The 54,638-nt window shown below is 36.7% G+C and overlaps 1 protein-coding gene across 5 annotated transcripts; it reads left to right on the forward strand.

Annotated features, from left to right (window-relative positions):
• The first annotated feature begins 17,720 nt into the window (after nucleotides 1–17,720).
• LOC136037214 (uncharacterized) lies at nucleotides 17,721–47,733 on the forward strand. 5 transcript variants are annotated; one of them, XM_065719807.1, is made up of 5 exons: nucleotides 17,721–17,798; nucleotides 28,799–28,886; nucleotides 32,907–33,135; nucleotides 36,788–36,881; nucleotides 47,070–47,733. In XM_065719807.1, the coding sequence occupies exons 2-5, from the start codon at nucleotides 28,834–28,836 to the stop codon at nucleotides 47,714–47,716; spliced, it is 1,023 nt and encodes a 340-aa protein (XP_065575879.1). In that variant the 5' UTR covers nucleotides 17,721–17,798; nucleotides 28,799–28,833; the 3' UTR covers nucleotides 47,717–47,733. The 5 variants fall into 5 exon arrangements, with proteins under 5 accessions (XP_065575879.1, XP_065575881.1, XP_065575878.1 ...); XM_065719809.1 differs by lacking the exon at nucleotides 17,721–17,798 and adding an exon at nucleotides 17,872–18,020; XM_065719806.1 differs by lacking the exon at nucleotides 17,721–17,798 and adding an exon at nucleotides 17,884–18,051.
• The last annotated feature ends 6,905 nt before the right edge of the window (nucleotides 47,734–54,638 follow it).

Here is a 54,638-nt window from a genome sequence, read left to right on the forward strand (position 1 = left end):
ATACCCTAAGCCGTTCGTAAGATATATACTTTTGATAACCTCTATGCATATAATGCGTTTTGATTTAGTTCAACAATCTCCTAAATATTCTTTGAAGGCTTTAATATTCTTAGTCTTTCTTGGACACCATGGGTCAAACATATTCCCAATAACTGATGCTATATGTAAATAATGGCTAATTTGCATATCTTACAACCTTTGCCCCAAGGGCAGTTTGAGGTTTTTCGTCCCCATAACATATTAATTGGACCTTTGACCTATGCCGAATCAAATAACTCATTCATAATTGCTATCAGATATCTTTTTGGGGGCTGCTTGCCCTCCAACCATTTTTGACTATGAAAAAGGGCACTAGAAACTTTAATTTTCGATCGAATAAGCCAATTCCGAAGCTTCTATGATAACTCCTTCCATAATAATCGCCTCAGTACAAAAAAAAATAATTCATGGAGCTCACTTTACTCTTTATTTAGGCAGCACTATTGCGGTATTTCTGATTCTCTAGAAGTTTCGGCTTAATATAATTCCATGTTTCTGAAATATTTTACAAATCCCCCTTTTTCTTCAAAAATTTATTCTTAAACAATCACCAATTTTCATTATTTACCGCCCTTGCCAGAGGTCTGTGGGAGTAATGTCATCCCCGAAGAATTATAGTTTCACTACAAATAAGAGTTTGGATACTACCCCTTCCTTACCTGTAAAAGTCCAAAGCCTGCTCTGTCATTTGCGCTTCACTGAAAACGAATTATATTACAAATGTTTTCTTTTCCAGTTAATACAACATTGAAAATAAAAATTAAAATTATAGCGAAGTAAAATCTTGAACTGATTATCTTTCAAAATTTGATATCATTATATATATATATATATATATATATATATATATATATATATATATATATATATATATATATATATATATATATATATATATATATATATATATATATATATATATATATATATATATATATATATATATATATATATATATATATATATATATATATATATATATATATATATATATATATATATATATATATATATATATATATATATATATATATATATATAAGTTGTTTGTTTGTGTGTGTCTGTTGACTGACGTCATGTTTGTGTGTCAACTGTTGTTATGTTTGTCGACTGACGTCATTATAGGGATTGAGCTGTATGTCGTCATGAAGTTGTTTGTCGACTGAAGTCATGTTTGTCAACTGACGGAATTACAGACCGGGACACCGGGACACAAATCACGACCGGGACACCGGGACACAGGAAATATAAATGACGACCGGGACACTCAAAGAGAAATTACAGACTGGGACACGGGACACAAATAACGACCGGGACACAGGGACACAACTAAAACGGGGACGCCGGGGGCATAGGGGGGATACACAAATGACAACCGGAACACCGTTAATGTTCGAAGAGAAATTACAGACCGGGACACAAATGATGACCGGGACACCCGGACACAGGGAATATAAATGACGACCGGGACACCCAGACACAGGGAATATAAATGACGACCGGGACACTCAAAGAGAACTTACAGACTGGGACACCAGGACACAAATGACGACCGGGACACAGGGAATATAAATGACGACCGGGACACTGGGACACAACTACAACGGGGACGCCGGAGGGCACAGGGGGATATATAAATGACGACGGGGACATAGGGAATGTTCGATTGGCAATCACCATCAACAAAGCTCAAGGGCAATCATTAGAATAATGAGGTATAGATCTGAATACGGATTGTTTTTCCTATGGACAATTATATGTTGCATGTTCAAGAGTCGGTAAACCTGACAATCTATTTATGTGCACAGACAATGGGACAACGAAGAATGTCGTATATTCGCAAGTTTTACGTAATTAAAAACATATATATATCTATCTATATTCACAGGTGGGACATAGGGACACAACCACAATGGCGCGTAACTAACATGGCGCGTAACGACATAAGTGCACGGGGGGCTTGGGGGGCACGTAGCGCCCCCACCAACTGGGGTGCTTCGTGCCCCCCAAGCCCCCCGCGCGCGTAAATCGTTACGCGCCATATTAGTTACGCGTCATTGTAGTTGTGTCCCTGTTTCCCACCTGTAAATATATATATATATATATATATATATATATATATATATATATATATATATATATATATATATATATATATATATACTAGCTGTTGGGGTGGCGCTTCGCGCCACCCCAACACCTAGTTGGTGGGGCGCTTCGCGCCCCCCCAAGCCCCCCGTGCGCATAAGTCGTTACGCGCATTATTAGTTACGTGCCATTGTAGTTGTGTCCCTGTGTCCCATCTGTGAATATAGATAGATTTATATATGTGTTTCAAACTACGTAAAACATGCGAATATACAACATTCTTGGCTTTCCCATTGTCTGTGCATATACAAAGCCTTATGTACTAATAATGACGTCATATGCAAACGCTCTTTTTACAAACAAACAAACATGCATACACACAACTCGTTTTTATATAGATAGATAGATAGATAGATACAATACAAATTAACTGCGTAAAACTTGCGAATATACAACATTCTTCGCTGTCAAATTGTCGCTACATATAAATAGATTGTCAGGTTTACCGACCCTCGAACATGCAACGTACAATTGGCCATGGGAAAAAGAATCAGTATTAAGATCTATACCACATTTTTCTAATGATTGACCTTGAGCTTTGTTAATGGTGATTGCAAGTGCTAATCGAATTTGGAATTGCAATCTTTTAAATTGAAAAGGCAGATCCGTTGGAATCATGGGAATGCGAGGAATAAGAACAGCCTCACCCTCAAAAGGCCCTCTTAAGATTGTGGCCTCTATTAGGTTTTCCATTGTTTTTTTTACGGCAAGTCGCGTGCCATTGCAAAGCTTTGGTGGGTTGATATTTCTTAAAAGTATTATTGGTACGCCTATTTTTAGTTGCTGCACGTGTGGTGGAAACCCTGAAAGATCTATGGAATTTAAAAATTCAGATGGATAATTAACCGCTTCATTTGGTTCCAAAACTGTGTCGACTGACTTGTAAAGGACTGCCAGGTCTCAAATCTTGGTCAAAACAATATTGTTGATTTCGTGGACGTCCATATTTTTGGGTGCGAGAATCGCTCTTTCACTTAGCCATTTATTATTTTTATAATTTTTTAGAATATTTGGAAATAGTTTTTCAATCAATTCATTTTTGGACGTCACTAAATTACAGAAATCAGCAGGTAGTTGTATACGTCCTGAAATTGAGTCTACTGGGAGCTTTCCGTTTCCAATTGCCAGCAATTGATCTGAAAATGTTTGACCAGAGTCATCGTTTTCCAATCGGACACGCATATTTGTAGTTAATTTTAATATTTTTACGTGTGCCCATAAATTAGAATTTTTCAGGCAAGCATTCATTTCGTCTGCAGGAGTTGATCTAGGTATTATAGGTAATGTTTGCCTGAAATCTCCCGCAAGCAATATTAATGTGCTGCCAAAGGGTTTCGACTTGCCTCTCAAATCTTTCAAGCATTGATCCAGAGCCTCGAGCGATTTTTTGTGTGCCATTGTGCACTCATCCCAAATAATAAGTTTGCATTGCTGCAATACTTTACCCATCCAAGATGATTTGGAAATATGGCACGTGGGAGTTTCTGTAGAATGCAAATTCAGAGGCAATTTCAAAGCGGAATGAGCAGTTCTTCCACCAGGCAGCAATGTTGCGGCTATTCCGGACGACGCAATTGCCAACGCTATATCATTTTTTGATCGAATTCATGCCAGAATCAGTTTTATCACAAACGTTTTACCAGTACCTCCTGGCGCATCCAAAAAGAAAATTTCTCCAACGTTGTTATCGACACAATGCATTATCGTATCATAAATGTCTTTTTGTTCCGACGTTAACTTGGAAATGTTATTTTGTACATACGACAATAGATCACTCGTACTGTAACTTTGTTCAGGATCCAATTCTACACATGTCGAAACAGCAGCGATACGGTTAGGTGAAGGCATTCCCAAACCCTGAAGAGGTTTGTTTGCCATACGTACGCACAAATCTTTTATAATAACTAATGTGCAGTTATAAATTTCTGATGTAAAATCAAAATTCATATCTGACGTCTCTAACTGTTTTCGATGGAGTATATCTTCGGACATTTTTGACTTGTATTTTTCCCATAACTCTGTAGGAGCTGATGGAGAGCAAGTTGTTAAAATGATGCCAAACAATGCACGAATTTGACTTGGGGTTGACGTTTCGCACGCGTCATTGATGCAGTTATCCCAGTGTTGGTCATTCTCCAATAAATTCAGAGCTTGGCATGCACTACGGTAAGTGTCATGTATAGTACCATTTACAGTTCTCAAATACTCAAAGGATGTCGGACCGGGTACATTCACCAAAAGCAAGCATAGAAAGAAGCATTCATGTTGATTGGGGTGAACGGTGTAGAGTCTTCCTATCGTGGTATCTTTGAAGATGGTAGCTTGGCCGTCGACTGACTTACCCTGTTTTCGACGTTCAAATACTTCATTTTTAGTATTCCACGTGTAATACGAAGGCACTTCAGGATACAGCAGTTTTTTTGCAAAAGAGTCATTTTTGCAAAGCGAAAAAAAAGCTGTTAATGTTGTATCCGGTGGATTCAGGGCTCTTTGTTGCACGTTGGTTTCCGTGAAATAAACACGTTGACCATTCTGTAAATGTACCGCTAAGTGAACAACAGCTGGACTACGTTCATATATCGGAAATGAAAGAATTCGCCAAACAGCTTCATTACTGCTTATGTATCTTCCAGCCTGATATTGTACGATTTTGTCGAAATCTTTGATTTCGGGCTGCAAGCCAAAAACTGCCATGTCACTGCCTTTGTTGACGTATTTACATATGTATTTGATTGCCTTTACGGAGCTACAGTATTCAACGTTTATGTGTGCATTAAATGTTTTTGATAATAATGGGGAATATGGAACAACCCACTGGTTATCTACTTCGATGGTGGTACCGTTACGCTTCTTTATTATTGCTGTTTTACCGCCATCTTCAGTAGATCTTCTTCTATATTGTGGGTAACCATCATTGCCAGTAATTGTCTTTGATACTAAAAGTCGAGGATATTGCTTTGTGCACCTTCCTTTGGCCATGCATGGTGAATTTTCGTTCAGTGCACCGCAAGGTCTATGTATCATATTTTTTACAATAATATCATGTAACCCCTTATCGACGTTTTTATCAGGTATTTCAGCGGAAATCACATCATCAATTTCGTTCGAAGTAATTTTTTTATGTAGCCAGATTAGTATATGTGCGTGTGGCAAACCTCGTTTTTGCCATTCCACTGAGTACATCCAGCATCGCACTGACCCAAACACTTCAAGTTTTACTATGTAGTTTATCAGTGATTTCAACTTTTGCCGGAAGACACGGGCCGTAATGTCATGCCTATGAACCGCCGATTGGCCTTGAAGTAATAGCTACAGTATCTCGTCCCAAGATTGATTACATGTAAATGTAATAAATAAATCTGGACGACCATAGAGACGAACATACGCAATAGCATCTTAAGCATATTCATGCATATGACGGGGACTGCCAGCATATGACGAAGGTAAAATTGTTAATCTTCCAACGCTTCTTGTATTACCGTCATTTATAACTGCATCTCGCAAATGAATGTATTGTTCAGAGCGGAGCTTGGTCTGATTCAGGCGGATATATGGCAAACATTCTGATTCAATTTTAGCATACATATCAACGACAAATTGGTGAAACAATTCAGGGCATTTTAAAATATAATTTTCTTCATCCTGCCGAATCATTAGTCTATAGGAATAATAATGCATTGCACTGTATTTCTTATTCATTTCTTTGTTAGTGGCTGGATTCATCAATTTAATATTAAAGTGATAGCCGTCGGCTCCATCCCAAAAAATGATAGGATATTGTAGGGCATCGTAGCATCGATGAGTTTCAGCAATTCTTAACAACTGAGCGTTTCGCTTATGAAGAATAATATCTCGAGGTAAAAACTGATCACCGACCATAACGATTGCCACTTCGTCGATAGTTGGAGCATTGTATCTACGAACATGTTGGCCAGGAGGCGTTTTTTCATCGGAAATAACAATTTTATGCGTATCAGTATGCATCAAATCGATGGCTGTTTTGAACAGACGCACTAAATTATTATTTTCGTGGAAAAGATGTTGCAATTGGGAAACGATTTTCCTTTCAACCTTGGGAGAAATTTTGCAACGTGCATTCAATTCAGAATTTCCTTCACTGATGAAGTACAATTGTAAAAATTTATGATTCTCGCCTGAGAATGGTAGAAGGGACCCTGCTCTATGATAAATTTGCCCTTTTACTTTGAAAGTAGACATAAATTGATCTGGATTTTCGATTTGGGCTCCAAACGACGTAATATGGAAACATCAGTTGTATTTTCTGATTTTTGATAAAAAAACGCTTAGATTCTGACGTAGTTCCAGTAAGGAAAGTCTTCAATGGCTCTGGTGGTGCAGCCAATAGAGGAAGTTTAACTTTTCCTGAGGCCCAACACATTCCCATTGTTTCACCATTGAATTTCAAGGCCATGCAAAAGGGACAAATTTTAGACATTATCCCGATTTGAACACATCTACTCAAGCTATAATCATCGACTGGGCTGTACCTGAATGCCAGGCGATAACTTTCAGGTTGCTCTGATTCCTCAGCACGCTTTCTTTTCTTACTTTCTCTATCAGCAGCAAGCCTGATTTCTTGCTGTTCTTGTGATTCCTCGGCACGCTTTCTTTTCTTACTTTCTCTATCAGCAGCAAGCCTGATTTTTTGCTGTTCTTGTGATTCCTCGGCACGCTTTCTTTTTTCACTTTCTCTTTTAGCAGCAAGTCTGCTTTCGCGTTGCTCTGGTAGTTCCTCGGCACGCTTTCTTTTCTGACTTTCTCTATCAGCAGCAAGTTTTTTGGCATAGACTCTTTGAGCATCTTCATCGGCTTTTGCCATTTTAAGTTCATCAGTCATTGTAAACTTAAACATTAATAGATTTCTACTTGAACATATATGTCTTAAATATCTTTAATGACGTCACCGTCATAGCAAAAATGACGACAACTAACTTCATGACGTCAGTTGACACAGAAACATGACGTCACCTGATCCACAGACAGACAACTTATTTTTATATATATAGATAGATATACTAGCTGTTGGGGTGGCTGTTCGCCCCACCCCAACACCTAGTTGGTGGGGGCGCTTCACGCCCCCTGTGCCCCCCGGCGTCCCCGTTGTAGTTGTATCCCTGTGTCCCGGTCGTAATTTGTTTCCCGGTGTCCCAGTCTCTAAGAGTGTTCCGGTCGTCATTTGTCGTCATTTATATTCCCTGTGTCCCGGTCTGTAATTTCATCAGTTGACAAACATGACGTCATTCGACAAACAACTTCATGACGACATACAGCTCAATCCTTATAATGACGTCAGTCGACAAACATGACGTCAATCGACACACAAACATGACGTCAGTCGACAGACACACAAACAAACAACTTATTTATATATACACTAGCTGTTGGGGTGGCACTTCGCGCCACCCCAACACCTAGTTGGTAGGGGCTTTCGCTCCCTCCAAACCCCCCCGTGCGCTAAAGTCGTTACGCGCAATATTAGTTACGCGCCATTGTAGTTGTGTCCCCATGTCCCACCTGTGAATATAGTTATATATATATATATATATATATATATATATATATATATATATATATATATATATATATATATATATATATATATATATATATATATATATATATATATATATATATATATATATATATATATATATGTATATATATATATATATATATATATATATATATATATATATATATATATATATATATATGTTTTTACTACGTAAAACTTGCGAATATACAACATTCTTTGCTGTCCCATTGTCTGTGCATACAAATAGATTGTCAGGCTTACCGACTCTTGAACATGCAACATATAATGGTCCATGGAAAAACAATGCGTATTCAGATCTATACCTCATGATTCTAATGATTACCGTAGAGCTTTGTTGATGGTGATTGCTAATCGACCATTCCCTGTGTCGCCGTCGTCATTTATATATCCCCCTGTGCCCCCCGATGTCCCCTTTGTAGTTGTGTCCTTGTGTACCGGTCGTCATTTTTATTCCCTGTGTCCCGGTCGTCATTTGTGTCCCGGTGTCCCAGTCTGTAATTTCTCTTTGAGCGTCCCGGTCGTCATTTATATTCCCTGTGTCCGGGTGTCCCGGTCATCATTTTTGTCCCGGTCTGTAATTTCTCTTCGAACATTCACTGTGTCCCGGTTGTCATTTGTATATCCCCCTATGCCCCGGCGTCCCCGTTGTAGTTGTATCCCTGTCTCCCGGTCGTCATTTGTATTCCCTGTGTCCCGGTCGTTATTTGTGTCCTGGCATCCCAGTCCCAACCGTCATTTGTGTCCCGATGTCCCGGTCTGTAATTTCGTCAGTCGAAAACATGACGTCAGTCGACACACTAACATGACGTCAGTCGACAGACACACACACACACAGACAACTTATTTTTATATATATAGATAGATATACTAGCTGCTGGGATGGCGCTTGGCACACCCCCCCCTCCCAAGCCCCCCGCGCGCGTAAGTCGTTACGCGCCATATTAGTTAAGCGCCAATGTAGTTGTGTCCCTGTGTACCACCTATGAATATATATAGATTTACATATGGGTTTTGAAATACGCAAAACTTGCGAATATACAACATTCTTGGCTTTCCCATTGTCTGTGCATATACAAAGCCTTATGTACTTATAATGACGTCATATGCAAATGCTCTTTTTGAAAACTAACAAACATGCATACACACAACTCGTTTTTATATAGATAGATAGATAGATAGATACAATACAAATTAACTGCGTAAAACTTGCGAATATACAACATTCTTCGCTCTCCAATTGTCGCTGCATATAAATAGATTGTCAGGTTTACCGACCCTCGAACATGCAACGTACAATTGTCCATGGGAAAAACAATCAGAATTAAGATCTATACCACATTTTTCTAATGATTTACCTTGAGCTTTGTTGATGGTGATTGCAAATGCTAATCGAATTGGGAATTGCGATTTTTTAAATTGAAAAGGCAGTCCTGAAATTGAGTCTACTGGGAGCTTTCCGTTTCCAATTGCCAGCAATTGATCTGAAAATGTTTGACCAGAGTCATCGTTTTACAATCGGACACGCATATTTGTATGCCCATAAATTAGAATTTTTCAGGCAAGCATTCATTTCGTCTGCAGGGGTTGATTATAGTAGGTATTATAGGTAATGTTTGCCTGAAACCTCCCGCAATGCCAGAATCAATTTTATCACAAACGTTTTACCAGTACCTCCTGGCGCATCCAAAAAGAAAATTTCTTCAACGTTGTTATCGACACAATGCATTATCGTATCATAAATGTCTTTTTGTTCCAACGTTAACTTGGAAATGTTATTTTGTACATACGACAATAGATCACTCGTACTGTAACTTTGTTCACGATCCAATTCTACACATGTCGAAACAGCAGCGGTACGATTAGGTTAAGGCATTCCCAAATCCTAAAGAGGTTTGTTTGCCATACATACGCACAAATCTTCTATAATAACTAAAGTGTAGTTATAAATTTCTGATGTAAAATCAAGAGTCATATCTGACGTCTCTAACCGTTTTCGATGGAGTATATCTTCGGACATTTTCGATTTATGTTTTCCCCATAACTCTGTAGGATCTGAAGGAGAGCAAGTTGTTAGAATGATTCCAAACAAAGCACGAATTTGACTTGGAGTTGACGTTTCGCACGCGTCATTGATACAGTTATCCCAGTGTTGGCCATTCTCCAATAAATTCAGAGCTTGGCATGCACTACGGTAAGTGTCATGTATAGTACTGTTTACAGTTCTCAAATACTCAAAGGACGTCGGACCAGGTATATTCACCAAAAGCAGGCGTAGAAAGAAGCATTCATGTTGATTGGGGTGAACGGTGTAGAGTCTTCCTAACGTGGTATCTTTGAAGATGGTAGGTTGGCCGTCGACTGACTTACCCTGTTTTCAACGTTCAAATACTTTATTTTTAGTATCCCACGTGCAATAGGAAGGCACTTCAGTATACAGCAGTTTTTTGCAAAAGAATCATTTTTGTATAGCGAAAAGAAAGCAGTTAACTTTGTATCCGGTGGATTCAGGGATCTTTGTTGCACGTTGGATTCCGAAAAATAAACACGTTTACCATTCTGTAAATGTACCGCTAAGTGAACAACAGCTGGACTACGTTAATGTATCTGAAATGAAAGAATTCGCCAAACAGCTTCATTACTGCTTATGTATCTTCCAGCCTGATATTGTACGATTTCGTCGATATCTTTGATTTCTGACCACAAGAGAAAAACTGCCATGTCAACGCCTTTGTTGACGTATTTACATATGTATTTGATTGCCTTTACGGAGTTACAGTATTCAACGTTTATGTGTGCATTAAATGTTTTTGATAATAATGGGGAATATGGAACAATCCACTGGTTATCTACTTCGATGGTGGTACCATTACGCTTCTTTATTATTGCTGTTTTACCGCCATCTTTAGTAGATCTTCTTCTATATTGTGGGTAACCATCATTGCCAGTAATATTGTATAATACCAACAATATCGTATAACCCCTTATCGACAATTTTATCAGGTATTTCAGCAGAAATCAAATCATCAATTTCGTTAGAAGTAATTTTATAATGTAGCCAGATTAGTATATATGCGTGTGGCAATCCTCGTTTTTGCCATTCCACTGAGTACATACATCATCGCACTGACCCAGGTTGCTCTTGTGATTCCTCGGCAAGCTTTCTTTTGGTGATTTCTCTTTGAGACGCAAGCCTGATTTCACGCTGTTGTTGTGATTCCTCGGCACACTTTCTTTTCTTACTTTCTCTATCAGCCGCAAGCCTGTTTTCTTGCTGTTCTTGTGATTCCTCGGCAAGCCTTCTTTTTTCACTTTCTCTTTTGTCAGCAAGTCTGGTTTCGAGTTGCTATGGTAGTTCCTCGGCACGCTTTCTGTTCTTACTTTCTCTATCAGCCGCAAGCCTGTTTTCTTGCTGTTCTTGTGATTCCTCGGCACGCTTTCTTTTCTTACTTTCTCTATCAGCAGCAAGTTTTTTGGCATAGACTCTTTGAGCAGTTTCCTCGGCTGTTGCCATTGTAGGTTCTTCAGTCATTTTATAATTAAACATTTTTCCGTGAACGAATGTCTTAAATACCTTTAATGACGTCATCGTCATAACAAACATGACGACAACTAACTTCATGACGACATAAAATGATGACATGACGTCATTCGACAGACACACAGACAACTTATTTTTATATATATAGATAGAACTAGCTGTTGGGTTGGCCCTTCGCGCCACCCCAACACCTAGTTGGTGGGGGCCCTGTGCACAACCCCCAAGCCCCCGCGCGCACGTAAGTCGTTACGCGCCATATTAGTTACGCGCTATTGTAGTTGTGTCCCTATGTCCCACCTGTGAATATAGATAAAAGAGAAAAGATTTCTCTTTTCGTTATAGATATATATATATGTTGTTAACTACGTAAAACTTGCGAATATACAACATTCTTCGATGTCCCATTGTCTGTGCATATAAATAGATTGTCAGGTTTACCGACTCTTGAACATGCAACATAAAATTGTCCATGGGAAAAACAATCCGTATTCAGATCTATACCTTATTATTCTAATGATTGCCCTTGAGCTTTGTGATGGTGATTGCTAATTGAACATTCCCTGTGTCCCCGTCGTTATTTATATATCCCCCTGTGCCCCTGGCGTCCCCGTTGTAGTTGTGTCCCTGTGTCCTGGTCGTCATTTATATTCCCTGTGTCCCGGTCGTCATTTGTGTCCCGGTATCCCAGTCTGTAATCTCTCTTTGAGTGTCCCAGTCGTCATTTATATCTCCCGGTCGTTATTTGTGTCCCAGTGTCCCAGTCTGTAATTTGCCTTTGAGTGTCCCGGTCGTCATTTATAATCCCTGTGTTCCGGCTTATAGTTTTCTTTTTCTCCTTTATTTTTCAGTTTTTTTTCTTTTTTTAGTTCTTTTTCTTTTTCAGTTTTTAGTTTTTTTTAAGTTTTTTTATTAGTTTTAAATTTTTTTTTCTTTTTAGTTTTTTTTGTAGTTTTTACCTTTTTTAGTTTTTTCTACTTTTGTATTAATGCTAAAGCCAAGGTTCAAACCTGGAGCCTCTCGGACCTAGAACCGGAAACATAACGCTTTACCAACTCAGCTACTTCGGCTTGAATACATTCGTTTTGAGCAGCTTCCTCGGGTGTTGCCATTGTAGGTTCTTCAGTCATTTTACAATTGGAAATTTGTCTTTCAACGATCTTCTTACAATTAAAAATTCGTCTTTGAACGATATTCTTAAATACCTGTGTCCTGGTCGTCATTTATAATCCCTGTGTCCCGGTATCCCAGTCTGTAATTTCTCTTTGAGTGTCCCGGTCGTCATTTTTATTCCCTCTGTCCCGGTCGTCATTTGTGTCCCGGTCTGTAATTTCTCTTTGAGTGTTTTTTTCTTTTTAGTTTTTTTTTTAGTTTTTTACCTTTTTTCTTTTTCTTCTTTATTTTTCAGCGTCACTATGAAATACATATCACCGAACCTTTGTTTTTTTTAACTAAAATCTGATAGGCATTGATGACCTTATCCAAGTCAAAATCCCAAACACAATCATCATCGCTATCATTTTCAGTTTTGATATGTTTTGACTCTCGCTGTCCAGGTGGATTTTCATCTAACTGCGCGGTTTTGCGTTCTTTAGCCGCAAGCCTGTTTTCTTGCTGTTCTTGTGATTCCTCGGCACGCTTTCTTTTCTTACTTTCTCTATCAGCCGCAAGTTTTTTGCCATAGACTCTTTGAGCAGCTTCCTCGGCTGTTGCCATTGTAGGTTTTTCAGTCATTTTACAATTAAACATTTTTCTGTCCACGATCTTCTTACAATTAAAAATTTGTCTTTGAACGATTTTCTTAAATACTTTTAATGACGTCATCGTCATAACAAATATGACGACAACTAACTTCATGACGACATGATAACATGACGTCACTCGGCAGACCCACAAACAACTTATTTATATATATATATATATATATATATATATATATATATATATATATATATATATATATATATATATATATATATATATATATATATATATATATATATATATATATATATATATATAATATGTTCGGTTTGATTTTATTTGTATTTTCCATGACTGTTCAAGACACAAATAGTTTTCAGTAAAACGCCAATGACGCAGTAGGTTTTAGATTTTATAATGAAAGAAGAAGGCAAAACCCATAATCTTGTTTGCAATGATTTTTATTCGTTTTGAAGCTTGATTTACATTTTCAATTTAGGTATCACTCGTTTTAAGATTAATTTTTTCATTTATAATAGTACCTATTGTATGTCTGTTTTCTCTGATTTCTATTTATTTTCTGTTCGTTTTGGGTATCATTTATTATTTAATAGCAATTTCTTGTCGTTTCTAGTTCGAATTTTAATAGGCATTTGTATCTGCTGATCACATCGCCCTTACTTTTCTTCGAAAAATTACTTTTTCGGAAAGTTCTTTAAATTCATTTTTTTCAATTTTGATTGCAAAAAGTTTAAAGTTTTTAGAAAATGCCTTATTTGAAAATCAATTTTTCTTTTCCACATCAAGATTCCATCAAAGTATCAAAACTAGCATCAAAGTACCAAAGTATCAAAGCAAGAAAGCGTCTAAATAAACAAGGTATTAAGGTAAAAAAAAAGTATCAAAGTAACAATAAGCCATTTACCTTGGGGGAGGGAGGGCTAGAACCCGAAAACACATTTATTTGACTTTGGAACTATTTTCAAACAAAATGGCTATCACAAAATTTTGAGTGGGTGCCCTTTGGGAAAGTGGGGCACGAGCTAATTACCCTTTGATCACTTTTGACACTTAAAAAAAACTAAAAGATTCAATTTTCCGATCAAATGAGCCCCCTCCAAAGTTAATATGACCACCCCTTCCAGACAAAATTTACATTCTAGTAATGGGCAACTTACATAAGTTACAATCCTTTCCCTGGGAGCTAAGAAGGATTTCCTAACCCCTAAGTTATAGCAATTTGAATTTAGGATTATTTTGAACACAAAAAAATTACAAAATTTTTATCAGATGCATTTGGGGGGGGAGGCACAAGGGGAAGGGCTTCTTACTCTTTGATCATTTTCAATTCTTAGGCACAATAGATTTTGATTTCCGACCGAATGACCCTCCCCCAAAGTTTGTACGGCCACACCTTCCATAGAAGCTTTATATGCTAACAATGTGATATTAGTATAGCTTACGGCACTTTCCCAAGGGCTGGGGAGAGGGAGGGTTCAAACCGAAAACCATGGCTATTTGGTATTTGGACGATTGTGAACAAAACGGCTAACTCAAAATTTTGATCGAAAGCACTTGGAAAAAAGAGATAATGGGGGGGGGTATACCTACCGTCTGATTACTCTTGACTTTTAAAAATTAAGCTATAACTTTCAATTTAAATCGAGATAGGGTTTTCCGAAGTCTATACGATTACCCCTTCGACAAAAAGCTTATATATGAACAATGGACAGCTTGCATAACTTACAGCACTTGACCTAAGGGTAGTGGGAGGTTTTGCCACACAAACAAATCCTCAGAGGAATAATTATTTTAATTACTTCACCGCTTGACTATTTCGGACATAATGGTCACCCCAGAATATTGATTGGATGTGTGTGGGGAAAAGAGGGCGTAGAAGGAAGAACGGCTTGATGCACCCCAATCACGTTTGACTGTTAAAAAGGGCACTAGAAATTATTTTTTCAACTGAATGAGCCCCCTCCGAAATTTGTAACTCCACCCCTTGCATATGAAGTGCCTCTGGAGAAGAAAAAATGGAGCCTTACGGCCTTGGGGTTGGCAGGGGAGGCTACTTGTCATACGATCACTTTTGACTTTTAAAAAACGAACTAGAACTTTCAATTTCTAATTATTTGAGTCCCATCCGAAGCTTGTAAGACCATCATTTCCGTAAAAACCTTATATGTCCGTAGGGCATATGTTACAACCCTCCCCTGGATTTTCTTGGGAAGGGGGGGGGGGTATGTCGACCCCCAAAGTTTTGTCATCTAATCGTAAAAATATTAAAAAAAAGGCCATCTCTAAATTTTGATCGGATGAATTTGGGGAAAAGAGGGTGGGAGGGGTATCACTTTTGATGACTTTTAAAAAGGTAAATAGAAATTTCAGTTTCCAATCAAACGAGCCAACTCTGATGTTTATACAAGAACCCCTTTCAAAAAACTTTATATGCCCCAGGGGCATGACTTTCATAGGGCTCGAGGGGTTGACCCCTGAGTTTTGTTAATTGATCTTTAAACTATTTTGAATAAAATGACTATCTCAAAATTTCAATGAGATGCATTTGGGGAAAAAGGAGCCTTGGGGAGAGGGGCTATTTGCCCTCCTCACTTTTGATTCTCAAAAAGGGCACTAGAAGTTCTGATTTACAGTTGAATGAGCCCCCTCTGAAGCTTATACTACCATCCCTTCCATAAGAATCTTATATGCCCCTGGGCATAGTTTACAACACTTGGCCCCAGGTTTTGGTGGGTTGTGTTATCCCTTTAGTCTTTGTTATATGATCTTTGGTCTATTTTGAACAAAATGGCGATATAAAAAATTCAATCGTACGCATTTTTGGAAATGAGGGGTGGCAGGGGGAGGAGGGGGGCTAGTTACAATCGTTTCACTTTTGACTCTTAAAAAGGGAATTAGAAGTTTCAATTTCAAAATATTTGAGATCCCTCCGAGGTTTAGACGGCCACTTCTTCCATAAGAACTTTATATGCCTCAAGGGCATATGTTACAATCCTTCCCCTTGGCTATGGGGGGGGGGTGAAGTATGTTAACCCCAAACTTTTGTTGTCTGATTGTTGGAATATTTCAAACAAACGCGCAATCTCAAAATTTTGGTCGGACACATTTGTGGAAAAGAAGGTGTGTGTTGGGGGGGGGGAGTTATATACCCTCCTCTTCCTTTTAATCATAGAAAGGCAATCAGAAATTTCAATTTCTAATCAAATGAGCCGCCTCTGAAGATTCTACAACCTCCTCTTACATGAAAAACTTATACGCACTCGGGGCATAATTTAAAACACTTGTTCACGGGCTCTGGGAGTTTGTGTCGACTCTGAATTTTTCATTGTCTGATCTTTGATCTATTTTGAGAAAAATTGCTATCTAAATTCGTATCGGGTGGGTTTGGGGTAAAAAGGCTTGAGGCAAGGCTAGTTGCCCTTTGGTCTTTTTTGAATTTTAAAAGTGAAGTAGACCTTTCAATTTCCGATCAAATGAACCCTCTCTAATGTTTATACTAGCATCTCTTCTATAAGAACCATATATGTCCCCAGGGCATTAATTATAAGGCCTGCCCTCGGGCCCTGGGGGGCTGTGTCTACCCATAGTTTTCATTATATGATGTTTCTACTATTTTTCCCAAAATAGCTATCTGAAAATATTTATCTGATGGGTTTGGGAAAAATTTTATCTGATGGGTTTGGGAAATTTCGGATTTGCTTAGACATTTGTTGTGCACCATTCTGCTTTTGGTGAAAAGAATTGCGATTAAATAAGCCTTTCCATTGTCTTTTACAGACGCCGTTGACCTCTTCTCAGAAGATAGAGAGTGGGCAGAGAGAAATAGATTTTCCTCGAAAAACCATAGCTATTCTTGACACCAAAAAGCCTTTTTTAACTTTTATTTCAACTTTTGATTGAGCAGAGGTGATATTTGTCTTGTCACTATTTGCAAAGAATTTGACATTTCTTTGTTTTTTGAAGAATAGATTAGCTTTATACAGAACGCGTGATATTTGTCTTGTCATTATTTCTCTTCTTATCAAGTTTGATCTCTTAGTTAATTGACCTCATGAATACATTAATGTTTGAATGAAATAACGCCGTGGTTGTGTATTTTTGCGAGAGCAGTGTTACCAAACGCGTTGGTGAAAGCCAAGTGAAAAAAATATGAAGCTCGTTCAAAGCCAAGCGCGTTTCACTCGCTTTGTGATATCAGTCTGCGGGAAATGGTCGTTAAACTTTTGCAAAAGATCTGATATGTTACTAAAGGAAAAGAGGGAGCGAGGGCAATTAAGCCGTGTCGGCAGCGACAAACATCCTATCTGTGGTCCGCTGGCGCAAATCTTTTAAGCCATGTCATCATTATGGTGTTTTACAGCCGAGATGGCTGGGGTGGCTCATAGTGAAGACATGTTTTATCGTCGTTTTCGTTTTTTCGCCGTACAAAGTAGACATTTTGGCTGAAAACGTAAAAACTAAACAACATATTTTGTCATTCATCTTAGTTGTACCCCAACTTCTCTTTAAGTTTCTGAAACACCGCAAACACAGCAGAAATGATTCAGAGTCTTCTACAGATCCTGAAATAAGACTGCGCTTTCGAATTTTTTGCCAAAAATGACGAAAATGAAAACTGTCGTCCAAAAAGCGGCAAAGCCAGCTCTGGTGCCGGAAAACACCGTAATAAAACGGGGCTTTACTGAGCTTTCGGAAGAAGAATTACTAGTACAACCGAAGGTTCGAGAGAACCCCAGAAATTATACTGAATTCTTTTTCTTCTTCGCGCATTAGGTGATTTGAGGTTTTACATGGATTTTACTTATTTGAAGAACCACTTTGCTTTTACTTGAAAAAGAAGATCGTAAATCTGGCCAAGGAGTTACGATATTAAAAGCCTTTTTTGTTATTTTTTAAAGTATATTGGCTAATTTTCTAGGAGGACATTAAAAGTGTCCCCTTTTTGCTGAATTTGACAATTTAGTCTCAAAAAGTTTCTGCAACCCTGATAATCCGGCAAAAAATATGAATTTGTTAGTCGTTCATGGTACTTTTCTTCTGTTCTTGTGTCCTTTCTTAGATTTTATTCATATAGACAAGCAATTTTGAATTCTTACTTGATATTTCGATTAGTTTGTTGGAAGGTTTGCGTTCTAAACTAATCTAGGTTAGTTATAGTAGGCTAGTGGCAAAAGACTAGGCCTAATCTATATGATTAATGCAAAACATAGGGTGGCATTCAAAAAAATATTTAGATATAGGCATAATATTTACCACCAAGATAACTTTACCTTAACCCTCTCCTCCTAGGCTACTGCCAGGATGTAACCATAGCCTAGGCTGCATAAGAAATTAAGAAAAATTTTAAGGCTGTAGTCCTATATTTGCACATTAGAAACCTTCAAAAAAAATATTCAAGAACAAAACAAGATAAATTTGTATACTGCTAGTTTGATGCTCATTTTTATAGTTTAGTTTGCATTTTTGATAATTCATCCTCAACACTGCAATAATATTGTCACACAACCCTAGGCTGTATAAATAAAATAACAAAAAAATGACAAAATTCTCACTTTAAGATTCACACGAAGTGCTTCATATTTTTCGATTTTTTCCTATTTTTATCTGTTTCTGAATGAATTTCCATTAATTACTAGGCTATATTAGTTTTTGTACATTTTTTTTTTGGTAAAATTCTAATTAATTGACTTCTTGCTATCTCATAAAGGGTTTAGGTTAAGAAAATGAAACTTTCAGGGATGGGTCTACAGGCTAAAGTAGGCTATGTCCCGGGAAGGTATTTTCAAGTACCCACCTCCACTCCTTCTCCCTCTAGAGGGCCCTGAAATTTGCCTACATGACAGGTCTATTCCTATTGAAATTTTGACATAACAATATTTTACCTTAATTTTCAGTAACTAGTTGCTTTTTCTCTGACTTTAGTTCTGAAAATGCAATTCCTGTTATTTGAGTAGAATTTTGAGCCATATCAATGTTTTTTGCCAAATTTAGGAAATATATTTGCATATCTTTAAAACCTTATAAAATGAAATTAAGCAAAGTTATGAAGCTGAAAACAATTTTGTTGTACTTCAATTATGCAGAAGATCTATTTTCTAAAGGTTCACTTTTATAACACACATATTTTTAAAGGTCATCAAAGGTTAGGGCCCTCTAGAGTGAGAAGGAGTGGAGGTAGTTGCTTTAAAATACCTTCCTGGGACATGCTTTAGTCTGTAGATTCATCCCTGAAAGTTTCATTTTCCTAACCTAAACCCTTCCTGAGATAGAAAGAAGTCAATTAACTAGAATTTTACCTTTTTTTCTGTCAAGTCTCCTTCTAAAGATAGTCAATTCTTAGCCTTTACTTAATTTAATTATCATTAACTTCCTGTTCATAATGTCAGTCTGTAAAACAAAACCAGAAAATTTTTCATGTTTCCTGTTGCTAATTTTTTGGGGGACAGGGGGAGGGATACAAATTTTTGGGCACATTTGTAATGTAATTCTGGAGAGTGCCTAATCTTAGACAATATTTTGATTAAAGTTTATTTTTCTTTTGTATGGACTTTGATATGATGTATATGACTCTTAATCTTAGTTATGATATGAGTAGTTATAGATAATTGAGATTAGTTGATGGTTAGGACTGGGCTAGCTAGGATTGGCTGACTACAATTTGGAAAAACTTGTTTTGTAATGTTTAAACTTAACAAAAGTTACTTGTGTTCATTTAAATAAAATTATTCTGCTTCACAACACTTGACTTAGATTTAATATATCCCTGATAGTATGTACAATTTGGGTACTTTGGTCTGACTTTAAGATCTCATATTCAAGATTTGGTAGCATTTTCAAACTTAAGGGTTTGATTGGGTTCCACTATTCAAACAATTTTTTTTAAGATTGTCAACTTTGTGTGTGGTTGAAAAATATTCCAGCAGATCAGACACTTATTAAGAAATTCCAGACAAATCCAAAAGTAAGACAATTCACTTTCTAAGTGATGTAGATAATTTTTGTAATTGTTTTATTTGGTATTGTGAATCAACTAATAATGAAAAATTAAGGAAACTTTTTAAGTAGACAAGGGCAGTATTGGGATTTATTAGAGAAACTAAGAACACTAAACTAAGAAACTAAGTCAGTATTTATTATGCTTGGTGATAGCAGTAAATAAGGAATTGAATAGGAAGCTTTTTTTATGGGACTTGGTATTAACCAAGTGACATATAGCAATCACAAATTCTGTTGGTCTGTCTGTTGGTCCTGGTTTTGCTACTTTAGGTACTTCCAGGTAAGCTAGGATGATGAAGTTTGGCAGGTGTATCAGAGACTGGACCAGCTTAAATTAGAAATAGTCGTTTTCCCAATTTGACCATCTGAGGGGGGGAGTGGGGGGCCTGCTAATTCAGAAAAAATAGAAGTATTTTTAACTTATGAATGGTTGATCAGATCTTAATGAAATTTGATGTTTGGAAGGATTTCGTGTCTCAGAGCAGTTATTTTAAATCCTGACCGGATCTGGTGATATTGGGGCTGGGGGTTGGGAGGGGGAAACCTAAAATCTTGGAAAACACTTAGAGTGGAGGGATCAGGATGAAACTTGGTGGGGAAAATAAGCAAAAGTCCTAGATACATGATTGACATAACCGGAACGGATCCGCTCTCTTTGGGGTAGTTGGGGGGGGGGGAGAGTAATTCTGAAAAATTAAAAAAATGAGGTATTTTTAACTTATGAATGGGTGATTGGATCTCAATGAAATTTGATATTTAGAAGGACCTCATAACTCAGATCTCTTATTTTAAATCTCAACCGGATCCAGCATAATTGGGGTGGGGGGCAGTTGGGGGGAACCAGAAATCTTTGAAAATACTTAAAGCAGTGAGATCAGGATGAAACTGGATGGGAAGAATAAAAACCTGTCTAAGATACATGACTGACTGACATAACGGACCAGATCTGCTCTGTTTTGGGGGGGTGGGTTAATTCTGAAAAACTAAAAAAAAATGAGGTATCTTTAACTTATGAACAGGTGATTGGATCTAAATGAAATTTGATATTTAGAAGGATATTGTGTCTCAGAGCTCTTATTTTAAATCCCGACCAGATCTGGTGACTTTGGGGGGGGGGGAGTTGGGAGGGGGAAACTTAAAACTTGGAAAACACTTAGAATGGAGGGATCGGGATGAAACTTGGTGGGAAAAATAAGCACAAGTCCTAGATACATGATTGACATAACCGGAACGGATCTGCTCTCTTTGGGGTAGTTGGAGGGGGGAAGGGTATATTATGAAAAATTAGAAAAAATGAGGTATTTTCAACTTACAAAGAGGTGATCAGATCTCAATGAAATTTGATATTTAGAAGGATATCGTGTCTCAAAGCTCTTATTTTAAGTCGCGACCGGATCTTGTGACATTGGGGGGAGTTTGGGGTGGGGGAACCTAAAATGATGGAAAACGCTTAGATTGGAGGGATCACGATGAAATTTGGTGGGAAAAATAAGCAGAAGTCTTAGATACATAATTTACATAATTGGAACGGATCCGCTCTATTGGGGGGGGGGTTAATTCTGAAAAATCAGAAAAAATGACATATTTTAAACTTACAAAGGAGTTATTGCATCTTAATGAAATTTCATATTTAGAAGGACCTCATAACTCAGATCTCTTATTTTAAATCTCAACCGGATCCAGTGTAATTGGGGGGGCAGTTGGGGGTACCGGAAATCTTTGAAAATACTTAAAGTGATGAGATCAGGATGAAACTGGATGGGAAGAATAAAAACCTGTCTAAGATTCGTGACTGACATAACCGGACCGGATCTGCTCTCTTTGGTGGAGTGGGGGGGGGGGTAATTTTGAAAATTGAGGTATTTGTAACTTACAAAAGGGTGACCAGATCTTAGTGAAATTTGATATTTAGAAGGATCTTGTGCTTTAAAGCTCTAATTTTAAATTCCGACCAGATCTTGTGAAATTGGGGGGATTGGAGGGGGAAACTAGAATTCTTGGAAAATATGAAAATTGAGGTATTTTTATCTTACGAATAGGTGATTGGATCTTAATGAAATTTGATATTTAGAAGGAATTCATGTCTCAGAGCTCTTATTTCGAATCCCGACCAGATCTTTTGACATTGGGGGGAGTTGGAGGGGGAAATCTTGGAAAACACTTTGAGTGGAGGAATTGGGACAAAGCTTGGTGGATAGAATAAGCAAATGTCCTTGATACGTGATCGACGGAACCATACTGGATTCGCTCTCTTTGGGGGAGTTGGGGGGAGGGGTTCAGTGATTTGGCGAGTTTGGTGCTTCTGGACATGCTAGGATGATGAAAATTTGTAGGTGTGTCAGGGAGCTGTACAAATTGACTTGATGAAGTCGTTTTCCCAGATTCGACCATCTGGGGGGCTAAAGGGAGAGGAAAAATAAGGTATTTATAACATACAAGTGGGTGATCAGATCTTAATGAATTTTGATATTTAGAAGGACATCATGACTCAGAGCTCTTATTTTAAATCCTGACTGGCATTAGGCCTCTTATTTTCCTTTTAAATCAATCTATTGATTCATAGAATTTTGTTAGAGCTCATACCATATGATCTCTTGGCTCTTAGCTCTTCATGCCTTGTCACAAGTGCCATATGAGCTCTTAGCTCTTGTTTATATATTTCAATCCTATGAGCAACATTGACCAAACACAATTACCATATTTTATTATAGTAAAAAATCATATACCAGAGAGTCAATATACTCTTTCATTACCTATACAGTGCTTTTTCTCAATATCACTGAAGCCAAAAGTAACACACCTAGTTGAATTTTAAATACTCTTCTTTTTTTAGCAATTATATGCATGAAATTGTAGTATTATAAATAAAGGTGGTAAATTTTTTTTTTTTTGACAATTATTCATGACAACAATATGATGAGCCTTAATAAGCTTAACTTTGTTGTTAAATGTGAAAAATAGCATCCTGCACATGCCTTTCATTTTTTGCTTCACAAATTTGACCTGTTTTGATTTGCTCTGCCAAAACCTTTTCCAATGTTTTTGGCCTTATCTTTCTAGTGCTATTTATTCAGTTCTATTAAAGAACAAGGCTTAGTGACAAAAACCTTTTGCTTTAGATATCCCCACAAGAAAAATTAGGGCCAGTGAGATCAGGAGAATGAGATGGCCAATCAATATCACCAGATCAAGAAATTAATCTTTTATCAAATGTTCCCAGAGTAATAGCATGCTTTCTCTTGTAATATGAGTTGTTGCTCTATCTTGCTGAAACTACATTCCAATTCAGTTTCCAATAGCTGGCTGTAAGAAATTTTGAAGCATTACTCTTTACCTCTCACAGTCACAACATTTCCATTATGATCTTAAAAAAGCATAACCTGATAATTTCATTTGCAGTTATTGCACCAGGGTGAAGTTCTCTCAAATTTTTCTTCTGTCTAAAAGTAACTCTTTTGTTTATTGAAAAACCAATTTAAGTGGAAGTTGGCTTCATCAGACATGATGAAAAGTCATGATGACAGACATGATGAGCATGCTAACAAGTCTTTTACCAGGATTTTTTTGGGCAAAACATGCAAAAAATATACCTTTTTCTACTACTAAAATTAGTAGGCTATGTTTTACAGAAATTACTGAGCATGGAATCAGTATAGATAAATAAAACCAAGAAAATTATCAAGTCTTTTAAACTTTTCATAACTAGGCAACTAACCAAATCAAGGAGTTGAAGTGAAAATTTGAGGAGAAATTGGCTGACAATGTTGAAAATAAATCAAAATCTTTTTGGTATTATGCCTCTAAAAATGTTGCAGCAGACACAGGTCCTGATAATCTGCATAACAGTAAACCTGCTGCTGATCCTGAGCTGGGAGTTGAGATTTTGAGGAACTTTTATTCCTCAAAACTACACAAATCTGCTTGTCCTGACTGCACTCATCCTTGTATCCTGCATGAATGTCAAACAGTTTTGTTTCAACCATGTTTCTTATTATTCAATTTATCATTGTATCTTTCCAGACTACCACTGGATTAGAGTACTGCCCACATTATTCCAAAATTTAAGGAAGGTATAAAGGACCTTGCTCAAAATTATTGACCTATAAACATGACATGAGGAGTTATTCAGGTTCTTGAAAGAACATTCTGCTGTTATCCAGCACCATAATGCAAATAATCCCTTGCACAGCTCACATGGCTTTTGTTCTAGAAGATTTGTTGATACCTATTTCCTTGAATTTTATGACTTCATCACTAAGTTACTTGATACTGAGGTGTTTACTGACATGATTCTGCTTGTCTTTTCTAAAGCTTTTAACAAAGTTTATCATAAGCGACTTGCACTCAAGCTATACACAGTTAAGTTTGAAGAGAAATCCATGCTCTGGATCCTTGATTATCTTCACCAGTAATCTCAGTTTGTTCAGCTTTTTGATGGTTGAGGTAACCAAATTCTTTCTTCTTCTAAACAAGTTTTGAGTGATGCTCCTTTCTCTGAAAAACAGTACTTGGAATCTATAATAGACTCCTTTTGGCTTCTAGGAAGTTTCTTCTAAATACACAGTTAATGCATCAACAATCAGTACAACCATCAGATAAACAAAATGGCTCCTCTTCCTTTTTTTGCCACCAACATCAACATAATCATTCTATATTTTATTTATCTCTCCCTTTTTTGGCTACAACTGTTAAGGAATATAATAGCCTACTCTTGGTTTTCATATCACAAACACAATAACACAGAACAAAAGGAAAATTAACAAATGATGGAATAGATGGCTTGTGGGAAGTACAAGTTCTTGAGCTGCCTGTTCCCAGCAATTTAAGGCCTATAGGCAGGCTGGTACCTATATGGCTCTTGCTACTTGCTCTCTTCTGCACTCACTGCGCTTTCTTCAAACAATTATGCTTTTTTTATGCTTTTGTACAGGTACTTTTCATCTGATGCATTATAACTGGCTTTAAATAGCTTGTCAATATTTTTATTTGCCTTCAGTCTTTCAGGGACATATGTTTGATATGCCAGGTAAACTGTGCTGTAGCATTCAAAAATTATGTGTTGTAAAGTCTCAGGCACTTTTAAACAAAATCTGCAGTGGTGGTTTGTCCCTTTTATTCCATTCATATTCTTCATTTCTTAAAATCTGAGAGTTAATCTTTATTCTTAATAAAGAACATTAGTTTACTGAAAGGGAAAGGTGAGAATAAGAGGCATTCTATGTTGAGTTGTGTCATGTAGAGTTTGAGACCTGGCGTTGACAGAAATGAGTGTATCTACTGTAAAATTCACCAACAAATCTGCAATTTCACTATGGTATATACCCTGATGACTTGGAACGTGTTGAAACTGTATGGTAATATTACTCTGTTGAAGGTGAAAGAGAAAGCTCAAAAGACAGTACAGATCTGAGTCAGGTGCTGATCTATGCACTTTAGAAATCAACTGTAAAGCTGACTTTGAGTCTGAGAAGACAATGTACTTTTTTGATAGTGGGGGTTTTACTTTAACTTCCTTAAGTGCTTCAGTTATAGCTTTAATCTCATCGTTCAGGATGGAAGATCTATTTGGCAGCCATGTACAAATATTCAAAGAGTAACTCAGGATAGTCACAGCTGTAGCAGCTTTGGACCCTTTTACCAAACCTTCTTTGTAAATTTGTTGGTAATTAGGGTAATCATTTAAGACATTTTGTCTGAAAACTACCTTTATTTGAGTGGGGAGAAAAGTTGACTTCTTATCCAATATAAGCTCAGTTCATACTTGAATAGGATTAAACTTCCATTTTGGAGGCTGAAGATGCAAAATGCAACTCACTGCATCACTATTCTAGTTGGAAACTAGTTCGGTGAAAAGAATCCAAGAGCAAAGGTTTTTGAAAAAACCCCATGCACTTCACCAATTGCTTGCCTTTTGTGTAATTCTTGGTTACCAGCATGTTCCTCCTTTTTTACACTGATGGCATACTGTTTAGTGCTCAGACTTTATGACTTGGACTATGGTTGTGAAAACCAAAGGCTATTTTTATTTTCATATTTTGGAGGGTTTCCAACCTTGCTAAACTTGTTTTGCAACATCCTCCTTATGCTTTAATACCATATTCAGTCTTTGACTAGATAATTCTTTAGTAAATATCGAGCAGGGATGTTGATGAGCTGGCACATTTAGTTGTAGCTACACGGTTTGAAAGAATTAGCCTTTTCATGCAAGATTTTTTTTAACAAAACCAATCTGGTTTTACCAAGCCCAACCATGTTCCAAATCAATACCAAAAAGTTTAGGAGAAATGATCAATTTCATTACCATTAATCCATATTTTGAGATGGACAAATCCTTTTCTTGAGTAAAATATAGTTACTTTAATCTTTGATGGCGATACCAGAAAGAGAATAAGCCATAGAAAAAGCCCATTCCTCTTTCAGCATTTGGTTTGATTCAGTTGCCATATCATTTGTATTGGATCCAGAGTTTCAAATCAAAAGATTGTCAGTAAACTCCGCTTTGTAAGCATTATCTGAGCTGAACTTTAAATATGACTGAAACAAAGACACCTTCTACTAGCAGCAGTAAATTAACACTCATTGCTGACGAATTAAATCTTCTTGGACCATCCTTGTCATGTTATGATCATGCCCTTCTACAAAATAATCTTAGTCTATGAGCTGAGGCTTGGCTTCTTGAATTCAATATTGCTGAGTACCATGTCCATTGCTTTGGTAAAAAGAATCCTTTTCACTTTTATCTTCTCTCAGCCCACCCAATCTTCTCTGTTAATGATGAGCAATATCTTTAAGTCACCATTGACAATGAACTAAAATTTAGTAGCCTACTCATTCTAAGAAGTCTGCTGCTCATGCTAGCTCAACTTTGGCACTGATCAAGGTGAAAGTTCCAATTTCCACTTGCTCCCACAAAGTCATCAGTCTTCTGTATAGAGGACTATTTTGACCAAAGCTTGAAGGTAAAATGTCTCTAAATTGCCCATATTTAAAAAAAAGACACAAAATTTTTGGAAGAAGTGCAGAAATTTGCCACTAAAATGATATCTGGGATGTGGAAATTTTCTTACCCTGCAAGACTAGCTAAGCTGAAACTCCCACCACTTATATACAGGAAAGATAGCGGTGATACCATTCTAAACTACAAGTTAATGAAGGTCAACATGCTCCCTGCGTTATTTCCATTGATGGTCCTTATTCAAGAACCAGTGGTCATTGGTTGAAAATTGTTAAGCACTTTACCCTAACCAGTCTCTTCACTCATTTCGTTTCCTCAAGGAATGTCAACAATTGACATTCAATTAAACTCTCTGAAGACAAAGTTACTGCTGAATCTATTGACTCTTTTGTGTGAAGCCTGGATGGTGAGTGATCTTTAAGGGAGTGTAAACTTAACTGGGAAGCTACTGATCATCCAATTGCATCTGGTCACTAAACAATAATAAAAACAACTGCAATTGTCAACTCTGGAGCTTTAAAAGGAAAAATCCTTAGACTGATCCAAGCTACAATTAAGGTAAGATAAGATAAAAACTAGGTTCATTTTTGGCAAGTTCTCTAATTGAGCATCACACTGTGGCTGAAAGTCCTGTGGTTCCAATTTTTTGATGAGTTGAACTTTGTTTGGATAAAAATTCATACTTTTCATAATTCTTCTTAAAGATGTTCAAAAAATTTCAAGTTTCAATGATAGTTTTTTTGGTGAAAGTTGTTGAATTTCCTTTAGAATTTTCACATATTCTTTTTCTTTTTTTTAAATTCATACAAACAGCTTTGGGCCTCCCAAAAAATGGCAGATCACCTACAGCTCCTTGATCTACAGGTCTTTTAACCATGCCCTTAATTGCATTCTTACTAAGTGTATCTTTGAAGTTGAAATTTCCTCAAGAGGCTCTTTGGGTTCAAGTTACGGAGCTTTGTTTTTGATAGTAAAATTGACAATTTGTGTTTGTTGGATGATGCTGAATTTTCCCATAATGAATTTTAAGGCTTGGAAAAAAAAATTAAAAGAAATCAGAAATAAATTTGAAATTTAAATCGATCAATGACTTTTGGCCCACAACTTTAGTTTCAGTTTATTTTATTTGGAAAACCTATTTGCATATGTGTACTTATCAAAAATCAAATCAAATTGTCGTATGCTTTTTAAAATATTAGGTCAGACACTCATATTCAGCAAAATTTATTATAATTATTCTAAGTAAGTCTATTTGTAACATCATTTATATGAAAAATAATTTTTAATTTAAATAAATTTTAGCAAAGTTGTGACCTATCTAGATCATTTTTCTACACTGCAAAATGAACATTAGCCTACAGAAGTTGCTTCAAATAGGTTGTCCTAAATACAAATTTATGCAAAATTAACCAAGGTTGGAATGTTTAAAAATAGTAGTTCATGATTGCTAATCACCCTTGTAAAGCCAAGAACCAACTGTCGAACATCAGGCTGACATTTGTTTCTGGTGGATGGATATCTAATTTCAGTCAGCAGACAGTTTATTAAAAATATATTAAGGGGACCAAGAGGAGGAATGAATTTCTAAAATTGTTTTTTTTACACCAGAAAATTTTAGCATGAAAATTCTAGAAAAATTGTTATACTATTTTGAATAAAAATATATGCACTTATAGGCCTAAAATTATTGCTTCTATAATAAAATATATTCATTAAGATTGCTGGTTGCACCTAAATATTCTGAAGGCAACTAAAAGTTTCACACCCATGGTTAAGTGGTTTATTACAACAACACGCGCTTTATATTTCTGTCATTTTACAGACTAAGACTGAGACGCTTCTATCAAAGCAAGGAGAATGGATAGTTTTGAAGATGACAACGAAGACTGGTTTTATAATACAATTAGCAGGTAAATTTACTACAATTATTGAAAATAGCTGACCAGCAAGGATGCATATAAAATAAAGGTTTTCTACAAGTTATTGCATGAGTGGTATTGCTATATATGTTGTATATAAGCGTTAAAGAAAGAGGAAGGAGGAAGATGAAATTCAGAAAAAAACTTAATATTTTGGCCTCTATGCATGGCTTGAATGCATGTCCAAGCCCCACCGATAAGGCCTCCTGGAATAAGGTTATTAATAGTGAGAAATGTTCCCCATCTACCCTATCTTGTCTCCACCTAGTAATAGTTTTCTTCAGTCTTTTTATTATAAGTTGCTTAAGCTGCTTTTACCATACCGTCTCCTGCAGGCTCATGTCCAGCCTGTAGCAATATCTGAAATTCGCCGCGCTTTAAGAAAAATTAAGCGTTCAAATAGCCTTGATGGTGACGGCTTTTCTTACCGATTTTTTTTATGATTGTCCTGCTCTACTTAACCATCTACAAATATTTTTCCAGTCTTGCTTAGCACAGTCGCTTGTTGTCGATAGTTTCCTTTGTGGCCGTGTAATGTCTATTCAAAAGCGAGGTAAGGACCCCAAGTCATGTGTAAATTATCGTCCCATTACAGTATCGTGTTTTTTAAGTAAGTTACTTGAACGTTTGTTACTACCAGAAATTGAGTCGAATTGTGATTTTACGCCTTTTCAATTTGGTTTTCGGAAAAGTTTCGGTTGCTCCCATGCACATCATGTTTTAGGCCGACTCATGAAACTACTACTACTACTAATTACTAACTACAACTCACTGCAGCACCAAGCCGCCTGGGGCCAACACAGCTACGCACGCTCCTCCTCCAACCTAATCTATTTAAAGCCTCCCTCTTTACACCCTCCTAGGAAGTTCCCATTTCCTTTAAATCTTTATTTATTACATCCTCCCAACCCAGACAAGGACGACCTGCTTTCCGTGTAGCCCCAGACGGTTGGCCAAAAAGAACAATCTTCAATAATCTGTCATCCTTCATCCGTAGAACTTGGCCTAGCCATCTCAACCTTTCTTTCATTATAGCCCTAGAAAGCGGGATTGAACCACATTTTTCGTACAGCCTACTGTTTGAAATACGGTCAGTCAGCCGGGTACCCAGAACAATACATAGGCAATTTCTCTGGAAAACATCTAGTAAATTTTCGTCTGCTTTTCGGAGCGCCCATGCTTCAGAACCATATTTGACCACTGTCATCACTGTAGCTTCCAATATCCTAATCTTGGTTTGCAGACTTATCTTTCTATTCTTCCAAACTTTTTTTAACTGTGAAAAAACACCCTGAGCTTTAGATATTCTACTTCTAACATCTTCACTGCTCCCACCATCTTTACTAATAATACTACCAAGGTAACTGAAGCTCCCAACCTGATCAATCTTTTCGTTACCTAATGTCACCTGTTCATCTGCACTTATTCCTAGCCTTAGTGACTTAGTCTTCTTAACATTTATTTTCAAGCCTATTTTAGCACCCTGAACTCGCAAAACCTCTAAAACTTCATTCATTTTGCTCATACTTTCATCTAATATGCTTAAACCATCGGCATAATCTAAGTCCAGGAGCGTTTTTCCTCCCCATTTGATTCCGTGGTCTCCAATTGCCTTTCCTGTGCTCCTTAAGACAAAGTCCATCAAAATGATCCATATAAAGGGGGATAGAACACAACCCTGCTTAACTCCTGATTTAATACAAAACCAGTTGCTAACCTCATTTCCTACCTTAACCGCAGCAGACTCATGAAAGATGCTGTAAAAACTAAAATGTCTTTATACTGTCTTACTGTTGATATTTCTGGAGCTTTCGACAATATTGTGCACTCTTAGGCTCTATTTTCCCTTGCGTCTTCAGGTTTTAATCCTTCCGTACTAAGTTTATTGTCTTCTTGGTATTCAAAGTCTAAAATTCAAGTTACCTGGAATGGCCAAATATCTGACACGGTAAAAATTAATAAGGGAATTCGGCAAGGTGCCGTATTGTCTCCTAGTATATTTAAATGCGTGCTTGCATCGTGCCTGCGTCCCCTTAAAAGTTCTGTTTTTTACGGTAATATTGGTTTGTCTTCTATTGCACATGCAGATGACGTTCTTCTTGTTGCCCGGACTCGGCGTGGATTGCTTTCTAATTTTACTATATTAACCAATGAACTATCTAAGATTGGACTGTCAGTTGCGACCTAATGCGATGCATCTAAATGCGAGCTTATTTGTTTTAATAGCTCTTATGCGGTCGCTCCATTCGTTGCTGGGACTGCAGTTCTGCCATGTTCTTCTTGAGTTAGTTGGCTTGGTCTGTGTTTCGGCCCAATACTTTCCAATACCTGTTCATCCCTAGTGAATCAAGCTGTGAAAAACCTACGCGTCGCTTACGGAAAAATATCCCCAAACAAAAGCCGTTACAACCGCAACGATTTGTGCATGATTTATAACGCTTATTGCGCCCCTGTGCTTTTGTTCTTATCAGGCATGGCTCATCTGTTTCGTAAGAAAGATCGACATACTCTACGTACCGCTTATTTCAGATTTTGCAAATTCCTCCTCCGGCTTCCTAGATGGCACCGAAACAAAAAAATAATTGCTCGATTTGGTTTAATTGATGTGCCTTCTCGGATTCGGTCTTCCATTGATGATTTATGTAAAAAGACTATCAACTTTATTCACGTTTATGACTCTCTGCAGCCTTTTTTCCATATTGATACTGGTTAATTAGTCCATGTTGTCTTTTGTTAGTTTGAATTTTTTTTCTTCCCTGTTTATTGTTTTTGTCTTATTTATTTATAATACTCCGTTCTTTGTGTTTTTTATACTTTTACGGGTAAAAAAGTTCATTCATTCATTCATTCTTTTTCCAATTTTTCAAAACAGAGTTTTTTTTAACCAGTGGTGGGAAGGAGAAAGAGAAGTTGTTTGGTTGCAGGAATGTATATTGGATATCTTTGGCTGATATATTTGGCTGGTAGTAGTAAATGCTTTTAGGAATAGCCCCATATCAAATGGGCACCCTCTTTCGGAAATCATACCCACCAGGTACAACATACCAATTATTGTAGAAACTTGATTGCTAGATTTTTATAATCAGCACTGGCTGTGTTGAGCATGGCTGAAACTGCGCTAAATGTGGCACAAACTGTGCCAAGCGTTGCAAAATCTAGACCAATTTCTGAGGAACTGTATAGAATATGTGGCACATGGCCTTCCGAGGTGTACACCATGTGGCAGAGAGTAGGTTAAGTATTTTTACAGTAAGCATATTATCTGTTCCTTGAAGGAAATCAGAAAAAAATCACTCCTTTTCAAACTGTAATTTTGTTGAGTTCTTGTTGAATTTTATTAATGGCGTTAAAACATGGGAACGGGGGATGAGTCTCCTCGTATTTAGTCCCTCTGTAAATTTTGAGTCCTACCCCGTGGCTCTTGAAACGATATTTCGTCAAAATGTGCTTATGACAATATATTTCGTCAAAATATAGCTTATGACCAATATCTTTTTGCTTGCAGAAGTTTGATGAAGTATATCTCATTGATACCCATACCTGAATAAGGGTATATGTGACTCCCCTTGATCTCTTCCTTTTTATATTTTAATTCCCTTCCTCTCCCACCCCTTCTTCCAAAAAGAAAAAAAACAACAAAACACTTCAAGTCCTTTAAAAATCCAACTTCAGAAGTCCTTCTCGTCTGTATGTAAGCGTACGTTTGTTCGTATCTGTATTTTCATGTGTGATAATTCTTTGTTGCTTTCTCTGTTTGAGGGTACCTTGAATACACTGCTGAAATGTTTTGCTTGAAGGTTCATGTACTAGGGATAACTATGAAATTTCAGAAATTAGATTGGCTATTGCATATTTGAAAACTACTACTGACAAAAAGAAGATCCTGAAAGAACATTATTATAACTTAACCATTTTATAGCCTTTAGACCTCTAAACATTTTGTCTTTCCATGATTAGCCTACATGTGTAGCCCATGCAAAACATGAATTACTTCTATTTAATTTAAATTAGGTATGGCCATCTGCTGATGTACGATTTACTGTCTGTCCCCTATATAGTAACACCTTTAAGTAAAAGGATTGTTCTGATGGCAACTAAATCTACAGAAGGAAGACACAGCTTAGTTTTGACACAAGTTCCAAGAAAGCTGCTCATGCATAGTGTAGAAGAATCAGGCAGATGCAAACATAGAGATTTCAGTATCTTCGGAGGAATTAATCTTGAGGAGGAAGTTCTAGAAGTAAGTACCTATGCTATTTGAACTAAAAGATCAAAATTAGAATCTGCTTGCTATCATCGACACTAAACAGCGTTGTATATTCAATCCATTATATTTTTCCTGGCCACTTTGCGTCGAAGGGGTTGCTGCAGAACCTTAGCGAAAAATGGTACGATCGAAAATAGAAAGTTCTAGTGCATTTTTCAAGGTTTGACAATGGATAAGGGTAACGAGCAATCCTTCTGTGTCCTTTTTGGTCTTTAAACACATTTGTAGATTATCAGGGTATTGGTCCAAATGTTGAATTAACCGTTTTGAACAAAAAAGTCAAAAGGGTTGTTAATCATGCCTCTGGGTATGACCAGGCCATGTAATTCAAGGTGATACGACCCTACACTACATAAATTGCCTGCTGTCACAGCAAGCGGTTTGGAAATATGAAGAATTCTTGCCTGGGCAAAGAGAACCTCAAATATTGGTGGATAAGGAGAATGGTGTTAAGGAAGTGGAAAACAAGCTCAAGAAATCAACTAGCACAAGAAAAAGTAATGAAAAAAAAATTGGTTTTCCAGAAATAACGTCAAAAAACTCTTTTCTCTAGATGGCTTAAAACTTACATCCATATGCCTCTCGGCCACAGGAATCCCATGCTCAAAAAGACAGGCAGAGGTATGGGCCCTAAAAAACGGTATCAGAAAATGCTTTGTTCAATTGGTTTGACGCTTATGTCTGAAAGTGCTTTGATCAAGGAGACGTCAATTCACCAAAAAATTGACCTCTTTTTTTATTTTTTATTACCTTTTCGTGCAGTTATATAAACAAACAAACAGGTTTCAACAAAATAGAAAGTGGAGCTACTTTTTTAATAAAAAGATGGATTAAGTTACATATATATTCACAGGTGTCTACTGTATGGGTTTAATCCTATAAAAGATAAAAAATTAAACAAATTCCCAATCCATATGAATAAAAGTCCTCCTCCCCATCGTAAAAGATTTTATATTTGGAATTGTCGCAAAAATCTACAGCTAAACGAACTTGTTCAGCCGAATTTTGAATGAATATCAAGCTTTTGCAAAAAATATTAATTCCTGTCAAATTTTTTAGTTCTAACGCAGAAAAAACAACAACAAAACTTCACAAATACTACAACTATCCAGTAATAGATCTATGTCAATTAGAAAATTAACAGAAATGTTGCCTCCACGTCGGAGCATATATCAGTAGGAATGAACATATTATGAGACAGTAGAACTTTCAATCACCCGTCAAATAAGCCTCCTCTTGTGTTTTTACGATCCCATTCTAACGAAATGGCCGGGTAAAAATAAATAAATGGAACTTAGAAGGCGTGTGGTTCTTAACTTAAGCAGCACTGCCATTGATACCCTATCATATAATTACTGGCAAAAAGGTGGGTGAGGGAAGAGATAATTTCCTGGAGTAATATATTTTTTTTTAGCTAATCCTACAATTCTAAAAACAGAAACATTACCTCCTGAATTTTATTCTGGTCTTTCAAGCCCCTCTTATAAAATTCTGAATTGTCTTCTTTTCAGGTGCAATTTTGTTTTTGAAGACCAGGTTCATTTTGGGAGGGAACTCCTCCCATATTTATATTACATTGAATGAGATTGAAAACGAAAAAAGTCCAAACATAAAACATATTTTTTTTTCAAACGAAAGTAAAGACCGACATTAAAACTTAAAACGGAAAGGAATTGTCCTATATATGAGAGGCCGCCGTGCAAAAAATGGGGTAACAAAGTGGCAATGCTACTTAACAATTTTCAAATCTGCTGGCAGATTTCGTCTGAAAATATCCTTTTTACATATAAAAATACCATTGCTTCAAGAAAAGCTGTCAAAATACAAGTTGTGCTGCTAAAGTTTGGCAGCCTTTGGAATTCTGTCGAATTCTGCTACTGGCAGCTTTGGAACTTTTTTCATACCTTTGAGGAGGACTGCCCTTACCCTTTTTGCGCTAGAGTTAGACTTTTTTCACCAATGTTAAGAACGAATGCCTTATAGAAGACCAATGTAACAAATAGTTCGTTTTCACAATGAATCGAGAATGGAAGGTTTTATTTGTTTGTTTTCACCTTAAACGCTATAACGTTTAGTTTGTGGTATAAAAGGCCATTGAATAAAACATTTACAACTAGCAACTGGCTATATTTCTACCTTCTAAAATGTTTCCAGTTTAGCACTAATAACATTTTAGATTAAAGAGATGGGGTTGAGGGGCCTGCAGCCCTCCTCATACACAGGGTTTCTTCTTTAAATATCAATGTTAATTCAAAAGTTCATATCGGCAAGGGCTCAATTGAGATAATATTTAAAAATAAAGAGGTTTTCGCATTATCCAGGAACAAATTAATCTATGAACTTTACCAGCCTAATTTAGGTACATAAGAAGGGGCGGGGATCCTCAGGCCCAAAACCCCAGCATTCTACTAATTTACCTTGTTTTTCTTGTATTTTTCATGGTATTTAATTTTTTGTGCTTTAATCGAAGAGTTTCCCCCTGCCCTCTCGAAATAGAATCCTTCTCGAAATGCCATCCTTCTGAATTTGAAATTAAATTAGTCTGCTAAAAAGGAGTTCGCAAAAATATTCAAATAAAAAGGGGTGTTTGAAACCAAACTCCCAGTTCCCCCTAATGTCTAAGGAGCCCTTTAGTTTTTTCACAATTTTCTCTGTTTTTTTTTACAGTTTGCCTGGTTTTGTGTATTTAATTCCCCCCTTCAAATGTGGTTTCACGAAACGGAAGTAGCCTATATATGCGCATGTGCCAGGGAGAAACAAACTGGAAGGACCTCTTTGCCCTCTTCAAATTTAATTTATGTGCACTTTTTTGATGAGGGTAGATTTTTTCATTATAAAAAAACAAATAAAAAAAAACAATAAAAGTGCTGCCAGAACCACTGAAATGGTAACTAATTTCCAGAGCTGCACAAAATACAGTGGAAGCTAGACTGAAGCTCAACGAATTACCAGAATAAAAATTAAACTGTCTTCAAAGTAGTTTAATAATCAATGCCCCCTTTCGAGTTCCAGAAGGTGGAAATGGAAGAAACGGAAATTCTAAATCCTAGACTGCCTAATTTGTCTGGGTTGGGAAGCTCTGGCTGTGTTTCAAAATTATCAAAAATAACACACGTCCATTGATGTGGGCGAATGAGAAAATCCTTCCAATTTTGAAAATGAATGCCGTATAAACCTATTTAACTTCTTTCACTAGTCAATTTATTGTATTTTCGCTTACATAATGTCATTGTAATTTTTTTTTTTTTTTTTTACAAAAAACTGATTTGTTTTAATAAGAGCCTTGTATTGAGTTCGTACAAAGGTCCATTTGTATCATAAATTGCACAGTTTTTACCACTCCAGAAGGTTATTCGAGTTGCTCTTTTTGCATTTTTTTTTCTATATAATTTTGTTTCGCTATGATTTTTTATCTTTTCTAATCTGTTTTGTTTTTCTTAATATACAATTTTTTCTTCTTCTTTCGTTTTTGTATAATACGGATGTCAAATCGAATTTTTCGGGTTGAATTAGTTTTCTGTGTTAAAAGTTTTACCACGTTATTATCTTGTTTGTCTCAATGAATTTTGAAAAATTATAAATGAAACCGCACTTTTTTTTCGTACAAAAGCTATTTTTTTCCTAGGTGAGACGTTCTCAAACATCTGATGAAAACCCAAGATTCTTTTGCCTCTTGAAAGGGAAGCCCGGTTTAACGTGCTATTCTTTGGATAACAATGGTGAGTTTGTTTGGGTTTAACCAGTCTATCAAATCGATTTAAGAAGCTTATTTCAAAAAAGGTTTTCCTAGAAGAGTAAAGAGCAATGTGAAAACCCGAAATAAATTAACATACTAAGTAAAACTTAAAACGAAGATCCAATACCACACATAACCGTGGAGCTACCCCCCCTCAAACCCTCTAATGGTTTGAGGGTCTTTTGCGCTTTACTTAAAAATCGTACGTTTACTGTAACATATGGAACCGTTTGCTGTAACATAAGCAGAGAAAAAGTCAATGCTGATTAAGCTTATAGAAAAAAAAAAACGATTTTCAGAAATAATACATTTGCGACTGTCTGTTTGGTTTTACTAGTTTCTCAATGACATTAAATTTTTACCATTTTGGCTTTTAATTCAAATTTTTTCAACATTGTATTAAATAATACAGGCCTATTTCATTCAACGTATGTCCAAATGAAACTTGTTTAACTCGCTGAAGCAACATTTTAAATTGGGGAATTAATAAAGATTCACAAATTGGATTTCTATTGAATTTGTTACAATTTGTTAATTTGTGAAAATTTGTTACATTTTAGACTAATGAAGATGGGAAAAGAATTCCTGGAAGTTTGAACAGTTTTAAATTTTGAGCATTATAAAGAGGAAAGAGGAACTGTTGGGTTCAGGCGGGCGAGCGAAAATTCAGGGGTTTTCAGTGGTACGAGCAAAACTTAACATGAGTAGGGTGTAACCCCTACGCCTTCTGAGACCAGAACACAATTTGCGCTTTACTGAAAAAAAAAACAAACAAATGACTGTGGATCGTAATTTAAATTGACATATATTCTGACATTTCTTCGTTCAGGTTTTGATAATTTTTCATGTATGAAAGTAAGAAAGGTGAAACATTTCAAGCGTATATTGTTTTTAGTAAAGGGTAAATTGTGTTCTGTTCTTGAGAAGGCATAGAGGTTCATGTTAATTTTTGCTCGTTTTGAGTTTGATTCGGCTATTTATTGTAATTTCTGTTCGTTTTGAGTCCTATTTATTTATTGGTAGTGATGTGTGGTAGTTTTAGGCTTGGAAGATTATTTGACTTTACTTTTGCTCATTCTTGGCTTAATGGAGCTCTTTACTTTTCTTTGAAAAAATTGTCTTTTGAAAAAGTTTTTAAATTAATTTCTGTTCGTTTTTTAATGACATAGTCTTTTCCATGGAAAAAAACATTTTATATCTTATAGGTTTTCTTCTATAAGAATCCATAGTATGGGTTGCTATTTGTATGTTGGAGAAACTTTTTCAACAATTTTTAATCCTGACGCAAACAGTACTTTTTAATTTAATTTTATAGGCTCTAAAGTTGACCTGAAAAATATAACTTAAATATCATCCCAAAAAATTCTATCTATGCTCTTTGACACCCTGGATACTCTTACACTCTTTTCGTTTATTTAAATTGCAAGAACAGAAGTAGTAATATTAATATCCCCAAAAGTTTATACTAAATACCCCCAGTCGTTCTCCATATATTGCTGAGGTGTCTTATTGGCAACATTTAACACATTGCCTTTTGATTTATTTTTAGAGCAACATTTTAAAGTATAATGGGCCAATTGCATTGCTTAGGGGATTGACAGCCCTAATATTCCTAAAGACCTAGTTGCTGGACCGTTCTACTATGCTGAACAAAATGACTGTCTCCAAATTTTGACTGAATGCTTTTGGAAAATGAATGGGCTTGAGAAAAGGACTGCTTGCCCTCCAATGTCATGTTACTCTTAAAATGGGCACCTGACACTCGCGTTGTAATTGAAGTGCAAGGGGGAGGACTTCCCCCTTGATATATCTTGTACAAATATTTTAAACAAGTAAAAAAAAAGTGAAAACATTTTAAATATATTTTGTTTTCATTAAAATGCAAATTTTGTTCTGGTCTTGAGAAGACAGGGGGGTTGTCACCCTGCTCGTTTTGAGTTTGACTCGGTTATTTATTTAAACAAATGATATGATTCAAATAAACAAAATACGTTTAAAATATTTTCAATTTTTTAACTTTAATAAATTAAAATTTATTAAAACTTTAAGGAATATATATCAGTATATGCATACTAAACTGGCAATCCACAGCCATTTTTTTCAGTAAAGTGCAAAGTATGTTCTGATCTTGAGAAAGTATAGGTTTGTCAAAGACATTATTTCCAGACCTTTCAACTACACTGAACAAAATGGTTATCTCAAAATTTTGACTAGATGTGTTTTTGGAATTGATAGACTTTGGGGGGGGGGGGTCTTGTTGCCCTTCAATCACTTTTGACTAATAGAAAGGGAACTAGTCCTTTCAATTTCCAATCGAATGAGCCTTTTTTGAGGATTCTACGACAGCAAATGGCCCTCTCAAAATTTCTATCAGATGTATTACGGAAAGATACGAAGTTTGAAGGGTGTTATCCACCCTTCGGTCACTCTGAATCTTAAAAAGGGCACTAGCACTTCTGATTACCAATACAACGAGTCCGCTCCGAAGTTTAAACGATCACGCTTTCTATATATCACCCTGAGTCTTGATAAAGGCACTAGAACTTCTGATTACGAATCTAATGAGCCCCCTCCGAAGTTTATACGATCACCCTTTCTATATATACCTTATATGCCCCCAGGGCATAACTCACAACTCTTGCTCTGATTGCTGTGGGGGGGGGGATTCCATCCTCAAAGACACAATTTTTGGACCTTTTAATTACGTTGAACAAAATGGCTATGACAAAAATTTGTATTGGATGTGTTTGGGAAAATGGTGGGTGTGGGGGGGAGGATTGGTTTCCCTCCAATCACTTTTGGCCATTAAAAAAGTCACTGTCTCTTTCAGTTTCCAATCGAACAAACGGCCACATCCAAATTTTTATCAGATATATTTCGGGAGAATACGAGATATGGGAGGAGCTATCCACCTTTTGATCACTTCGAACCTTCAAAAGCGCACTAGAACTTCTGATTACCAATCCAATGAGCCCCCTCCGATGTTTATACGATCACCCTTTCTATATATACCTTATATATGCCCCCAGACCATAATTTATAACCTTGCACTGAGGGCTCTGGGGGGATTCTTATCCTCAAAGATATTTTCTCTGGACCTTTCAATTACGTTGAACAAAATGGCTATCTAAAAATTTGAATTTGATGGGCTTGGGGAAATGGTGGGCCTGGGAGGGGGATTTAGTTGTCCTCCAATCACTCTCGACTATTAAAATGGACACTAGCCCTTTCAATTTCCAATCGACGAGCTCTGTTTGAAGTTTCTAAGACAAAAAATGGCCATCTCGTATTTTTATCCAATGCTTTTTGGGAAAATATGCGGTATGGGGGGGGGGTATCCACCCTTCGATCACTCTAAATCTTAAAAATGGCACTAGAACTTTTGATTACCAATCGAGTGATCCCCTCTGAAGTTCATACGATGACGCTTTCTCTATATACCTTATATGCCCGGAGGATATAACTTACAACCCTTGCTCTGAGGGCTGTAGGGGGGGGAGTTGTCATCCTCAAAGACACAATTTCTGACCTTTCAACTAAGTTGAACAAGATGGCTATCTCAAAATTTTCATTGGATGTGTTTGAGGAAATATTGGGCGTGGGAGGGGGGTTAGATGCGCTACTCTCACTTTCGACTATTAAAAAAAGCACTAACTGTTTCAATTTCCAGTTGAATGAGTCCTTTTCGAAGTTTCTGCGACAACTCCTTCGATACGAAGTGCCCTGGTCTAAAAAAAAGAAAATAAATTGTGCCCACATCACTTTTTACTTAGACAGCGCTATTCCGCTACCTTGGAAAAATGCTAAAGATCCTCTAGAGCTATTGCTGGTGCATTGGGCGTTGAATCGACGCTCCTTTTGCTGGGTCTTTTTTAGAGGAACAAGTTGCAAGCCTGTCGCCCAACCTTGTTGGCACTAGCGATTGATCCCTGGGCCCCGTATTGCAAAGCAGATATCGCTCTTTACTTTTTTGAAAAAAACTTTTTTTTTTAGCTTAATCTCAGTCCTTATTTTTATCGACATAATTGTATTTTATGCTAAATGTAGGAAAAAGTTATTCAAGCTTATCTGCTTTAGAACTACAATGCTAGGTAGTGATTTAAATTTTAGGAAATATTAGAATATTCAGTCAATATTTTCGGTGAACGGGAATCTCATGCAGTAGCTTTTGTAGAGATTTGAACATAGATTTCGGGGGGGGGGAGTGCGTAATTTTCTCTTCTCTGTGTACAACAAACCCTTCCTCTTATCATGTGGATACCCTTGAAAATAGACGTAACTTATTCCTATCATGTTAATAAAAGAATATTGTTGTGTTCTATTTTGTTGGAAGTGTTGATTTACCTTTATTGTCTGTTTTGCTGTCTTAAATTACATTTTTCGGTAAAATTGCTTTTTTTCAAGAGTCCTTTCTTTGAATAACGTCTCCAAAATATTTAAATAGCGAAAATTATTTTACTGGAGACATAATATCCGATTATTTAATAATAAGATGATAACTAAATTTTTACCCCTATCTTCAGCAACAGCAAGCTTTGATGTTAAAATAAGAAATTTAGTTGACGTAGAAGTATCAATCAAGAAACAGTGTTCTTGGTATCGGGAGGGGGAGGGTTTTAGAAGAATTAAAGACCCTCTTCTTGCTTCCAATAGTGCAGCAAAATCATAAAGAGATACAATCCCCAGGATTGTATCTCTGAAACAGAGGCTATCGGGGACATTTTTTGGGCTGGGTGCGAGGCAGCGAGGTTTTTGAGCCTGCCGATGATTGACTAGAGCATGGTAGACAAAATGTTAAGCTTGAAACTTTTTCGATGATTTATGTGGGCTGGATAGCCTCAAACACTGTGGTAGCCTGATGGAGAAGTGACCGAAATGTCGAACTTCTTTGAAATTTGGTAAACAGATACGTATACCCAAAGAGACTTTTCCCAAAAATCTTAGACTGCTGACATTACATTCAAGACACCGGCAGGCTTCAAAGTTAAAAAATTTAAAGAGTCACCAACTTTTGAAGCCTTGAAGCCTAATAGAGTTTCTACCGAACAAAATGAGAGATCTAAAATTGCTTAAGGGAAGTCTGCTTGACTACAGCTGTGTGTCCATCAAATTTGGATCTGGATACCTTCCTCCGGAAAGTAGTTAGAGCTTGGAATGAACAAACGTATATAAAAGAACGCTACTTCTGACTCTTTTCTCAAATATTCTTATCACATACATTCATGCAGACCGGAGCACTTCTGCACAAAATTCGGAGAGGAGACTACGACGTCCGTAAACATTCATTATCTTGTCCTGTTGATCCAAGGTATTTGCCCCTCAAACTGATTGTTAAGAAGCCCTGCTTACCTTTCTTGTCACAAGTTTGTAGGGTATGGATGGCGTTGGAGGGGCAGAAATGTCATTTTATGCATTCAGTCGCACAGGTTGAAAAATCCTGAATGACCCTGGTTCACACGAGGTACAACACTACTGCCTTTCCGATAAAATTTTACGGCGTAGTGGAGGGTTTGGGATTGTTCGAGGGATCGCTAGTCTACTTTGACTGTTCACTCATGGCAATTGAAGGTCGTTAGTTAGTTCTGAAAAAGGAAGGTGAAAAGTGCCAGCCTCTCCCATGTTAGTGCCAACTTCTCTGATGTCTACCTACTCAATCTGCAGCTTGAACTTATCCCGCTATGAACTTCAATCATTTCGAACGACATAACAGATAGTGAAGAAACGAAAGATCAGTTGAGAGCCCAGATATTGGGTTAGAAGCTAAACATGGGGTTGTTCCAACAATTTCTAAATCTTTTAAGTCCCATTTTCTGAATTTTTAGCCATATAGCTGAGGAATCAGTAGAGTGAGCGCTTTTAAACCTTTAGTCTAGTAAAGAACAACAGTCCATTTGAACAGTACAGCAATTTTTTTGGCACCAAATGATATCAGAATTGGAAAATTACATCGCTTAGTACCCCTTTTCCGCTCAAGCAAGGTCAGTGGAGGATGAAAAATCTGAATCTTAATTTGTGCAGTATTTGATGGAGTCAAAGGGTTGTTTCTTTTACACTTAAGTCTGGGGAGACCGAAAATAATATCAGAATTGAAAAAGTCCAATACCTAGTACTCCGTTTCCCTCCTAGGCGAGGTCACATGGGGTAAACATACCATTTGTGGTATAATAATAACAACATATTACGTAAAAAAATTGGGAAATGGGGTGCTAAGTGACGGAATTTTCCAGTTTTGATGTCTTTTCAGACCTCCCACGGACTGGATTTAATAGGAAATGACCTTTCAGTATATGTTTTTTAAAATTCTGTATTATATTATTACAATATCACAAATGGTATTTTTGTCCCTTCTGATCTCGACTAGGGTGGAAATGGGGTACTAAGTGATGAAATTTTTCAATTCTGATGTCATTTCCGGTCTCCCCACACTTGAATAAATAGAAACGACCTTTCAATCCACCAAATACTTCACAAATTAAGAATCTGATTTTTTATCCCCCACTCATTGTTCAACTTCCATTCATTGATTGACAATATTTTTCGACCCTACATCCAATATCAGCCTCTGTCCTGCCATCTTCCACTTCGGATCACTTCCCTCTGCTTACGAATCTTAAAATACAGCACAAAGATCCTAAGCCCAATGCCACGCCTATGCAGGGATTTTTCACGTAGAAATTAAATGATGAGAACCTATAAACCCTTAAACAAGTACTGGAGAGCACATCCTGGGATAATGTTATGAAAGCAGAATATGTTAATACAGGATTTGAGGATTTCCATAGCATTTTTACGAGACAGTATACCAATTGCTGCTCTAAAAAGTGTACCAGGAAGACTGGACGGAAAAATCAACCCATAAGCCCTTGGATTAGTCATGGAACTAATAATATACTCCATTGATTGATTGATTGATTCATCGTCCCCCTCTGACCTTGCTTGGGTAGAAATAGGATACTAAGCAATGTAATCTTCCAATTCTTATATCACTTTTGGTCTCCTCGGACTTGAGTTAATAGGAAACGACCTTTTAATCCAGGTAATATTGCAGAAAATTAAATTTGAGATTCTTTTACCTGTAAAGGGGTATTTCTGAACGGCCGATTTTGGATAATGTTATTAAACAAATTTTTCTCAACATTTTGTTGCTAAAACATTTCTGTTGCACAAATGCCGAGGTTTGACCTTTTTTTCGTAGTTTTACTGGACTATTTCCCCAATCCGACCTAGTTTCGTTTTTTATCGAGAGATATAACACGACATAGTTGCGTGACAGATAGCTTGGAATAGAAGATAGCAGATAGCGGCCGATTTTGGGTATGTTATTAAGCAAATTTTTCTCAACATTTTGGTGCTAAAACATTTCTGTTGCTCAAATGCCAAGGTTTGGCCTTTTTTCGTAGTTCTACTGGACTATTTCCCCAATCCGACTTAGTTTTTTTTTTATCGATATATATAACACGACATAGTTGCGTGACAGATAGCTTGGATAATAGCACATAGCAGATAGCGACCGATTTTGGGTATGTTCTTAAGCAAGTTTTTCTGAACCTTTTGGTGCTAAAACATTTCTGTTGCTCAAATGCCAAGGTTTGGCCTTTTTTCGTAGTTTTACTGGACTATTTCCCCAATCCGACTTAGTTTTTTTTTAATCGAGAGATATAACACGACATAGTTGCGTGACAGATAGCTTGGAATATAGCAGATAGCAGATAGCGGCCGATTTTGGATATGTTATTAAGCAAATTTTTCTCAACATTTTGGTGCTAAAACATTTCTGTTGGTCAATTGCCGAGGTATGGCCTTTTGTTCGTAGTTTTACTGGACTATGTCCCCAATCCGACTTAGTTTCGTTTTTTTATTGTGATATATAACACGACATAGTTGCGTGACAGATAGCTTGGATAATAGCATATGGCAGATAGCGGCCGATTTTGAGTATGTTATTAAGCAAATTTTTCTCAACATTTTGGTCCTAAAACATTTCTGTTTCTCAAATGCCGAAGTTTGGTTTTTTTTTTTCGTAGTTTTACTGGACTATTTGCCCAATCCGACTTAGTTTCGTGTTTTTATAGAGAGATATAAGACGACATAGTTGCGTGACAGATAGCTTGGATTCTGCAAAAGAGGGCTAATTTCAAGGCTTTTAGTCCATTCCATTGCTTTAAACCCATTTAACTCTGACTTTTTCCATTTTTTGTGGCCCCTTTGCCCATGGTACATATTCTATGAAGTTTCAAATGGAATGGACATTTGATGTGAGTGGAAGTCTGATTAGCCCAGGGCACACGATCTGCAAGTTTTAACACGATCGGTCAGAGATAAACGTGTTTTGTGCTTATTTAACCTTTTAGCAAACATTACTTGTGCTTTCAAGTCCATTTAGCCTAAAGTATATGCCCTGTAAGCTTCAAGCTGATCGGATTGAAACGATCCTTTTGTGTATTTACGCCTTTTGGGTTAATATTGTTATGTTGAAGTCCCTTTACATCGGGCCCCATGCTATAAGAATAGGTTTTGAAAGGGTGATAGCTCTCTTCTTTTTGTAGATATTTGTTTAGTATATAATCATGTGCTTCAATGTGTAGAGTTGAGGGGAGAAATAACCCCTAGGTCAATATAATTAGAAGAACCCCACTCCTTGTAAAATTCAAAAATCATTTCATGAAAATTTACTTTTTAGTATTGAAGTCTACCTTCCTCCCTTAGCTTTTAAGGGAGACTTTTTCCCAAGAATGACCTGAAACAAGATTTATTAATTCTAGTGCCCTTATTAATTAATCAAAATTACCGTGGCTCATTAAACTAGCATTTCTGCCATTTTTCTCTGCAAGGCTAAAATTTTGGACCGAGTTGGACGAAAATGTTGTAAGTTCACATATTATGAGTTGGTCATTCGTTTTCTTAAAGTATTGGTAGCCTTAAAAAAAGTCATTATGTTTCAAAGGCATATTTATATGCGGTAGTGGGTTTCCTTCCTAAGTAGCTTATCGTATGTAATGTACTTATTATAAACAAATTGAAAAGGAGTTAGAAATGAAACAAATAAAACTAGTTTCTTAACAGAGATGAGAACATTGATGCTAAAAATGAAAAGCAACCCACCCTCCCCTCTCGATCCAACTCTTTACATGGTAAAGTTTGACTTGGACACACATTAATATTTAACAGATCCAACCGGATGGTAATTGCCAGCGTTTTTCTTTTCTACCTATTGTTTTTCAAAATCTTTGAACTACCTTTTTTTTATATTTAAAGCAAATAAACGTAAATGAGCATATCCACTCTTGAAACATTGCGAAAGGAATTGAACTATGATGCTGAGAGTGGGATTGGGAGAGGGGATTTAGCCTCCTACATTTGGTTTAACTTCTGTAGTTCTTGAGTTTTGACGGTGTTCTTTACTTACGTGTAAAGAATTTTTATTTTTATTTGATTCATTTTTCCGATCCATTCGATTCGTTTTAAGTTTTGACAGTGTTCTTTACTAACACATAAAGATTTTTTTTTCGATCTATTTCAGTGTTTATTCTATTATAGTATGAATTAAAAACTACGAATATTACTTTTCTTCACATGTTAAGACATTTGTCTTTATTTTTATTTGATCCGTTTTCATTCTTTCATCTATTATGGTATGAATTAAAACAGTTCCGAAATTCACTTTTTTTTACAGAAAGATCTGAAATCACATCAAAAATTTAACTTTTTGTATTGAGAGCTAAGGAGATTAATTTTTTTTCGGCCAGGGTCTTTTAATAATAATTGAGGAAGGGAGGAACCTTTGAAACGTTCCAAACACCAGCCATGGTTTGGACTGCCCATAACAGGACATCAGAATAAAACGGAACTCTATGATTTTCGTTTTTTCGACAAACCAATCGAAAATTGCTTTTCCGACTATGTTAAAAGTCTTCATTACTTTTACATCTGTTCCTTTTTTCTCTCTCTCTAAGCTATTACATTCTAGGACCTAGAAACCAAGCAAGAAACTTCTAAGACTTAGATTGTAGGAACTGTAATACTAAGTCTTACTTAGTTTGTCAGATTTTCTAACTGTGGAAAGTTTATCTTTATATTCTTCGATACAGTTTTGTGCTCTGTAAAATCTTCTTGTTTAATAAGAGTTTTACTTGTTCATTTACTTTCTTTTCAACTTTCCTTCTGATTCTAGAACAAGTCGAAAGCAATTCGACCTTCTTTGAAAATACAAACATATCCACATTCGGAATTGACAACCAAAAGATAGTTTTTGCAAACGGTACATCTCTGATCGTTTCCAACCTCGAATCTCAAAATTTTATGCACAAAGTCGATGATGTCCCTGACGTATCAAAAGTCGTATTCAAGTCGGAACACATCCTTCTTAGCTGCAACAAATATACCGGACAAGTTAGTCTATACGATTTAAGAAGTGGTGATTATAAACAACTGAGTACTCATAGGTCACCAGATCAATCAGCTACTTATACTTTTGCTTGTGAATCCGATCTAATTGTGAATGCAAATAGTGTTGGTGCCATCAACTGTTTTGATTTGCGAACTATGGGCTTGATTAGTAAATTTCAAGAAGAAGGCTTTATGAGAACACCTGTAGTTGATATCCAGAAAAATAAGGTAATTGTATGTAGTGGTAGTGGTTCTATCCCTTTGTACTCCCCAAATGGTAAAATTTTTGAACATGAAGGCCACATTAAAAATAGTGTTGGTGATAGGGTCTGTACTTTGTTTGCTGCTTGGCATCATGACGAAAGTGACCTAATTTTTTCATGTGCTGATGATGGATCTTTACATGCATGGGAACCTTTGTTTGACAAATAAAATATAGTTATATAAAAGTACGGTACATCTATCCTTTGTTTGAAAACTTCCGAAGCCTAGAAAATATGCTGCTTACAATATTTGACTCAATAAGTTTCACTAATTCAGATATTAGTTCAGGGACCTAAATCGTTTGTTATCTTTACTCCTAACTTCTTCTACATTTGTTAATGGAGCTGTGCCTAAATGTTAATCCTTTGAAAAATTGTATTTTCCGTTAACTTAACGCACCTTTCTGTTGAAACATTTATGAGAGGAATTTGGAGTATTCTAAAATGACCTTGATGTTCTTGGATAATTTATCTTAATTTAATATCATTTTTACGAAATATAGGTATTGTATATAGATATGCAATAAACATAATTATGCAATAAATAGCATTAAAATATGAATTGAGGAGATGTGAAGTGGAGGCCATGGATGAAATTGCTGAGGATCTGGAAAATACAGGTAGACGGCATAATAGTAAAATGTTATATTGGCATGTTGATAAATTGAGAGGTAGTAGTCAATTTGGACTAATAACAGATAGGAATGGGGCCACAATTAGTGGTAAGAAAAGAGTTAAAGAGAGATGGGAACATTTTGAAAATGTGCTAAACCGAGATACAGTTGCAGGAAAAGATACAGAGGAAAATGAAAAAGTTTGTGATACCTTGGATGAGAAGGAAGATTTGCTCTGTGAGGAAGAATTAGCGACAGTTCTAAAAGGATTAAAAACTAGACCTACGTTGCCTGGGCAACGTGAAGTGTTGCGGCAACCTTTGTCCGGCTTTGCCGATTAAAGTGTTGCGAGAGCAACACTTTGGTTTTGTTTCTTCGCTATCGGTTAAATGCTGAAGTTGTCAGCCTATCGAAGCTTTTAAAACAGTATGTTCAAAGAAGAACGCAATCAGTAATCACATGATCACACCCCAGCGTTGAAAAAACAACAACAAAAGAATATTGAAAGAAAGGACTAAATTGACTTTGCAGCCAGTTGAACATTATCTTTTTCAATCGTAGACATCGTAACGGATGAAAACTAGGAACAATATCTTGTATAATCTAGTTGGTATTAATTATAAAACTATCCGGAGCTTTTCAGGATCAAAATACCATAGATGACATTCTATTAATTATTACGAAACTACCTCATTGTTTTGTATTATCGTTTGTACCCGTTGCGTAACATCTTAATTCTAGGTTACAGTGATTGATAGACCATCGATATGAACTTTCTTACCGACAGATTTACAGGGATCGAATACAATGTGCACCAATTTGGACAAATTTCTAGCCTAAAGTGGACCGATTTTTATTTACAAGTCCCTCTCCCGAGATAGACATCAAGTTCAACCGGAAACAAATAATGGGTACACCAACAAGCAAAAGTTGCAAACTCCTCATCTCTGAAAATGATTGTAACCTAACAGCCGATTATTACTTACTAGGCCCCTAAATGTCACTTTGCAGCCGGTTGAACTTTATCCTTTTCAATCGTAGACATCGTGACGGATGGAAACTTGGAACATTATCTTATGTAATCTAATTGGTATTATAAAGCTATCTGTAACTTTTCAGGATCAAAATACCATCAGGGACCCATAAATTTCCTGTAATGACTCGCCATCCAGGATCGCTTATTATTGGATGGCGAGTCATTACAGGAAATTTATGGGTCCCTGATTCCATAGATGTGTACCAATTTGCACAAATTTGTAGCCCCTCGTGAGCCTCCTCTAGCAACCGATTCTTACTTACAAGTCCCTCTCCCGGGATATACATTCAAGTTCACCGGAAACAAATAATGGGTACACCAACTAGCAAAAGTTCCAAACCCCTTGTCGCTGAAGTCATTGTAGCCTAACAGCCGATTATTACTTACAACTCCCCTACATGTCTTACAATCGGGAACCAAGTTGTTCTTACCATCAATTACACCAGAAACAGATAATAGGTACACCAATCAGCAAAAGTTGCAAACCCCTCATTGCCAAAGATGATTATAAGCTAATAATCGACTGTTGCTTGGAAGTCCCCTACATATCTCACAATTGGTATCGGTCTATTTTTGGTTCAAGCATGTACCTTACCACTGAAGTTGTCAACCCCTTGAAACTTTCAAACTGGTGTATGTCATGAAGGAATTTTTGTAACAAAAAATGGATGACATATACTTTGATCAGCTCATCAAGGTCTATCGATTGTCATTGAAAAAAAAAAATTCTATCTGTCTTAGTTCAAAAGTTGACTTTTTTGCCGGAGGCCAACTTTCTAACACCACCACTTAGAAAGGAGCAAAGGATAAGCTCTAATTTCTTTAGCAATGAGAGAACTTTAAAAGTTTAAGAGGTATATCTGATACCATTTCTCTATTGCAATCCCAAGTAGAAAAAAAAGAATGGTAAAGCCAGCTGAAATCACGAACAGAAATGGCTAGAAACAATAGATGGCAGCACTTTCGGACCCGTGGGAAAATCGCACTTTTTTGTTTCTGTAAATTTTTCTATTTATCACTCAAAGAAGATATATTGGCTGTGGGGCCGGGGAACTACCGCATATATTTAACACTTATAGATTTTAGTCCATGTTCAATTTGAAACTGGTGCCTGCCTGCTTGCCTGCTAGAACGGAGCTTTCCACTCGAAAGCAGAAACATGGTTTGATGAAACGAAAGCTTGGCTGCACAACTTCAGATACTCCTCTCTGACATAGGCTATATAACTCCACTTCACTTCGCACACCATAGGCTCTGGCTCGAGGACAAGCAAAAGCCATCCTTTTTGGCCCCAGGCAAGAGTTCTACGGAGCTTTCCAAAATGTAATGTCATATTCATCAATCCGGCCTGAGGTCCACACTTTCCGTAAAAACCGCACAGGTTAGACCCTTACCAGTTTCCAGGAATAAGCTGATATCGGCGGCATAGGAAAAAAAAAAAAAAAAAAAAAAAAAACGGGACAAAACCAAAGTGTTGCTCTCGCAACACAATAATAAGGCTCCAGGTGCTGACAGTGTTGTAAATGAGTTTCTTATATATGGTGGCTCTGAGATTAGAAATAAGCTACTGAAGTTTATGAATATGATTTTTGAAAAAGGGGAATTACCTAATGATTTTAGGAAAACCTCAATTAAACCACTGTATAAGAACGATGACAAGAGTGAGTGTCGTAATTGTCGAGTCATTAGTCTGGTCTCTGTAGATAGCAAATTACTTAGTAATATGATACTTTTTAGACTGAGAGATGCTGTAGACAAAGTTTTAAGAGAAGAACAGTGCGGTTTTAGAAAAGGTAGGGGATGTGTCGACCAAGTTTTCACTGTTAGGTTAATAGTTGAAAAGTGCCTTCGTTGTCAAATACCTTTGGTCCTCAGTTTTATAGATTATGAGCAAGCGTTCGATTCTGTTGATAGAAGAGCTTTAGCAAAGGTCTTATCCTTGTATAGTATACCAGACAAATACATTAACGTGATTTGTGCTCATGTACGAGAATAATACTGCTGCGGTTCATGTAGGAAATGAGGTTAGCAACTGGTTTTGTATTAAATAAGGAGTTAAGCAGGACTGTGTTCTATCCCCCTTTATATGGATCATTTTGATGGACCTCGTCTTAAGGAGCACAGGAAAGGCAATTGGAGACCGCGTAATCAAATGGGGAGGAAAAACTACCCTGGACTTAGATTATACTAATGATTTAAGCATATTAGATGAAAGTGCGCGCAAAATGAATGAATTTTTAGAGGTTTTGCGAGTTCAAGGTGCTAGAATAGGTTTGAAAATAAGTCTGCAAACCCAGATTAGAATACTGAAAGATCCCGTCAGTTTTTTTTTAACTGAAATGTTTATTTCGCTTCTAAAGTTTTTCATTTTTAATTCTGAAACTTTAATTAGAATCAGAACCTCTGAAACTGGCTGGTTAAATGAAAAAGATATAGAATTATTTCTACTAATTGATTAAGATGTTATTTTTAAGATGGTGATATATTGACGAAAGGATAAAAACTGTTAATTTACTGCTCATACTCAGATATCTAGGCTTTAAGCGTTACGCCCGAACCACATTATAGTCATCCTTGTTGAAAAAAAAAATGAAATTAAGTACCGATGATGTAGTGTCAGTAGTGGGTTTTTCAAAATGGTTTTTAACTTTCTAAGAAGAAAGTCAGGTGTACTCGTAGTGAGAAATGTACGCCATATGCATAAATAATCTTCATATGCGTTTTTGAGGCGATTTTGATCCCGTTCATTATCAACACTGCCATTCATTCTTTGCCAATTACTGCTGCCAATTACTCAAAAATTAACTCTATAGCGTTCTAATCAGCACGTAGAGTAGTTCGTCCATACTCGTAAGCAGGATTTGTAATCATAGTACTTGACGAGGAATGGTTATGATTTTGTAATCGTAACCATGTTTGATGTTAAAAAAGGGAACTTTTTGCTTTTCTCTAGAAATTATTTAAAACGTGAATATAATAAATTCTTTCTGGAATTGTTAACTGTTTTTAATTCTTCTTAGATAAATACTAACAGATTCATAGTTTGACTATAGGGTTGTATTTGTTAGTTGCAAGCAATTCCGTGTCATTTTGCAAAGTAAAACTTGCAAAAGAAAATTAATTAGTATATCGTATTGGGTAAAAACCTAAATATCCTTTAAAACTGTTTTAAAAGTTACAGCTTTCGTTATGGTAGAGCATATAAGTTAAAGTGACTGACAAAAATAATATGGGATTATAAGTTTTACCGTTGAAAATGGTATCAAAACCTTGTCCATTCGTGAGTCACAAGCTTTTAACTACCTCTTTCACTTTTATTCCATGAGTTGCAACCCTAGAAAACTTGCAGTATGAAGGTAAATATGATTTGATACTGAGTTGCTAGAGTTGGATAGGTTTCTTAGGAAGTAGCCACAGACAAAATGTAGATTATAAATATGTCTATGTGCCCTATCTTACAAGTAGAGGTAGCGCTATAGCGTTGCCTATAGTAAAGGCCATACGGCTCCAATTTTCATTAATTATTTATTTAATTATCTTTTTTCCAAGAAGCACTTCATATGGAAGGAGTCGTCGTATAAACTTCAAAAGGAGCTAATTCGATTAGAAATCAGGAGTTCTAGTGCCCTTTTTAAGAATCAAAAGTGATCAGAGGGCAATTAGTCTCCCCTACGCCTTCTTTTCCCCAAATACATCCAATAAAGATTTTGAGATAGCTATTTTGTTAAAAATAGTTCAAAGATTATATATAAAAAACTCCGGGGTTAACACAACCCCCAGGGTCCGGGAGCAGGCCTTGTAAGCTATTTCCTAGGGATATATATGGATCTTATAGAAGGGATGCTCGTACAAACTTCAGAGAGGGTTCGTTTGATTGGAAATTAAAAGTTATAGTTCAAATTTTCTGAGTCGAAAGAAATCGGAATGCAACTAGCCCTCCCCCCCCCCCCCCACTACGCGCTTTTTCCCAAAACGAATCCGATAAAAATTTTGAGATAGCAATTTTGTTAAAAATAGTCCAAACATCAGATAATAAAAACTCCGGGATCGACACAACCCTCAGGGCCCGGGACAGACGTTGTAAGACATGCCCTGGGGGTATGTATTGTTATCATAGAAGAGATGCTCCTATAAACTTTGGAGAGGGCTCATTTGACTGGAAATTGGAAGTTTTAGTTTACTTATAAAGAGTCGAAAGAAATCGAAGGGTAGTTAGCCCCCTCCGTCTACCCCACGGGGAGACGGATCTGGGGGTTGAAACAAACCCCCAGAGCCCTGGGGCAAGTTTTTAAGTTTTGCTCCGGGGGCATTTATGGTTTTTATGCAAAGAGAGGTCGTATAAACTTCAGAGGTGGACCATTTGATAGGAAATTGGAAGTTCTAGCTACCTTATTATGAGTCAAAAGGGATTAGAGGGCATTTACCCCACCCCTCCCTGACACCCTCATTTCTGCAAATGCATCTGATCAAAATTTTGAGATTTTCAGTTTGTTTGAAATAGTCCACCGATCAGATAACAAAAACTTTGGGGTGAGCATAACCTCTCCCAGAGCCCGGGAAAAGGGTATTAATTCATGACCTGGGAACATATAAAGTTTTTATGGAAGAAATGGTTGTATTAACCGTGGAGGGAACTCAATTGAATTTGATCAGAAATTCAAAGTTTTAATTCCCGAGTCAAAAGTAATCCAATGGCAACTAGCAACGTCCCCCCCCCCCCCACTAACCCTCTTTTCCCCAAATGCGTCGAATTGAATTTTTTATATAGCTATTTTGCTCAAAATAGACCAAAGATAAAATAACAAAGAATCAACCTATAACAAAGCCCAACAGAACCTGGGGGCAAGTGTTGTAAATTATGTTCCGGGGCATATCAGGTTTCTATGGAAGGGATGTTAGTATAAACTTCGGAGAGGGATCATTTGATTGTAATTCGGTATTTATATTATCCTTTTTAAGAGTCAAAAGTGACCTTAGGGCAACTAGTCCCCCCTAGGCCTCTTTTTCCCAAAATGTGTCTGACTAAAATTCTGAGATAATCGTTTTGTTCAAAATAGTTTAAAGGTCAAATAACAGAAACTTAGGGTTCAACACAACCCTCTAGAGCCTGGGAACACTGTTGTAAGTTATGTCCCGGGGGAAGATAAGCTTTTATATAAGGGACAGTCATATAAAAATCTGAGGTGGCTCATTTGATTGGAAAATGAAATTTCTATTTACCTTTTTATGAATCATCAAAAGTGATGGGCTGGCATATACCCCCTCCCGCCCTCTTTTCCCCAAATGCATCCGATCAATTTTTTTAGATAACCGTTTTGTTTGAAACAGTTCAACAATCAAATATCAAAACTCTGTTGTCAACGTACCCCCCCCCCTCCAAAACCAAGGGAAGGGCCGTTACTTCTACTGGGGGGGGGCATATAAGGTTTTTAGGAAAGAGT

Source organism: Artemia franciscana, chromosome 16 (assembly GCF_032884065.1).
Source record: "Artemia franciscana chromosome 16, ASM3288406v1, whole genome shotgun sequence".
In the NCBI taxonomy this organism is placed as follows: Eukaryota; Metazoa; Arthropoda; class Branchiopoda; order Anostraca; family Artemiidae; genus Artemia; species Artemia franciscana.

Excerpts from the sequence above, each read along its gene's own strand:
- LOC136037214 (XM_065719807.1), top strand. The coding sequence starts at position 28,834 with ATGGATAGTTTTGAAGATGACAACGAAGACTGGTTTTATAATACAATT. Across the intron at positions 33,136-36,787 it reads TTGAGGAGGAAGTTCTAGAA|GTGAGACGTTCTCAAACATC; the intron begins GTAAGTACCTAT and ends TTTTTTTCCTAG. Across the intron at positions 36,882-47,069 it reads CTATTCTTTGGATAACAATG|AACAAGTCGAAAGCAATTCG; the intron begins GTGAGTTTGTTT and ends TTCTGATTCTAG.